Below are 54611 nucleotides of genomic sequence, written 5' to 3'. Positions count from 1 at the left end.
GATATATATATATCTATATCATAAATTTATATCAGTTGAAACGCAACAATCTTCTTATAACATTTTATTCATACATATCATAAATTTATATATTTATATGCTTATATGCCGCAAATTAATTTATTTGGTTTCATTCAAACTCTGCGGCAATTGATCACATTTTGGTATCAAAAAACACCGTTTTCGTCGAAAGCTTATTTCCTTTTTCACACATCTAAAATTCTATTTTATTTTTTCAATGTTAGTATAAAATCTACAATTCTTATTCAATTAGCTGTGAGTTCCTCGTGAAAAATTTATAAATTTAGAATTGGGGGGAAATATTCCCACAACGTAATATTTTAAAGCTTTTTTTAATATTTCCTTCTCAAACATTTAATTTAGTTTTTTTGTTATATTTTTTGAAAAATAATTTCTTACTAATTACTTACATTAAGGAGGAAACAGTCGACATCAACATAAAAAAAATAAAAATTTAATTTAAAATCCACGAATTTACACAAAAAAGCACTTGAAATTACGTTTAAAGTCCCTTTAATATTGTAATTTTTTTTCAAAAAGCTCAAAAGCAAACTGAATTTTCTGAAAGGCATAAATATATATATATATATATATATATATATATATATATATATATAGAAAGCCAACAATGAATGACTAAGTTTCTTTTTCCATATATATGATTATAAAGTTGTAATCTCTGTTTGTCCGTCTGTTTGTATCATGATCATGAACCCCTTGACCGATTTGTCTCAAATTTTGATTGGGGAACTCGGGAGAACCACTGACATATTCGTCGCTAGGTTTTGAAATTCAAAATTGAGTGGATTTACTTTCACAAGGAAGAATAGCTAAAAACGTAATTTACGACCAAGTGCGGGTAAACGGCGGGAGTAACTATGACTACCCTGGGCAACTATGGGTCCTCAAGCTAGTCGTCTTACTTTGTTGTAAATATTATTATTATCAACAATGTTGCCAAGAAAAAAAGGAATACTAATCGTTTGTGAACCAGTTTCCACTTGCCTAGTGTTTATCCATTCTTTAAATAAAGGTTTTGTAAGCGTAATTTTAACTTACCCTCCGTGCAGAGATGCCAATTTCCAATTCACAGCAGTACCCTTCAAACTTTTTTCTGATATAAAATGTGGAAGCTTTTGTTTTTCTAGGTTTAAGAGTGTTCAATTTTTCTTTTTGTTTCTTTTATGTTTTCCTGTAGTGGGAATGCGCAAGCAACTTTTTAAGAGAACTCAGAATTGAAAATAATTTCAGCTTTCAAAAGTTTAAACATTGATAAATAATTTAAACTTTATCAGACGAAGGTTTCAAGGGTACCGTTGTGAATCGGGCATTGCTATCTTTGCATAGAGGGTCACTTGAAATTACTTGAAATTACTTAATGTAATTTTGAGTGATAAAAGGCTTCTTTAAAATATGAGAAAGAAAAAAGATTTTAAAATGATATTTTCTTAAACATAAGTTTTTCCATTATGCAAAATTTAGATTCAGGAGGATTGAACGATTTTTTCTTAGTTTATGATTTTATCTTCAAATTGAAAATTGAAAATTGTGAAAATGTGAGCGCACAGCAAACCGGCCTAGAATATTTTCAAGGAGCTATATTTATCAAAAATCCTAAATCCCCCCCCTCCCCAGCCCATTCTTATACCATACATATGTATTGTAAATGTCGGCGCTTATAATAATTAATTTGGATTTATTACAATATGGGAAGATACAAATCTATATCAATAAATTTTATCTTTCCGATAAAAGCTCATTCAGATAACGAACGAAATACTATCGGAAAGTTTTGGAAATTTTTCGAAATTTTTTTATTTTCTATAACTTTAAGTGATTTAAGCAAGTGGGAAAAATTGTTAGACATTTTAATGTGCTTCAGGAAGCTCTTAAGAGAGGAAGGGGCAATAGGGGGGGTGGATGGCACAGTGGGGTAATAGAGGGGGGGCAGCCAAAATAAGTTTATTTTAAAAACCACTTACTCACGTCAAATAAGGCTTGGCCACCTAAGAATTGTTTTTGAAAGAAGTCTCTAAGTTGTTTTAATGCTATATTTTAGTTAAGAATTTCGACTGAAAAACTGCTATTTCAAATCTTAAAATAGGATTTTTCAACACGCTACTCTGACTTTGGGGTGATGCTGGAGCCCCTAAATCTTTTGTATGTGGCTGTTAGAATCTATTTATATATTTATATTATCCTGAAACCGCTGGGCTTTCTTGTACTTTTGCTATAAAATATATGCTTTTTCCCGAAATAGTTCACTTTAATACAAAAAACGAGAATTAAAACAAAATGTAAGCACTATATAAACAATGAAAACAATCATCTTAGACATTAGACATATAAGCATTCAGAACTGAAAAGAAAAGGGCGCATCGCAACCTATTTTTAATAACAATTTTAAAGAACCTGTCAAATCTTTCGTTGGGATGTTTAGAAAGATGAAAATTTCCCTGTATGATAATTGAAGGACTGCAGTATGGTTTTGGTGAATTATATTGGCGTACAAAGCCTAGGGGTGTCAGAAATGATTTTTTTGCATTTTTTTCACAACTTCTATAAAACTTTTAAAGTTTAATTTTTGATAAAACTTTTTGTTCTGGATGATTGCAAATATCTATCTAAAACTTTCTTAAACCGGCATATTTCTTCTATATTCATTTAGTTAAGAGTTTGAGTCAAAATAAGTATTAATAAATATTGCTTTATATCGAGTAGATATCCTTAAACATACCGATGTAAAACCTTTCAGAAAGTAGGAAAGATTCTGCAAAAAAAAGTTGCCAAACCAAACAGAATTTTCATTTTGAACAAAAATATTTAGAACTTAAAGAAGCTTTTCTGGGTTGCACTTTACTCCAGTTTTGCATTATTTTCATTTGTGTAAAACAGTATCAAAGACATTATGTTGATGGTTTAAAACTAAACAGCTGATGATTAATTGGAGGGAGGAATGGCAAAAACACCAATTTTTAATTCGAAAATATTTTTATGGAAAGTGATGGAAATAGGGTATACAGAGTTCTTCAGGGTACAGGGTACTACAATGTACTGCAAAGTACTGGGCTTTACTGGGGTATACTGGGGGGAGGGGGTACATAAACCAAACAGAATTTTTAATTTTTAATAAAAATATATAAGCAGAGTCAGAAGCACTTCTAAGGATGTTTTCTTTATAGTTTTCCACTATTTTCACGGACAAAAAATCCCATTCGTTACAGTTGAGGGTTAATTTCAATCCCATTCGTTACAGTTGAGGGTTAATTACAATCCCATTTGTTACAATTAAGGGTTAATTTCAATCAAGCTTAAACTATCTTTTCTAAATATATAATCATGAACATGAACCATGGTTATTCAACATTATGAAGTTGACCAATAGTTTGGCAAGTAATTATAAATAAATGCATGAATTAAGTGGGGTATTTTCTAATGAAAAGTTCTGAAAGGGGTAAAATATTTAATGATGCAAAAATTGGTTGGGTATATGTGCTTTATAATATTTTTGGATATTGCAGCTAATGTTAGCAATAAACAAAGTGAAGAAAAGCATTAAATAAAAACATTTAACTGTAAATAGTTATAAGCGTTGTTTAGAATTGGATAGTTTTAAAGAGCTAAAAGTTTTGGTGATCGAATGAAAGATTCTCGTTTAAATAAACCCATAATAAATCTCTAAAAACGATCAGTCAGCCCCCCCCCCCCCTCCCCAATCTTTGTATGGAAATGTGTACATTTCCCTAAATCGCTAATCGCTAAAAATGTTGAATTACTTTTAGGGGGAGAATACCCTTCCACACATGGTTTTAAGCTCTGCCCAAAAATTTCAGTGGGAGCAGGAGGACCATTCAAACTCCTCCCCCCCCCCCATACTTGTGTTCGCTACTGATTCTTTCAATGGGAGGAATAAGTCCCTGTATATATTAGACGAACTGCAATATCTTTATTATATATGAAAAGAAAACGTCATCGGGAATAAGTTTACCCTTGGGATGAAAAACAATTATTTTAGTTTTGACAACGATTTATTTCATCTTAACCATATATCAACTCAGTTTCTGTAATAAATGAAAAAAAGTAAAAATTTCATCAAAATAAATCATTCATTGTTTAGAGAAAGGAATTTAGCCTTAGCCACAAACTCAAACTTTCTAATCCCTTTATCTTTGAACAGTTCGCAAAGATATAGAGGTTAAAAAAATTAGAGTTAGCGGCAAACACTCAACTACTTTTATTATTACGAATATATTCATATAAATTAATAGTAAGCAGGGAAAATTAGTTTTTCAAGCGTATAAATCTTTAAATCTAAGCCGAGTTGAACAAAACTACACTATACATTTAAAAATGGCTAAAACTAATTATTGAAACAAGAAATGTCCACTTTAAACTAATAATAAGGTGTGAGAATTAGTTTTTGATGATTCTTGGTTTCATTTTCGAATATATCCCTATTTTGAAACAATTACCGCATTTCAGCTCATGTATAGCATTTTCGGAACATATCCTGGTTTTGAGACAATTACTCGAATTGATATCAATGTCAATTTTCAAGCATTTATGCACTTACAAGATTTTTTGATGAGGTAAAATAGAAACAAAATATAAAACAAAAAATATTGTTTTTTATAATTCAAAAATAAATTTAGCATCGAGAAATCAAAATTTAACATTATTTTGTTCTTACAATATTTAGACTTCACTAGAAATCCGGGAAATTGTTTATTTAGAGTGCGGGAAATTTACTCAACTTTATTCTCTTATTTAACAAATTAAATTAATATTTTAGAAATAATTTAGTCTTCATTAAATAATTTTTACTTATAGTGATTTATTTTGTAAGTTATGAAAGTTAGTTTTGTTCTGAATTGTGGATTATACTCAAAAACGGGAAAGTGGGTTTTGTCACGAAAACGCGACAATGATTCTTCTTCTGGATATGTTCGAAAATGGAAAACCTAACATTGTCTTGAAGTCAGTCAATGGTTTTAATATAAAAAGAACTCATTTTATAATTTTGATTCCAGAAAATAGTTTTAAATTAGGAATTGTTGTCCTCGTCATCCTTATTAATATGTTGGTTATAGTTTTTATTATCGACTTTTACTCTCGTTATGGGCTTGGATCCTAAAAAAAACCAGTCTGTCAATTTTTGTGCCCGTTTCCAACACGGAAATGGACCAAGTGTTAGTTTTGGAACTAATGTCCCCTGTAATGAAAATATTTTTTTGTTAAGAACGTCTTCCTTTTCTCAGCTATGTCTCTTGCATCGCTCTATCCATTGCAACGGTTACCATTTTCCAATAACTAAACTTTTTATTCATTTTCCTTAATTAAAGTTTAGATTAGATATAATTAGTAATTATTACAAGAATTTCCATAGATTTTCATTTTTTGAAAATCAAATGCTTTTAAACTGAGTTCTTGCCACAAATCCCTATATCTTTGCAACCTAATGTCATAGACCTTTGATATTTTAAACTATGAATTATGTAAGATCAAATCAAAGTAAATCAAATATTTGTTACATGAAGATTTAATTAATATTGACAACATAAATATCACAAAATACTATAAACCCTGTAGCGGGAAAAAGAATCTGTTGGGCCAGGTTTTCATCAATTTTCCTGGGGGGGGCCGGCTTCTGGACGGGTGGAATAGAAGGTAGAACTATAAAAATACACAAATCTGGATTAGAAAATTTGAATTTTTCCTAACCGAACCAATCCAATTTTATCTTTTATCAATTTTATCTCATTATCAATCATGAAAACTTTATCTGATCCATAATGAGGAAGATATTGTCGTTTTTATAAGTTTAATTCTGATAATTCTGATACGTTTTCATGGTTTATACAAGTCACTTTTGTTTAGAACCCACATTTGAACATAATCAGTTTTCAATATTATAGAAATCTATGTTTATTCCATACTCGATCAGACAAAGTTTTTACGTATACTGTCGTGAATCGGACATTCTCACCTTTCATGGAGGGTCACTTAAACATTACGCTTACAGTCCCTTTAAAGGCTCGTCCTGTACACTGTACAGTATATAACATACTGTACAATTCAGTACAATACAATCGGTTAAATATTCTTAGCCTTGTTAGTTTTGTTTAATCCTAAATTATTGTTCTTCTCGAAAATAAGTTTTAAATCCTAGATAATCTTTATTTCACATTAAAATTCTACCTCTTATCCCAGATTAATAATACTCATCTACTCCTCCTACACCATATAGTATAATACCATGTGAAGTATGGGTAGGAGTTTTGCGGTCATCCGCCCTCATAAACCCTGTCTGCAGCCCCCCCCGCTCCCATATACCCGCTTAACCCTACCCTGAGGGCAACTAAGGTCATGTGAGTCAACTCCGGTCAACTCTGTGTGTTGAGATCACTCTAGTGTGAGATACCATACAGAGAAGACCATCCAACCATCAATTAGAAAATACTACCCGGGGGCCCTCTACTCAAATACGAACTTGTCCATGTTCAAGTTGGAAACAGGTAACATGGTCGGCATTTATATCAATACAATAAATATGATTTTTTATTAATAATGATTTAATCATTTACAACTTTACAAGATTTTTTGAAATTAGTAGTTTACAAGCAAGCACAAATGAGCTGTTAATTGACAACTTCTCTTTGTTAAAATGTTTAAGTTTTTTGAAACCCTGGTAGAAATCAAAAATTGAAATAGGCAGTCACCTTGTTGATATAAACGACGACGACTTTATAAAACTTTTAGATATAAATAAAATATCTTTATGTTTTTAAGTTTTCATATTTCCCGAAACAATTATTTGTAACAAGATACTTTTTTAATTTATTAATCTTGAAAATAATTTAAAATTCAACAGCCTTAAATTCAAATTTTCCAATGATAATATCTTTACAACCTGATCTCGTAGATCTTTGTTATTTTACACTAAGAATTCTGTTGAAAACTAAAAGAATTTCATCGCATAAAGTTAAGCATGGAGGCTCTGAAGCAAGTGTTCAGTTCCTTCAGATAAAAATTTGATGTTTGAAACTTTTATTAAACAAATCTAAGTTTAAAAATGACTAGAATGTCGCGTATAGCACTTGTTCTCGTTGTCTTCTGCCTGGTGTTGAATTCTCTAGCAGGGGCATTCTCTAAACCCTTCACATTAACATCCTCAACATATAACACTAAGGTATATTTGTTGTAAATAGCATTATTGCAACATTTTTCATCTTTTGGATTCAATCTAGGGGGAGTAGGGGGGGGGGGTGAGATTGCTCACTATATGATAAGTACAGAGACCGAATTTCAAGAATTTAAACCGCGTCGCTGAACCGCCAAAAACCGGTTCCAATTGAGCCGCGTTTAAAATTTGAGACGCGGCTCAGATTCTTTAAATTGGGCCTCAGAATTATCCAGAAAAGAAGAGATTTTATAGATGATTATAGGAAAATTATAAATTCATTTGTGAATTTGATTTATGACAGTTGTTTCTTTCTTCGTCAAACTGAATTTTGTCCTGAGGGCACTACATTCCGCCCCCCCCCCCTGGTTTTATTGTTTATGTTAAAGTCCTTGTGTTATACATGTTTTCCAGGATTAGAATAGTGACTATTGTTTAGTTTTTAAAAACTATTTTTTTAAAAACTTTTTTTAATTTTATAACATTTGAGATTGTTAAAAAAAGAACATTATTAATTTTATCTTATTTATCCCCCCCCCCCCACACGTTCTTAACAGAAACGTTTTATTCACTTGTATTTTCTAAGGCGTAAAATTTTTAGATGAAAATAATTGAGCTTAATTAAAAATCTTGAAGGTCGTCTTTAAAGGGAGTGTTCGCGAAAAACTAAAGGAGGTATAGGCTTAATGGGATAAAAAAGCGCTTTTGATCGCTACTAATGTTACTTCTATCTGTTGCGTCTATAAGGAGAAAATTGTTAAAAATAAAAACGACTAATACCGAAGAACGTAGTGTCCATTCAACTCGGATCGTAAACAAATCAATTTAATTCCAAACAAATCATTCAGATATTACAAACAATAGTCATCGATTATTTTTCGACGCATTCATAAATAGTTGATCTTTCATAATATTTTGTATTTTTCATGATCTGAAAACATTTATTCTTGTTTCGAGAATTTTGACAATGAAGATGACATTTTTATATTTTCCCGGAATGTTCAAAAATCCAGCGCCAGTAAAAATTAGTTTTAAAAAAATCAAAAATATTCATGAAAAATTAACTATATACGAATGCGTCGAAAAATAATCGATGACTACTGTTTGTAATATCTGAATGATTTGTTTGGAATTAAATTGATTTGTTTACGATCCGAGTTGAATGTTGCATCTTTCCGAATTTGTATGGACGCTGCGTTCTTCGATGTGAGTCGTTTTTTATCAATTTTCTTCATATAGACGCAACAGATTGAAGAAAGATTAGTAGCGATCAAAAGCGCTTTTTTATCGCATTAAGCCCCCCTTAAATTTTTCGCGAACACTCCCTTTAATCTTTGATATAATTTGCGGCATTTAAATGTAAACCTAATTTTAGAGTAAAATAGCATGCAATACCACTAGTCTTGGCATTTCCAAACTGTGCACGTCGCCTTTTACGGTGCTTTAAATATCACCGGAGATTTCGACATGTTTAGTTTTATTTAATAAAATTGAAATCTTAATATCTTAATATAATCTTATTTCTTAATATCTCCGGTAATATTGATAGCACAAATGCTAGAACAAGGAGAATTTTGTGGTTATTGTTTCATACATGTTTAAGACTAGTAGGTTGACGACTAAATGTCAAAACTACGACTTTCAAGTCGTCTTGCTGTACTGCCCTGTTTCGTGGGACAACCTGTAAATTTTCATCCAGATCTGATATACATGAAACAACAATGGAGTAAAGAAACAAATAAAGCAAGTCCATTAATTGATAAATCTAAAAAGCAACACAATGATTGGCATTTCAAATAATGTGCAACTTCTAATTGAATCATTTTCATCATCGACTTAATAACATACTGGACCTATTTTATTGATTTTTTGGGTATTTTTAAGATATTTTTTAAAAGACGTGGACCCGTTTAAACAAACTTTATGATTTGATAATTACAATATGCATTTTAGATTTTTCTTTTTCTACTGTTTCAATTTTTATGGGGAAAAAATTTCACGGAATTTAAAAAAAGAAGAAAAAAATTTAGAAATTATGAAAATATTGCAAAAATTCTTAAAATGTAAAATGTTGAAAACTTTAAAGGACTTAAACTTTTTAAATCTGTTCACACTTGTTTTCTAATAAAAAATAAAAATTACGTAAACCCACTCGTAAAATCAATTCAGAAAAACGAATTCATCGAAACTTTTAACTGTATTTTGTGGAAAAACACAATAATTAACTGTCCATCATGCTAAGAGCACTACTTAAAAGTTTTTCATCCGAAATTCCAATTAAATGTTAATGACCTGTTTTGTTATGGTATAGTGCAGATCTATTTAGATTTTTCTAAAGTTTACAATTTGCTGAAGAAAAATAAATTATCTAAATATCTTTGTTATTCGTACAATATCGAAAATCAAGTTTTTAATTCGTCTCTAAATTTACATGTTTATCGAGACATAAGAAGGAAACCCAGGGCTTTTTTAAAGCTTAAACTCGAGTAAACATAGACCTAAGTAAAGCTCAAGTCAAGACTCAGGTTTTGGATGGCCTCGGGTTTAGTAAAAACAAACCGTTTTGGTTTTTTGCTCTTGAAGGCTCGTAAAAACTATTATATTTTATGATATTTTTATTATTTAATTATAATTACCCACGTCCACAGACTAGATATTTATAGACACTCAGCCAACTCATCATACCACGAAACCTCGATTCCAAGAAGAAGTGGGTTTCATTCAGTCAGCATAAACTTAAATTTTGGCATATATTTAGATCATATATTTAGTAGACATTTTGCCAGTGTACACATCAATACTAAATAATCTGCATGAGAGATAGCTATTTTTCCCCTAAAATGTAAACAAAACATATGAAAGTAAAAAAGGAAGCACTGTAAAAATAAGTTGATTTCACGAATATGTACACAAACAACCCCAATATTTCTAAAATTGTACAGTTTTGCCTGCTGTACACAGTACACTGAACCTCTATCATGCACTATACTCAGTGATTTGTCTATTTAATCAATCTTGGGAATTATTTGTAGTGTCGAATTTGATCAAAGGTATAAAATATAAACACATATGAAAATTACGTGACTTCGTAAAGTTCTAATGTTCGAAATTTACATCTCCTTGTCACAGCTGATCTGTCTTCTACAGAAAGAAAGCTTTCCAAGCAGTCTCTCATTGGTCTAATCAGAACCAATCCTGACTTGGGTTTTACCTACGCTCGAGTCTTTGAATAGGCCAGGATTTACTCAGGTTTAAGTTTTTAAAATCTCAGCTCAGTTTATAATTATACACTGATTCATCATTTGTATAAACTAGACTGTAAACAATGATTTCCAGAGGAGATTCAGCCCCATTTCCTTTATATATTCCTGTATACGCTCGCGTTCATAAGTCTTTAATTAGTTTAAGCTGTACTTTTTAGAGGAGTGTTGCTCTTCCTTCAAAATATCCTGGAGACCATGTTCAACTGCAACCTGGAGAACCCCTGGACGAATCAGTCATAGAAAGGTATTACAAGTAAACTAGATTTATTAATGAGGTCGGGATTATATTGAGATTTCTTTTATAAATATTCAAATCCTAAAATAAACAGTAGGAACCAGGCTGATTAAAAAAGGATCGAATTTCATCCCCCCCCCCCCCCGCGTATCCTGGTTTTCAAGTACTCCATCTGGAATAGGGTTAATAGGAATAAGGAATACTAGAAAATATCGACAGTTACAATGTTACATTATGTTGGGTTAGGTCGGGTTAAGACAATTTTTGGGCCGAGCGCAACGTCATGGATGGGCTAGGGAGCCGAGAGCTGTTCGGCTTCTTAAATGTTAAATAATGATCCTGTCTCTCATCTTATTTTTGGGTTAGGCTAGGTTAAGACAATTTCTAGGCAAAGCGTTCCAGGTAGAACAGGCTAGGGCGCCGAGCGCTGCAGCTACATAAATGTGAAATTAATTTAGAGAACTTGGAAATGTAAGTTTTAGGAAATGTAAGTTTTAGGAATTGTAAGTTTTAGGAAATAAAAGTTTTAGGAAATGTAAGTTTTAGGAAATGTAAGTTTTAGGAAATGTAAGCTTTAGGAAATGTAAGTTTTAGGAAATGTAAGTTTTAGGAAATGTAAGTTTCAGGAAGTGTAATTGAAGGGAAAACTTTGCTTTTGTCATTCTACGTTTTGTAGTATTCGATGTTTATTAATTTTGACATTTTGTTATTCGACATTTTGTAGCGATCAACTTTTTGTATTCGACGCTATGATATAATAGATGATAATCGCACCCACTCCGGAATAAGGGTTTATTTCATCGCTTTAACGAGAAAATTGTATAACTTAATTTATAAATCATAAATAGTAATTTTTTGAAAATAAGAATATTTCTAATGGAAAACTAAAAATCTAAATCTGAACAAAAAGAATAAAAATAGAATTAGAAAAAATATCCACTCATTGGAACAACATAAAATGTAAAAAAATATTGAATGCATTAGTATATCTATTAGTATATCTATTAGTATATCTATTAGTATATCTATCAGTATATCTATTAGTATATCTATTAGTATATCTATTCTCAAATCTCAATGCTAGAAAAAATTCCAGAATCAATATTATTTATCAAATTCCTTTCTTATTGGTTTTTTATCTTTACAAATACAATGGCAGAAAAATAATAAATGAAAATAAAATATCATAAATAAAGCTCTACAAATTCTTTAGCATATGTAAAAAGAATATAAACTTTTAGATCTATTTTAAGTTTTTTAATATTTCACAAAAATAAATGCTTTTGTCATCTTTTTAATTTCAAAATTTTGAATCCCTTCTTTCATCAAAAATTAGCTTAACTCCACTTTTGAATTCTAACAGATTAGAATTCAAGCATTTTTAACCAAAAAAGAAATGTCCTAAATGATACTCTTGAGTTTACTAAAAAATCATAAATTGATAATTCTCATAAAATGTATGTCATCAAACTTTGAGAGTTAAAAATTTTAAAAAAAGATTTAGAAGTCACGTCGTATAAATAATGACATTATAAAGGGACTGTTTGCGTAATGTTAAGTGACCCTTTATGGAAAGATGGCAACGGTAACCAAGAAACCTTGGTCTGATCAATAATGTGAAAGATATAGTCGTTTTTAGATTTAAAGGGAGTGTTCGCGAAAAATGAAAGGGGGTATAGGCTTAATGCGATAAAAAGGCGCTTTTGATCGCTACTAATCTTACTTCTATCTGTTGCGTCTATAAGGAGAAACTTGTTAAAGACGTCTCATACCGAATAACTTACTGGCCATACAAATTGAGAAAATTGCAACATACGACTTAGACCGTAAAAAAAAACAATTTAATTTATAACAAATTATTTAGATATTACAACATATATAGTCATCGATTATCTTTCGCCGCATTTGTATATAGTTTATATTTTATATTTATTTTATAGTTTATAGTTTATATTTTTTAATAATTTGTTTTGAATTTGTTTATTTCTCTTGTCGCTTGCGCAACTATCTAAGAATGCCGTGCACCACTCACAATTTTCGGAATCCGTTAAAAAGGTTTTCTAAAAAAATAAATATTATAGAATATAAAATATGTACAAATGTGGCGAAAGATAATCGATGACTGTAGGTTGTAATATCTAAATGATTTTTTTGAAATTAAATTGATTTTTTACGGTCGAAGTAGTATGTTGCAATTTTCTCAATTTGTATGGCCGCTAAGTTATTCGGTATATGACGTCTTTAACAATTTTCTCCTTATAGACGCAACAAATAGACGTAAAATTAGTAGCGATCAAAAGCTCTTTTTTTATCACATTAAGCCTATACCCCCTTTCATTTTTCGCGAACACTCCCTTTAAAAATTTTCCTGCAGTAAAAACTTTTGCAGAGAAACCGCAAATTTTTTCCAAATTATAAACAGTGATTTCTAATTTATTAATTCATCTAATTGATTAAACAAAGCTTTTAAGGGTATTGTTGTGAATCTGGCATTGTCATCTTTGCATGGAATGTCACTTGAAATCAAGCTTACAGTCTCTTTAAGAAAAAAAATACCCTACTACTACATTACCATCATCATTATTTTCATTTTTATTAATATTATTGATAGTATCATTATTATGTATTATACAGGGTGTCCTCATAAACATGACAATTGTAAGACGATTTTAATGTCGTCTTTGAACTCTGAGTTTATTTTTGACATTCAGCCGTCAACCTGCTTTCAAATGTATAGTTTTTGAAACAATGACCTCAAAATTCTCCTAGGCCTTGCATTTCCAAAACGTGGTCTGTCTTTTTTGTTCTGTCAATATGACCGGAGATATTAACAATTTCGTTTAGATTTCAATTTTATAAAGTAAAACCAAAACTATTGAAATCTAAACGAAATTGTTAATATCTCCTTTAATATTGAAAGCACAAAGAATTTGAAGATGACAAGACTAGGGGTATTTTGTAATTATTAACTCTAGAATTTTACTTCTTAAATTAAGTTTATTAATAAATGCCGCCAATTTTTATAAAAGATCAAAGACGACATTCAATACATATTGCTACTGTAATTTTTGATGGGACACTCTGTAGCTATTGTTATCATTTGGAAATATTTTGGCTTGAGTTACAAGTCCAATTATTAAAAGAGAATTGTTATGATTGGGACTTGTTTGTATAAAACTTTCATAAAACTCAGTAACAAATTTCTGGGAAAAGAACTCTTATTATTTTCAAGAGATTAATTTCAAAAGTTAAAAAAGATGATATTTTTTCCAGAAAAAAAATTAAGTTGAAAATCCAAATTATTTAAATCCTTAATATTCATAATATCTTTCCAAAAAATCATGCAAAAACAAAAATCTTAAATTCATTTTCATATCTTAGGTTTCACTCTGCGCAGAATCGGGCGAGTTCTGACGAAGAGAAACTAGATCTGATGCAGGGTCTGCTGGATTACATGAACGGAGTACCTGTATACCTTCCAACCACTCTTAACACTGCCCCAGAGTACACTCTAGAAGAGTTGCACAATGCTGAGCTAAACTCCAACTCTGTTGATGATCAGCTGATTATACAGAAGATGATAATAAACAAGATGGCCGGATTCCAGCTGTATGAAGTGCCGTTTATAACTATTCCAGATAAGACTGAGGGAAAATCTGCTTCAGCTTGGGGGGACACCCAGCAAAGTTCAGGATTGAAGTATGTTGTCAACTCTAGTAGCAACAATAGTACTGACGGAACCAGCTTTAGTATAACCACTGATGTAGCTTCTTCAATCGGAGTTGAACCCTCGGAAGTAGAACCTGAATCAGCAACAGAAGTTTTAGACAATATAACTTCTGAAGATTCATCAATTGATCCGGACAATATTGAACCTAAACCCGAAGATTTGACAATGATTTATGAAACGACTGTTATGGAAACTGAAGGCTCTACCGTAGAAGAAATCACATCCAACATGTGTGATTGTGCTACTAGTGCCACTGCTAATGCTATGAACAACAAAGAGCCGCTGAACCAATCAGTGATTACCAGGTAAATAAATCAAAACAAATATTTAAAATCACATCAATCTTCATTTGATTTTTCAAGACAAATTTATTAAAAATGTCTTAATTTAGTATGCTAAAGGCTCAGATATCTGCTACTTCTACTAAAGAAAAATCGAAATTAGTTCAAGAGTTGCTGAAGTATGTTTCTGGAAATCCATCCTCATCTACATCGATATCAGAACAATCAGTCACTGAAATCTTGATGTCACAAATCAACTTGATTGAGGAACAGCTAAAGGTTCATAAGTTAATGATTTCTACAATGGTTGGATGTAAAATACGAACAGAGGGTACAAAGGTTCCCAAGGAAACTGAAACTATGCCACTTGTGGCTGCTCCTGCTCCAGAAGAAGTTGTTTCTGTTCCAGAGGAGGTTGCTCCTATTCCAGAAGAAGTTGTTCCTGTTCCAGAAGAAGTTGATCCTGTTCCAGAGGAAGTTGTTTCTGTTCCAGAAGAAGTTGTTTCTTTTCCAGAAGAAGCTGTTTCTGTTCCAGAAGAAGTTGTTTCTGTACCAGAAGATCCTGTTTCTGCTACAGAAGAACCTGTTTCTTTTACAGAAGAAGGTATTCCTGCACCTGCTGTTTCAAATCCCCCAGAAATTGTTTCAAAACCTGTTTCTCCTCCTGCAGAGATTGTTGCTGTTCCTACAGAATCTGTGTCTTCCAGTTCCACAGAAGTTTTTCCACCTGGAAGGTAAAAAGCTAAATTTAAGACCATTTTTAAGGCTAAACATGTTTATACTTTCATTATTCTTTTTTTTCAGTTTGAATTCGTCCAGTATTCTTGAAAAGCTTGTAGGATATTTAAGTGTAAAACAAGCCCAAGAGTCATATTATGTCCATGAAGCAGTTGGTTTAGAGTCTGCTTTGATCAAGTTTCTGGGACTAAACTATTCTAAGACCCCTATGGTGAATATAAACATAAACGTTGGGTACAACAGTGAGTTGTCTTCTGGATCTAGTTCAGAGGAGAAGGTTACACTAATACCCTCAGCTCCATCTTCACACTCTTCATCAGTTCCATCTTCACCTTCTACATCAGTTCCTTCGACACACTCTCCATCAGCTCCTTCAACACACTCTACATCAGTTACTCCATCACCTTCTCCTCTAGCTCCTTTGGAACCTTCCCCATCAGTTACTTCTACATACACAGCATCTGAGGTTCCCTACACCACACCTTCCCCTGCACCCTATCCCTCTATCATATCTTACACCACAACACCTCTGACATCCACTGCGTCATCTTCCAATTATGAAATGCCTGTTATAGCAACAACATTTTCTACGGCTTCAACAGCTGAGACAACAACATCTAATACCTTCACAACTTCACCGCTAATAAAACCAGAGTCTTCAACGCCTTCTCCCGTAGTTTTTCCGGTTTACCTTCCAGCTTCTGTTCCTTCTATTGTTCCAACTATCAGCTTTAACCCCATCGAGACCACATTTATAACATCAGAATCTATTTCTGGAATTTCAAGCAAACCTAAACCTGTTTCACAAGGTCCCCTTCCCCTTACTACTGAGGGATTCCAAACCAGCCAAGTAGTAGAAAGGTACATTTAAATTTTACATTTTCTTTTTGTTATTATTTTTGTTCCTTTTTTAATATTCATTTGTCACTTCTTACTTTTTTTTTTTACTTTTTCAGTAATGTGCAACCTGGTCAATCTACTGTTTTGACAAATACAATAATAAACCAGCAGCAGCAGTATCAGCTACACCTCCAACAACAGCAACAGCAACTTCAACAGCAGCAACAACAGCTGTTAAACCAGCAGCTGTATCTCCAGAATCTTCAGCAGAATCAAAACCAAGAAACCCCCCAACAGCAACATATTCAACAACAATTTCAAAAACAGAATCAAAAACCTCAGCAGCACCTCCAACAACAGCAACAGGAAAACCAGTTCAATAAACAGAAGTATCAACAACAGCTCCAAACCCAGCTAAATCAACAGCTTCAGAATCAACAACAGCCACAAGAGAACCAGCTTAATCAACAGGTTCAGAATCAACTGCAGCAGCAAGAAACCCAGCTCAACTCAACTAAACAAGAAGAACAGCAAGTAGAGAAAGTATCAACTAAGCCACTACAAATTACCACAACCTCAACAGTAGAGTACACTATAGAGCAGCTAATTGAAGCTCAAAAGAACACACAATCCAAGGAAAAACAAGCAATTATACAGAAAATGATCATCAATAAAATGTCTGGTTATGAGGTGTACAAAGTTCCTGTGATTACTCTTACTAATATTCAGTTAAATCCACAGACCAAGCCAGGAGAAACCTCTAATGTGCAAGGAACCGGTAGTTCTGGATCAGGTTCTATTCTTCAGGGAAGTGGAAGTGCTAATTCAGGATCAAGTACCTCTCTGAAAGAAAGTGGAAGTTCACAAGCTACCTCAGGATCAAGTGCCTCTCTACATGGAAGTGGAAGTGCACAAACAAACTCAGGATCAAGTGCTTCTCTGCAAGGAAGTGGAAGTGCACAAGCTAACTCAGGATCAAGTGCCTCTCTGAAGGGAAGTGGAAGTGCACAAGCAAACTCTGGATCAAGTGCTTCTCTGAAAGGAAGTGGAAGTGCACAAGCGAACTCAGGATCAAGTGCCTCTCTGCAAGGAAGTGGAAGTGCACAAGCTAACTCAGGATCAAGTGCTTCTTTGAAAGGAAGTGGAAGTGCACAAGCTAACTCAGGATCAAGTGCCTCTCTGCAAGGAAGTGGAAGTGCAGGGCAGGGCATAACTCTGTTTGCCAATTCTAACTCTGGAACTGGAACAACAAGTGGAGGAGCTTCTGCAGGTGCAAATGCTGGGACTAGTTCAGGAATTAATGTTCAAGCAAATGCAGGATCTGATAGTTCTCCTACCAGTGGAGGATCTAACAAAGGGACAGGACTCAATACTGGTAGTAGCTTTAATACTGGATCAGCAATGCTTACTGGAGCGGGATCTAATACTGAAACAGGGTTTAATATTGGAGGAGGAGATAATATTGGAGCTGGATTTAATGGAGGTTCTTCATTCAATACTGCAACTAGCTTTAACCCTGGCACAGCAATAAATACTGGAGCGGGATCTAACACTGGAACAGGGTTTAATATTGGAGGAGGAGGAGGAAATAGTGGGGTAAAGTTTAATGGAGGTTCTTCATTCAATACTGGAGAATTCAATGGAGGTTCTTTATCCAATATCAAAGGATTAAATGGAGGCTCTTCATCCAATTCTGGAGGATTTAATGGAGGTTCTTTATCCAATACTGGAGCATTCAATGGAGGCTCTTCATCCAATACTGGAGCATTCAATGGAGGTTCTTCATCCAATACTGGAGGAATAAATGGAGGTTCTTCATTCAACAATGGAGAGTTTAACCAAGGAGCAGGAATTTTAGCAGGAGGCGGAATTAAAACTGGAGCAGGGGCTGGAGGTATTAATTCCGCTTCAGGATTTTTTACCGGATCAGGAGTCACAAAAGGAACAGGAGCGAGTAATGGAGCAGGGATTTTAACAGGATCTGTAGTCAAACCTGGGTTAGGGTTCAATACAGGAGCACAGTTTAATGCTGGGTTAGGGTTCAATACTGGATTCAATACAGGCTCAGGAATAAAACCTGGATCAGGGATCCAATCTGGAGTAGGATTCAATTCAGGATCAGGGGCAAATTTTGGAGAAGGAGTGAATGCTGGTTCAGCGTTCAATAAAGGATCTGGATTTAATGGTGGATCAGGAATTAATTTTGGATCAGGAAACAATGGAGAATCAGGAGTTAATTCTGGAGGAGCGATAATGACAGGAGGAATAAAGCATGGCTCCGGATTTGTTACTGGAGCAGGAGTCAACACTGTGGAAAATAATCACCTTTCTGCTAATGCTAATTCTGGGGCAAATAATGCGCAAGTGGCTGGAAATATTGGTTGGTCGGTTAATGCTGGTTCTGCACCAAATTCACATATTAAAAGCACTGGAAGTGGAGCCAACCTCCATACAAATTCAGATTCAGCAGCTTCTGCAGTAATCAATGGCAATGGAGCTATTGCAAATGCCAATTCAGATTCAGCAGCTTCTGCAGCTATTAATGGCAATGAAGCCAACCTCAATGCTAATTCAAATTCAGTAGCTTCTGCAGCTATCAATAGCAATGGAGCAACAGCCAATGCTAATTCTAATTCTGAGGCAAGTGCACAATTCTCAGGTGGATCTGGAGTCAACTTAAGCGCAAATTCAAATTCTGCTGCTAGTGTAAATATTAATTCCAATCAAAACATCAATGCTGCAGCAAATGCTGACTCTAGTGCAGACATCAACCTCAAAGAACGCAGAAGAAGGTTCTGGAGAAATTGAAATCTTAATATTTTAAATTTACATTTTTATCTGTAACACATGAACTTTTTATGGTTATCAATATATATTAAACATATGTAAACTAACTTGCATTTATTGATCTTAACTTGAGAAACTTGTTTAGAATTGAATTCAAATTCCGCTTTCTTTCATTATCAATTATTTCATCATCCTGTGGGATGCTTTCTTTCTCATTTTCTCTTCTACTTCTATCATCAGGATTGTAATTTTTTTCTTTGGTTTTTTCTTCTTCAAATTTTGTATTTTCTTGGCCATCATTATCATCATTAGGTTGAAGGGCATCAGAAGAATTGGGCTCAGTAACAACTTTATCAAATTCATCGTTATTCATATTGTTTCCTCTCTCCTCCCTTTGTGGCATTTTTTCTTGTACATTAGTTTCCTCTTTATCAGGGTTAGCCACTTGATTAGGCTCAGGGGCATCAGAAGAATCATGCTCAATAATATCTTCTTCAGCATCATCATCATTCATGTAGTCATTTCCTCTCTCTTCATTTTGGGTTGTCTTTTCTTGCACGCCAGTTGTCTCTGTAGTTTCTTCTTCTGGATCATTTTTTGGATTAGGATCAGGAACATCAGAAGAACTGTGCTCAATAACATCTTTTTCAGTATTATCATCATTCAAGTGGTCATTTCCCCTGTGCGCAATTTGGGGTGTTATTTCTTGCACACCATTTGTCTCTTTAATTTCTTCTTTATCAGGATCACCTTCTTGATTAGGCTGAGGGGAATCAGTAGAATCATCCTCAATAACATCTTCCTCAGTATCATCATCACTCATGTAATCATTTCCCCTCTCCTCATTTTGGGGCATCTTTTCTTCCACAATATTTGTGTCATTACTTTCTTCTTTATCACTCCGTTCATTAGCTTTAGAATCTTCTTCAGGTTGCATCATGTCCAAATTTTTTGGGTATTCCTTCATAGATGATTTAACATTTTTGACCTCTGGAATGTGAACTTCTTTGAATTTTTCTGATTCAACACTTTTTTCCAGTTCTTTTGGATTTGAAACTTGATCATCCTTTTCATTTTCTACTTCATTTTTTTTGTTTTCTTGAGCATCTGAACTCAATTTTTCTTTTCCATCATTTACTTCTGAGTTTTTTGAGATCTTTTCTTCAGATGTTTTTTTTCCATGGACCAAACCAGAAGATTCATCTTCATTTTCTTCACTCTTTTCATTCTTTGTTTTTGTGACATCAGTTGTTACTTTGATATTTTCAATTGTTTCGCTCTTTGAGGGTTCTACTGCTTTTTCTTTGTCCTCATTTTCTTCATTCTCATCATTGTCCATATAATCATTTCCATTTTCCTCATTAGAGTCATCCCTAGAGGTTTCTACATCCTTTAATATTTTACTGGAAGTTTCTTTTGAGGTCTCAGTAGTATTTTCATCAGTTTCATTTTGGCCTTTATTTGAATTTGTCCCTGAATTGTCATTATTCCTCTCATCCTTTTCCACATTCATATCTGGGACATTTGCTGACGTAGTTGTATCGCTTTCGTTTTTTGGACTTTTTGATTCCAGACTCAAGGATTGTGCTTTCTCATTTTTTTCCTTTTTAGGGGTTTCTTGTGAAACAGTCTTTTTATCATCCTCGTCATTTTCTTCATTTGAGTCACCAGAGTTTTTTTCTTCATTCTCTTTATTGGAATCAGATTTAGATTTTCCAGACGATTTTTGCTCTCCCTTTTCATCATTTTCAATATCTTCTGTCACAATTTCTTTGCTATTTTCATTCAAATCTTCTGCAACATTACTGTGTTCTTCCTCATTTTTTGATATGCCAGAAACATCTTTTGAAGCAATTGGTTCCCCTTTATCCTCAATTTCCTCATTATAGTCTTTTCCTTTCTCTGCATTTTCAATATCTTCTGTCACAATTTCTTCTGTTTTTTCATCTAAACCTTTTTCAGGGTTGTCATTTTCAAAGTTTTGAGTTGTACCCCCTAAAATATCTCCTTTATGGCTTCCTTTTTCCTCATTATCTAATCCATCAGAGACATCTTTTGGAACAGATATTTTCCCCTCACCCTCATCATTATTTTTCTCATTTGAGTCAACAGAATCATTTTCTTCATTTGAATCAGATTTAAAGGTATCAGAAGAGTTTTTCCCTTCCTTTTCTTCATTTTCAATATCTTCGGTCACAATGTCTTCTGTTTTTTCATCAAATTTTTTTTCATTGTTGCCATTTTCAAAATTTTGATTTGTTGTGTTCTCTAAAATATCTCTTTTATTTGTAGTTCTATCTTCTGCATTATTTAATCTATCCGAAACATCTTTAGGGACAGTTTCACCCTCATCTACATTTTCCTCATTTGAGTCACCAGAGTCTGTTTCTTCATTTGAATCAGATCTAGAGGTATCAGAAGAGTTTTTTACTTCCTTGCCTGCATTTTCAATATCTTCTGTCACAATTCCTTCTGTTTTTTCATCTAAATCTTTTTTAGGGTTTAGTTTAGTTGCTGTTTCCTCATTATTTAATCCATCAGAGGCATCTTTTGGAACAGACATTTTACCTTTACCCTCATCATCCTTTTCCTCATTTGCGTCACCAGAGTCTTCTCCTTTTTCTTCATTTGAATCAGATCGAGAGGTATCAGAAGAGTTTTTCACTTCATTCTCTGTATTTTCAATATCTTCTGTCACAACTTCTTCTGGGTTTTCAACCAAACCTTTTTCAGAGTTGTCATTTTTAAAGTTTTGAGTTTTATTATCTAAAATATCTCCTCTATTTGAACTTTCCTTTTCATCATTATTTGATCCATCAGAGGCATCTTTTGTAACAGACGTTTTACCTTTACCCTCATCATCATTTTCCTCATTTGAGTCACCAAAGTCTTCTCCTTTTTCTTCATTTGAATCAGATCGAGAGGTATCAGAAGAGTTTTTCACTTCATTCTCTGTATTTTCAATATCTTCTGTCACAACTTCTTCTGGGTTTTCATCCAAACCTTTTTCAGGGTTGTCATTTTTAAAGTTTTGAGTTGTATCCTCTAAAATATCTCCTTTATTTGGACTTCCTGTGTCCTCATTGTTTGAGCCATCAGAGGCATCTTTTGGAACAGACATTTTACCTTTACCCTCATCATCATTTTCCTCATTTGAGTCATCAGAGTTTTCTCCTTTTTCTTCATTTGAATCAGATCGAGAGGTATCAGAAGAGTTTTTCACTTCATTTTCAATATCTTCTGTCACAACTTCTTCTGGGTTTTCATCCAAACCTTTTTCAGGGTTGTCATTTTTAAAGTTTTGAGTTTTATTCTCTAAAATATCTCCTCTATTCGAACTTTCGTTTTCCTTATTATTTGATCCATAAGAGACATCTTTTGGAACAGTCAGTTTCCCTTTACCCTCATCATCATTTTCCTCCTTTGAATCACCAGAGTCTTCTCCTTTTTCTTCATTTGAATCAGATCTAGAGGTATCAGAAGAGTTTTTCACTTCATTCTCTGTATTTTCAATATCTTCTGTCACAACTTCTTCTGTTTTTTCATCAAAACCTTTTTCAGTATTGTCATTTTTAAAGTTTTGAGTTTTATCCTCTAAAATATCTCCTCTATTCGAACTTTCATTTTCCTCATTATTTGATCCTTCAGAGACATCTTTTGTAACAGACATTTTCCCTTTACCCTCATCATCATTTTCCTCATTTGAGTCACCAGAGTCTGTTTCTTCATTTAAATGAGAGTTAGAGGTATCAGAAGAGTTTTTCACTTCCTTGTCTGCATTTTTAATATGTTCTGTTCCATTTGACTTTTCATCTAAATCTTTTTTTTCATCCATGTGTTCTTCCTTACTGTTTACTATATCAGAAATATCTTTTGAAGCAGTTGCTTTATCATCAATCTCATTTTCTTCATTAGAGTCTTCTTCTTCCTTTTCGTTTGAATCAGATTCAGAGTTAACAGAAGAGTTTTTCACTTCCTTGTCTGCATGTTCATCTTCATGCGCTGAGTTTCCTTCCTTCTTAATCATTGATCTGTTAGAAAAATCCTTATTTTTTTCTTTCTCATTTGTATCAGATCCAGTAATATCAACAGAATTGCCTTTCTCTTTGTTTTTAATATTCAAATCCTCAGAGTTGTGTTCAACACGATCTTTTTTTCTATTCCAATTCTCTTTATCATTTAGAACTTTCTCATTACTTGATTTTTCTTCTTTTTTATTATTTGATCCCTCAGAAACATCTTCTGAAGTCTCAGAGTTATTGATTTGCTCCACATTTAAATCAGAAATATTTTCTTTCTCTGCAAGCATTTCATTGGATCTGTCCTTTGCAAGGTTTTCCAATCTGTCATTATTACTCTCATCATCATCAATTTTATCATTAGCAGTCTCTTCTGTTATATTATCTCCTTTATTTGAGATTTCTTTTTGCTCCATCCTTGCATCCTCAGAAATATCTTGCTTAGTCTCAGTGACAATGTTTTGATCCTCATTTGCATCAGATTCAGTCCTGGCCCTATCCTCTTCCTCTTTGTCTTTAATATCTATATCTTCTTTTTCGACTTCCTCAGAGTTGTTTTTAACAGTATCTTCTTTTTTATCTTTATTTTCTTGAGTATCACTTGGGTCTGTTTCTAAATTTTTATTTCCAGACTTAGAGATGTCACTTTGATCTTCATTTGACTCAACCCCAGAACTGTCAGGAGAATCACTTTCCGCTTTTTCCTCCAGTTTTCTTTTCCGTGTTGGGACCTCTTGAGAGTTGTCATCAACAATGTCCTCTAACTTTTCATTCTCATTTTTTCCATTATTACTTATTTCGTTTGGATTATATGCCTGGGAAGTATCATTTTGCTCCTTGTGAGATATAGATCCATTTTCAATGGGTTTCTCCTCTTTAAAATCTTTTACAAGCTTATTTATTTCTTTTTCCGTCACATTTTTCCTGTCTCTTGACTTTTCCTGATTGTTTTCCTCAAAGATCGTATCTGTCTGTTCTGCAGCTACTTCCATTCTGTTTACAGTTTGAGTTAATATTTCTTTCTCTATTGTTCCATCGTCTGATTCTAAATCTTTTATTTTGTTTTCTTCTTCATCAACGTTTGGCTCCTGATAAATCTGTTTACCAGAAGAATCACCTTCTCCTTCCTCCTTCATTTCTTTCTTGTTGATATCTATTACAGAGTTTCCGGAAATTTTTTTTTTCTCTGGTTTATTCTGCATAGCACCCATACGTACATTATCTTCAGAATAGGCATCCTTATAAAAATCATCTAGCTTCTCTACTATATGATTCATCGTAGATTTGTTTATGTCTTTTTGTGTTTTTATAGAGCCAGCACCATTAGCATTTTCTTTGTTCTCCTTTGAGTTTTCATCTCCAAAGTTTTCTGCCCTTTCCCCCATTATTTTTTCTTCATTTGTTTCCACCCTAGAGCTTGTAGAGCTTGTATTTCCATTTGCAATTTGTGGATTCTGTGGAGTTGTCTCGAGGGAATCATCCTTTTTTTCTTCATATTTAGAATCTACTTCAATTTGTTCAGAATCTTCTTTCTTTTCTACTCGTTCCAGTTTTTTAATTTCCTCATCATCATCATTGTCAGAATAGTCTCTGCCCGCCTCCTCTATAAAATTGTGAATTTCTTCTCCTAGTTCTGGCTTCTCTAGATTTCTAACCTCTTCATCTAAATGCCAAGTGTCCTTCTCTATTTCACTGGCATTATCCTCCGTACCATCAATATTTTCATTCAATATTTTGTCATTTTTTAGCGCCTTTTTGTCTTGTTCTTCCTCCTCTTTCCTTTGAGAAATTCTACTTTTGTTTGGTTTATCATCTAATCCAACCTCGATACTATCATATAAATTTTCTGTTGCATAGATAACTCTTCTCATATTTTCTTCACTATTTCCAAGGCCCTTAGTCTCAATGAACTTCTCTAAATCATTGAAAAGTTTTGTATGTTCTATTTGTTTGAATGGGGGTCTAGTAACTGATACTTGCTGTTCAACATTGCTTGGTTCACTTTGGAGTTCTGGATTAATTAATCCTTGTTCTACATTATCTGTGCCTGCCTCTTCCAGGTAATCTTTAGATTCGTTAATCTTTTGTGTTTTTAAATACAGAAGCCCTCTATTTTGAGAATTCATTTGATCATTATCAGAAAAATGTTTAGGATAATTATCATTCTTTCCAGTCCTCTGGTTTTTAATGTCCTTGACAACAAATATTTGACCAACTGGATTTTCTAAATCTGAAACTTTGACTCCAAGGTTGAGCGGGACAAGGTGCATGTCTAAACCAGGTTTTTCCATTTGTGTGTTATAAGTTTCTACAATCGAAGGTGGTTCAATAAATGCCCGATTTTCTTTCTGTGGGCTCTGATTGTCCTCTGAGAAATAACTGTGATCAATAAGATCATTATTGTTATTATCTTCATTCTGGGTTTCTAGAGATACCAACCCTTCCATTCCCCGATTAGCAAAATTTGAATTAAGATTTAAATTTTCAAATCTTTGATTGTTGGTCGAAATTTCAGATCGGGGAACAAAGATTCTTTTTGAATCTAGCTCCATTACATTAGGAACTGGTAAAATTATCATTGCGTCATTTTCATCCAAATCTTTCACATGGTCAATTTTTGTATTCGTTTCATAGTATTGTAATACATTAGAATCATGCTCAGTTGCTTTCATTCTATTGTCATTTGCAATTATTTCAGAATAGTCATAATTCGAACTTTTCTTCTTGAAATCAACATTTTGTTTTATAAATGAATTCTTTAAAACATTCCCCGTGACACCTCTATTTCCCAATTTGAAATTCCTGTTTCCAAGTTCTGGTATTTTTTTCTTCTTCATATCATCTTCAAGCATTTGCAATCCAGTGTTAGTCACCTTTACTTTAAAAGCATTAATTTTTTTATCAGGAGTATCATCAAATATATCCCCACCCACAAGATCTATATTGTATTTACGAGTTTTAGGGATCTCCGAAACTGTCTCAACATAATCATTCTGCGGTATTATTCTGTTTTCAGACTGTTTCTCTATTTCTGTTTCTCTTGGAATAATTGGATTTTGTTCCTCTTCTATATTACTTGGAGAGAAGTTTTCTGAACAAAAATAAACCATTAGAAAAGAAATAGGAAACCAGATTAGTACAACAATTAGGACCTTCTTGGTTCTTTCCAGAAATAATAATTTTCCTACGGAATAAAATAAAGTAACTGCATATACCAATGAAGAAGGGTTTAATAAATACAATAATGTTTAAAACATTGAGTCCAGGGCTAAATACAAAACACTAATTTTTGCTAGGTTTTTGAGATTTGATCTAAGTAAATTTGTAATTTACTGTTCTTGACACATTTGATTATTTAGGAAAATGACTCTTTGTTACAACTTTATAGGAATATAAAAAGTAATGTTTTGTTTCATTTTTAATGAAATTAAAAAGTTATGTTTTGTTTAAAAAGTTATTTATAAAATGCAGGAGCTAATTCAACTTTATAGCTGACAGCTACAAGGTGTTCCAATAAACATCGGAATTCAGTGACGAATTCGATATTGTCTTTTCAAATAATTCTTTGATTTAATATAGTGATACATACTGAGAAAGCTGTAATCTAAAAGATTTTCGTCTGCTTTGTTTACAATTAGTTTGTTTATGTTTTGACTGCATACAGTCCTACTTACAAGTAAAGCAAGAAAACTACATACAGTATATAAACAGAGTAAACTTGTCCGTCTTTACTGTTGCAAAGACATTATAGACACATCTTTACAGCCATTCACTGCTTTCATTAAATAAACTCTAGCAGACCTAATAATATTATGTCTTTTGAAATCAGGTATTACAATGATTATTCATAACAAAGACGATATCGAATTCATCAGTGAATTCCCGAGTTTATTTGGACACCCTGTATGATATACAGCTACTTCAACATTACATGAAAATACAGCACGAAGAATTCTTTATAGCACTGCTATAGTAAAAGGGAGTTCAGGATTATAGACAGATTTTAAAGGATTTATTGAGATTTTTGGGAGGATTTTAAAAAAATTCTGTAAAGGATTTTAACCAGATTCTTGAAAGGATTTTAAAGTGAATCTTGGAAGGATTTTAGAGACATTTGAGAAAGAGTGCAAATAAATTCTTGAGAGGATTTTATAGATATGTTTGAAAGGATTATACAGTGAAACCCTTAATAACGAATACATCGGAAGAATTTATCAAATGTCGTCTTGACAATTTTTCAATGAGTTTTATTCTATATTACGTAAATTTCAGTGTTTGCGAAAATAAATAAATAGCCATAAATATGCGGGAACAGTTTTAAAGAGTTCCATATAATCATTTAATTAAAAAACTAAATATCTGCAACATTCCATTATCAGAAAGTGAAGAATACGACATTTGATGAATTCTTTCGATGTATTCTTTATTAAGGGTTTCACTGTATTATGTTTGAAAGAATTATAAACAGATTTTTGAAAGGATTACTTGAGACTCTCTTCAAAAAAAGTAAAGATTTTTTTCTGAAAAAACCTGAATCTGAGAAAAGAGTTTTCCATTGTTGGATCTGTTGATCTGCTAGAGAATCCCAGGAGTCTTCATCCTCTCCAACCATCCATCATTTATTATCAGGATACAAGGGGGATACAGGGGGATACAGGGGGATACAGGGGGATAGAGGGGAAAAGAGGGGAATACAAGGGGATACAGGGGAATATAGGGGAATGAAGGTGGATACAGGGGGATACGAGGGGGATACAGAGGGATACAGGGGAATACAAGGGGATACAGGGGAATAAAGGGGGATACAGGGGGATACAGGGGGATACAGAGGGATACAGGGGGATACAGGAGGATACAGGGGGATACAGGGAGGTACATGTTTTGGAGTTATATGTATTTTACAATTAGCATAACTAAAATAATTACTTTCTCACTTCCATTTAATAAAGAAGAAAGTGCAAATAATCTTCTTTTTTCCCTTTGATATAAAAGTTAGATAAATTCTTGTTTTCTAAGTAAAAATTGTATCGCAACAATTTCAGCTCCTTTATTTATGATTTACAAGCTGAAGTGACCGTCGATGCGCGTGGACAAAAACAAATTTTGAAGAAAAAAAAATTTAGATTTTTTAGTCTAAGTCACCCCCAGGCTACCCATGAGTGTCCACAAAAAATTTCAGCCCATTCGGTCCAGCCGTTTAGCCGGCCCGAGGAACATACATATATACGAATGTCTTGTTTTATTATATAGATTGAAGCTTGTAAATTTACAACAAATCGTAAAAGTCGACATTTTCCCCAGACACAATTATACCCTCCCCGGGGCCGGGGTTGCCACAAAAAAACTTGAACCCGATCAGTTTTGCCGTTTGTCGGATACAAACAAACAAATAGATAAACAGACAAGCCAAGATATACATATTTATGTATATATATATATTATATATTCCCAGATACAGCACGATAAAAGATAGAATGGTCAATAAAAGTGGGCCAGCGCGAAGAACCCTTAAATAAAAATTTCATGAAATTAATTCCCCATGTGAGTTGTTGCATGTTTTGTACAATGCTACAATAATAGTTTGGTAGTTAAACTCATGATCATTTACATTCATTAATTCAGACCTCAGTGTATTGAAAAATTCAAAATAAATTAACAGGGGGGGAGGATAATTTTTGAATGATTTTCCTCAAGGTAAAGATAAATATTCAGTGTATCATCCTAAACTCAATTAATCAATTAATATCAGTGGTAACCATCAAAGGATGAGACTTCAAAGACGCTTGTACAGAATTTACTTCTTCATTTGCGAACTTTTTTCTAAGGAAATCGTTTAAAGGCAATATTTGACCTTTAATTGTAAGGTGGTCCTTAAAGTCAAATATTCTGTGGGTATTTTAGTTTTCAAAAATATATTAAAAGTGGAAGGAAAATCGTCTTTGTAATTTATCAGCATTTAACAAGAGAACCTTTAGAAGATTTTAACGCCAGGATTTCCCCTGTATTTTTCCCTTTGAATGAAAATTTAACATTGTTAAATAAAAGCAAACTTTTCAGAATACAGTTTTGAAATACAAAAGTTTGCCCTTTACAAGTTTCCTGAAACGAACCAAGCTGTAAATGTAAATTATGTTCAGGGTTTGCCACAAAGAGTGAGTCTTTAATGACTAACTAGGAATAAAAAGATCTGAAGGAAAAAATGTGCAAAAATTCCGTACAGTCGTCTCTCAAGCCTCATCCTTAGAAGATAACAATGTAGGATCCAAAACTCAAATAACTAAATATCTTTCTAATCATCAAAGTCCATAAAAGAAAATATTGTTAAATTTACGATAAGACCAAGAACACTGTGGAAAAGGAAGACGCCATTTAAACAGTTTTTAACGTTGTCATAAAGAAAAGAGTTTTTTACCGGTAGCTGGAACATAGATTAATAACAATACAGATAGAACGCTATATGTCGTCTGTTCAAGATTTAGGGGTTTTTCGTTCACAATAATCCTGAGTTAAGCGCATGCCGCGTTGAATGACAAGAGAGAGAGAAAGCATGCGCGTAACTCCTATGTGCTACTGCCTCATGGTAATTGTGACCGAAAATCTTGAGAAGACGACATCTAGTGTTCTATCTGTACTGTTATTGATCTAGGAGCTGGAAAATCAACTTTAAAGTGAAATGGATTGTGTACACCACAAGACTTGAGTCTAGATGTCGTCTTTATCTCCATAGTTTCTGGATCCCACTGCATAAAAAGAATCTTTAGTTATTAATTGATAAAAGCCTTTTTGGGCATGGCTTCGACAAGTAACAAGGGAGCCAACCAGCAAAACCCTAAAAACATCAATTGCAAAATTAATTCTAAATTATTAAACGTCGAAAAGCGCCAGTTAAGATAATTACAACTATCATTGTGGTTCTATTCATACAGGTTCTGGTTTGGGTACGTAATATTTCCGACCAACCGATAACAAATAAACTTGTTTTTTGCCATAAACTCGTGTTCTGATCCATTTATATCTTTACAGCCTGCACGATGGCGTAAATCTTTGATACTATAAACATAGATCAATTGATCAAAACAGAATTTCTAGTTTGAGACATCTGCAGTGATAACCAGAAAACTCTGAAATAGGAATACGACTTTATAGAAATACTTAAATGTATATAATGGTGTTACAAAGCAAATATTTTTACTAGACACTTATCAAATCACTTATTAAGTAAAATGTGTCTGTTTACACTGAACACTTTCTGTGTCCATGCTTATTGAGCTCTTTAAAGTCAATACTTAAGCCTAGAAGTCATCTTCATTTTCCAGAGTTTTCTTGTTATCACTGTATATTCTACGATATTCGGTTGCAAGATTCCCAAGATAAAGGAATTACAGAAAATTTGATTTGTGTCAAAAACGTTTCAGGTTGGTTGAGTTCGTAATTTTCTCATTTTTGTTCTTTAAATCCACATTTAATTCAACCCCTCGTACATCTTGGGCTTTTTGTAAATGCATTTAATAAAATATTGCTTAAAAATGTCAAATCTTTCCAGGGTAAGAGACGGGTTTGAGATTTACTTATTTTTTGTATATATTTTCAAGGTTTTTTATTAATACTCGAAAATGTGAAAAAATGTTATATTTTGAAATTTTTCGAAAATTATTTATGTTTACAAATTGAACTTAAGACTATTTTGTACTATACAATAATTGTACGTTATTTTTAATCAAGATGACAATTGTATATTTGTCGATAAAGTTATCGCAGCTTTTCTTAAAAAATTTGAACATATTTCCAACGGATTCCATCAATTTAAGTAACAAAAAGGGCAAAGCATCGTTAAAGAATTCCAGGATAGAATGAAAATATTTGGTTAAAATTATGATAGTCACACTTTCTATGTCTTTTTTTTTCACTTTTTAGCTCTTTCAACTTTTACAAGTAATGTATTTGCCTGTTAAAAAAGGTTTGAACATGACACCGGGATATGTTGGAGTAATCAGGTAAACTGATACACGAGGGAGGGATATTGAATTTATGTCTAATCAAGGAAACAACAGGGATTTAACAAACTATCATGTTAGATGATCTCCAGGTAGTAATGCCAACGTAAAAAATACCATCTTCTATTTCATCTTTCAATTGTGGCTCCATCTGCAAGCATCTTCTATGTATACAATATATGAAACAAAAAACAAAACTAAAGTTCACAGATTTCTTATTTTTTCCTGGATTTTCAAGTTTGAAAAATATAAAATTTTTGGAGACAACTTCTGGACTTGCATAAACCTTTCCTTGGGTCATGTGAGGTGCCACACAAAATTTGGACACAATCGGTTCAACCGTTTATTAGAAACAAACAGACAGACAAATAAACAAACGCACACCCAGACAAGCAAAGTATATATATAGATTCAACGAACCCCGTATATATGTATGCCTTGTTTGATACTATAAAGAATTAAATATTTTGAAATTATCTTTTATGTCCAAAAACTTCTAATGATGAGCTACGCACTTTTTATTTTGATATTTGACACCCTGTAGAACAATACTTGGATCATACATAAACAAGTCATACTGCACCATCATATTACTCGAATTGAAGATGTATTCGTCCATTGATATTTGATGGGATATCTTGTGATACAGCCAAAAACTACTAGCTTCAAAGTTCTCTAAAATCTAAACCCTATCCTTTTTTATTTTAAACATTTTTGGAGGTGTGAGACCAGCATAGAAAAAAGATTAATTATTTAGATCTAAAGCTGTTAAAAAGAATAAACCATTGACCATTAAAATGAACGGTGGAACGAATTGAGTTTCAAATAAATATATCCCTTAGATGCTACACAAAGCTGGGTGCAACATGCTACCATGTTCCGTTAGGTCTGCTAATATGTTCCGTTAGGTCTCATTGATAATATGTTCCGTTAGGTCTCATTGATTATATGTTCCGTTAGGTCTCATTGATAATATGTTCCGTTAGGTCTCATTAATAATATGTCCCGTTAGGTCTCATTGATAATATGTGCCGTTAGGTCTAATTGATAATATGTTCCGTTAGGTCTCATTGATAATATGTTCCATTAGGTCTGATTGATAATATGTTCCGTTAGATCTCATTGATAATATGTTCCGTTAGGTCTTATTGATAATATGTTCCGTTAGGTCTGCTAATATGTTCCGTTAGGTCTCATTGATAATATGTTCCGTTAGGTCTCATTGATAATATGTTCCGTTAGGTCTCATTAATAACATGTTGCGTTAGGTCTCATTAATAATATGTTCCGTTAGGTCTCATTGATAATATGTTCCGTTAGGTCTCATTAATAATATGTTCCGTTAGGTCTCATTAATATGTTCCGTTAGGTCTCATTGATAATATATTCCGTTAGGTCTGATTGATAATATGTTCCGTTAGGTCTCATTGATAATATGTTCCGTTAGGTCTCATTGATAATATGTTCCGTTAGGTCTGATTGATAATATGTTCCGTTAGGTCTCATTGATCCAAATTAATCCTGAATAAATCTGAAACCCCTGTAAAAACTTTCTTAAACTTTTAATCTCATACTAATTATTCAAAAATGAAACGTTTTTATTGAGATCGATTAATTTTAAGTATTTTATAGGTAATATAGAAATTAACTAATTAGTTGCATGGACCATGATAATTCATAATGTGACTAGGAATATCTAGAACGTTTACCAACTAAAACGAATTTTCCATTAAAACAAATATGATACATTTTAGACTCAAAAATTGCAGTATTTTACATAAATATTTAAAATTAATTTTCCAGAAGAACAATACTCTGAATGTTTCCGAAATCGAGGATGTTGTATCCGAAAAAGAAAAGTTGTTTGTTGATCTACGTGCTGTGCAGTACAAGTGTTGTAGATCCGGTTTTCACACTCTTCAAGGCTGCGAGGTGGACCCTGAAATAATATTTTAATCATAAAACTTTAATCATAAAACTTGAAAACACATCGTGCCAAAATAACAGTTCTATAGCCTGTATTTACTTTATAGGTAATTTTATAAAATGTTTGTGTTGAGGCATTAGTTATGTCTACATATAAATTAAGCTATTTAAAGCAGAGCTAGGAAATAAAAGTTAATTTCAATTTATTTTTACTTCAATTAAAACTTAAAAAAAATATTTCTTTATAAAAATTGCCAATTTTTCCTAGCCAGTAAAGGTTTTCCGCGTAAAATATCTTAATTAGAAGAAAAAAATGTAAAAATTGTATTTCATGACTAAAGACAACATGACGCCATTTCTTCTATATAATACAGTTCTTCGCACATATATATATATATATATATAAAAGTTTGTACATACATATATGTTAGCTATCACTGACCAAACGGCTGGACCGAATGGGCTGGCATTTTTTGAGGAATGCCATGGGTACCCCAGGGGTAGCATGAGCATAAAAAAATCGATTTTTTTTCTTCAAATTTCGATTTTAAAAAATCCACGGGCAACGCCGGGTACTTCAGCTAGTTTGTTAAAATATTTGACCAAAGTTAGAATGATATAATTATAAACCTTTGTGAGCTTTTGCAAATAAGAAGATGCAATTTATCAAAAATACCATTCATATTGTAATATTTAGTACACTATAATCGGTACAAAAATATGATAAGTTAAATGGTGTGTCATTTTTACGGCAAAAAATCCTTTTTCAGAAAATTCACGTGTTTACTCACACACAAAATGTTTTTTAAAACCGACAAATCATTATGAACGGAATATTGATTCTTCTTTCTCGCAAGTGCAGTGTTTAAAATATGGACGCACTAAATTCGCAGTTTTCGGAATTCAGAGAAATAATTTTAATATATGAGGATTTGTTGAGAATACATTAAAAGATATTTCCCTCTTTCTCCACCAGCCTCTTATATATATCTCACCCCGAGCCAATGTTTCTCTAAGGTTAAAATGACAAGGTCATCTTGAAGTTGAATTGGGGTTCATAAAAATTTGTAGATCTTACCAATAAAATGTCAGGCAACCCCTGACCAAAATTTCTCAGTGAGAAACCCTGTGACAATAAAAATAAAATTCGGAGAGAACTAATTTGAAAATACCTTGATAAACCTCGTTAGTCTGCTGCGTCACGCGGATAAATGTCGTCTTCCTCGTCAGTTGCTGAAACAGTCATTTAATTATCAAATACGGTGTGGTGTCAAATTATTTATAGTCTGTGATTTCTGTGTTTCATAAATGACAAAGATTTCCTGCCTTTTCAAAATGTGGTTTTACTTATTTTATGTTTAAAATTGACCGAAATACAATATATTAGGTACAAAGGAACAAAGTGATGAGGGTCCCTGGTATGTCCGATTCACTCACAATGGTAATCCTATAAGGTTTGACTGCTCAGTGCTCACGTTGGAATTATATTACTATTTTTGTTTTCGAAAACTGGCTATTCATTTTTTATTGTTTCTCCTAATCAAATATACAATTTTGCGCATTTCTCGCTTAAGAAAAATGTTAATTATCAAAATTTTATGATAAAAAAACGAGATCTTTCACATTATTAATCAGATAAAGAATTAAAGGATACCGTTTGGATTCGGACATGTCCGTCAGCAAATGGAGGGTCAAATTAAATAAAAACAGCAGTCCCCTTTAATTCCCATGTTTATTTAGACCTTGTATATAGTTCAAAACAAATCTAAAAATAAAGCAGTAATTTCAAAAATGTTGTAAGTTAAATATATTCATTCTTAATAAGGAAAGTTCTAAGCTTTGCATTAGATTTCTTTCTAATTTATGCAAAAATGACTTAAACACAGTTCTTGGCAGAAATTTATTTTCCATTGCAATGATTGTTTTGTAAATCTACCGGATCTATAGTAAAATGTTAGTTAAGAAACTAATGAAATATTGCGATGTCCTATTGGACCGGCCATGCATGGAAAATTTCGATTTTACAATAAATATTAAAATTAAATACAAGAATACGATAATCTTATGAGGAAAAAAATGTCATCATGGAAATTCTTAAACGAGATAAAATAATCATGATGTATTCTTAACGAAGGTCGCATTTTATCATATTTGTAAGTTTCCATGAGCAAATACCCAAGAAATTACATTTTTAAAAATTCGTGTGAAATTCAACTATATCAAGTTGGGATAATTGACATCATGAAGGGTTGCAAATAAGTTTTAAAATTTCACTTATTCTCTTGTCATGACTATTACTATTTTATTTTTCTAATGTTACAATGGTAAAATGTTAAAAACCCTTCTATAAGTAAAAATTAATTCTTTATTTGTAAATAATGCATGTACACGGTGTGATTGTTTTCTTAGTTAGTTTGTTTGTTTACTATTTTATAATGTTTTTGCTTGTTTGTTTTTTAAAGTTGAGGCTATATAATAGATTTAGCATGTTGAATGTGCTCCGAGTTTTTTAGATGGAGAATAGTAGTGGGTTGTCTCAATCTACTGAACAAAAGAGTGAAATCATTTTCAGAAGAAATCATTTTCTGGATATTAAATCCTATATCTTCCAAAAAGAGGAGAGAAAAGCAGGTTATCAAGCAAGAACCAGTTCAAGAAATGAATGATGAAGATCTTTGTCTTTTATTCATGAAACAAGATTTATTGGTTTGTGTTCTATGCTATGGGGTGCTAGCACATAAAGTTTGTGACACTAATATTTCAATGACTTGATTCCATAAACTAACATTTAATGGTTATGATTGTGGTACCACTTCAACTCTAGCTATGCGAGGTATGGTGACTNCCCCCATCATCTCTTAATTCTGTCTATTTTGTCCAAATATTACAACTGAATGTGGAATTTTGGAAAAGCTCTTTTTGTTCAGTATCCATTTTTAAAGTGAAAAGGCAAGTTGATAGAAATTGTGAAAAACATGATAACCTTTCCATTTTGGAAAAGCTCTGACCGTTTTATTACAAATGTGCAGAGATTTGCAAAATCTTACAAACTTGGTTTGCAATGAAGAAAAAATAAAAAATTGTTTGAATAAAGGCTTTGAGACAGTTTGATGAAATACCTAATATAATGATTAAAGCATTGAATCAATTCTTCGCCCTTTGTTAAAGAATACATCAAGATTATTTCATCTAGTTTAGAATTTACATTATTACATTTTTTTCCTCATAAAGCTAAAATATGGGAAGCGAACAATATGGGAACTATTTTCTCCTGAACCGTGTAATAATGGGAATTCTGACACGATAGTTTTACTACTATGGAACCGAACAGATATTATATCAAAATAATCTATATGTTAAAGGATTCGATGATTACGTAAATACTGAAATCATAAATATGATATGTAATGGAGTAATGATCAATGTCGCCTATTTTTGCGTAATTTAGCATTTTATTGTTTCAATTGTAAAACTATATATTCGAAATATATCAACATATTTAAAGGGAGTGTTCGCGAAAAATGAAAGGGGGTATATGCTTAATGCGATAAAAAAGCGCTTTTGATTGCTACTAATCTTACTTCCATCTGTTGCGTCTATAAGGAGAAAATTGATAAAGACGTCTCATACCGAAGAGCGTAGCGCCCATACAAATTGAGGAAGTTGGAACATACGACTTAGACCGTAAAAAAAATCAAATTAATATCAAACAAATCATTCAGATATTACAACCTATAAACATCGATTATCTTTCGCCACATTTGTATAAATTTAATATTTCATACTAGTTTTGATTTTGTTTTTTAAAATAATATTTAGCTTACAACTTGCTTTCGAACATTCCTGGAAAATATGAAAATGTCGTCTTCATTTCCAAAAATCCTCGAAACAGGAATAAACGTTTTTATAAGTAACTCTCAGATCATAACAATTAAAACATTTTATGAAAAATCAACTATATGTAAATGTGGCGAAAGATAATCGATGACTATAGGTTGTAATATCTGAATGATTTGTTTGAAATTAAATTGATTTTTTTACGGTCTAAGTCGTATGTTGCAATTTTCTCAATTTGTATGGACGCCATGTTATTCGGTATGAGACGTCTTTAACAATTTTCTCCTTATAGACGCAACAGATAGAAGTAAGATTAGTGGCGATCAAAAGCGCTTTTTTATCGCATTAAACCTATACCCCCTTTCATTTTTCGCGAACACTCCCTTTAAACTACACTATTTCTATATGTATGTATAGTATATATCTAGATATATATAAATATATAAATCTCTAACTAAAAGCTCTCTGCTCCACCGCTCTATTAATCTATATGTATGTATAGTATATATCTAGATATATATAAATATATAAATCTCTAACTAAAAGCTCTCTGCTCCACCGCTCTATTAATCTATATGTATGTATAGTATAATCTATATCTTTGTTTGTGAATAAATCTTTAAAATAAAATTATTAAAAGGGTTAGTGTTCGCGCAAAATCAAAAATGGTTCAGCTCAATTTTAGTTTATTTCCCGCCAACTCTCACTTAAACTTAATAAATTTTTCCAATCTCATCTCCGGTTGATCAGTAGAGGAAAATAACAGCCTTGATAATATCATTATTTCAATTCTAGCAAAGTCAAAATTACACGATTATAATCAAAGGGCAAACTTTTATTGATAGAACTCAGCTTCTGCGACTGAACTCGACATCCACAGTGTATACTTTAAATCGAATAATTTAAAGTGAAAAACCATCAAGAAATAATTAGGAAATGATTTAAGTATTCAGCGTCTAATAATAACAAGTCGAAGAGAACCCGTCTAAGCGCTGAAGCAACAGATAAGATACAAAAGATTCACCCATTGTTTAATAAACCTTTGTGGCTATACACAGTTGTCAACCATTAACATTAACCCCCCCCCCTCCATGTAATGTCGTCTTCAACCTAAAAGCTCCTCTCGGAGACGAGAAACCAAACCAAACAATTTCAGCCCGCTTCTCTTTGTCTCCGACAACGGAGTATAAACGTTTATTAATTGTGAACCACCTCAAAGTTAAGCAAGAATATTTTCATATAAAGAATTAGTGTTCTTCCTCAACATTTAATTGTTACTCTTTTCAGAAGTTTTAATGTATAAAAAGCGTCTTAGGACTTTTCGACAGTTAACCCACAAATAGGCAAATAGATCGTAAGAATCTTTTCATTATAAATTTGTAAACCCTTGTAATAATTATTTATCATTATTCATTTCATTTTTTTTAGGAAATAAAGAGTTTTCTGCATTATCGATTTTGATTTGAGGGTTATTCCTTGTTATCTGTTCATCGTCAGAATCTTGTTCCTTAGCGACAACAACAGTGTATCTTAAAACCTTCTCTCCTTACAAATTTTAATTAAACTTAGATACTTGTGTTATTCTCATCATTAATAGCATTATTAAAAGTAAAAAAATAATCAAGAAAATATAAAAACTGCACTTGTTTATGACTAACGGATTAAAATTGAGTGGGTGCAAAACAACTAAATTCAAAAACACCTAAATCTCATTTCCAGGTTATAACACATTAGCTTCATTCCAAGTATGATTAGAAAAATTTTGATTTTGTTTGGAATCCACAAACAATATTTCAAAAGTTAGCAATACTTCTTAGACCGTATCTGCACAATTCATTACCTAAAGAAACTATTACATTTTTAGAGGTCTACGACGAGAAAAAACAACAATCCCTTTTTGGATTGCAAGACAACTAAGTTGAACTTGTACTCTAATGTTTTCAAAGATTTATTCAATCTTGATAATATCTTTTGTTTACATTCTTTTATTCTTGAACGGACTGTAAGCGTAATTTCTAGTGATCCTACATGCACAGATAACAATGCCCGATTCACAACGGTACGGAGTCTGATCAAGTATGAATTAGATATCAATGTTGCAAAATGTACAAATTCCAAAATTAAATAGAAATTATTGTAATTTTCTGTCGAATATTTAGGCGTTTTGTACCTAGCTCCAAGTCTATTAAATCAAATTAGATGTTTTGCATCTTAATTTTTTTTAAATTGAACAAATAGATGTTGACAAGGATTTTTTTCTTCAAAAAGCAAAAAAGGATTAAAATTTCAGATGTAATTAGCAATCTGGTTAATATCCCCCCCCCCCCAAAAAAAAAACAAAAAAGGGGGGGGGGGGGGGGGGAATACGAACCTTGAGTTTGACAGCTCCTATATAGGTACAGGTTGACCTAACTCCTCCAAGTACATCTAGCATTGTAGCGTTTACATCACCACGATATGGAACCTCAACCGTTTTACCCTCGCTAGCCCTTAACATTGTTAAACAGTTTAAACAAGTCAAAAGAGCGTACACAGGGGGGTTATGGAGCTGACCAGAAAGCTTAGGTCGTTGTTTACAGAATTCAAGAGGAAATACAATTCATAATAATGGTTAAATTAACAAAAAAATGGTTCAGTAAAAGTGTTTTAAATCAAGTATAAATTCATATTCCAAAATTACAACAACAAAATACAGAAAATTACTTTATTTATTGTTTATTGATTACTACCTGTATTCGGCAACTCCACCAGAATACTTGTGCATCGCAGTAGTTGACGACATGCCATAAAACTCTTTCACCTTTTACAATTTTAAATATCAATTAATGTTTCATTTAAATCAATTTTACACAATTTGGAATTAGGACTAAATTTTAAATATCAAATGTTTCATTTGAATAAATTTTACGCATTTGACGAATTAGGACTAGGATTTAGAATAATTTTGCCAGTACCTCCTCGCCTGGCTTGTGCAGAGGCGTATTCAGTGAAATCTACGGGTTTTAGGGGGATCTGAACCCCCCCCCCCCAAGAAATAAAAAATTTAGGCCACCTCCTGGACAAATTCCTGAATGCCTGTGAAATCATTGTTTACTAACTGTTATTGATCTGACCAAAGACACCAGTCATATATACGGCAGTTTATACAATAGAACAATGTACAAGAGTACAGCTGTACTATGTAAACAGTATGTTACTAGTACAGAGCTGGAAACTCTGCTTAGATACCCTTAATCCTGTTAACTTAATTTCAATATCCACTTTGGAAAATTTTGATTTTCTGCTTAATACTCTTTTTGCCCTGCTGGGTTCTGACCAATGAGAGTTCTCTCATGGATTGCGCGCAAAATTTCCCGGCTTCTGATTGGCTGATAGGTTTCTGAAAACGACACTCGTGATTGGATGAATTTTGGACACTTTCCCGGTTCCATGAAATAAAGATTAAATTTATCTGAAGGTTAACAAAAAAAAAAGGATTTCAAGCACTGATCTTGATATCAAGCATTGATCTTGATTTCAAGCATTGATCATGATATCAAGCATTGATCTTGATATCAAGCATTGATCTTGATATCAAGCATTGATCTTGATATCAAGCATTGATCTTGATATCAAGCATTGTGATATCAAGCATTGATCTTGATATCAAGCATTGATCTTGAAATCCTAAATACAAGAGTTTCCAGCTGAGAGTAAGCGCACACCTTCTTTCCGTTCTTCTCAATGATCTCTCCGCCGCTCTGATCGTGACCGGCCAACATACCGCCAAGCATAACAAAATCGGCGCCAGCACCAAACGCCTAAAAATCCTTTTTTTATTTTTAGACGAATCACGAAACACAACGACAAAAACAACCAAAAATTGTGATAATTTGATCTAAATGACAAGACATATCAGATTTGAGATTAATATTTCAATTTTTTTTTCTTTTCTATATAAAAATATAATTTTTATTTCATCAGATATTATGTATATTTGAACGTTTTTCTGGGGGTTTTTTTCACTGAAGTGAGAAAATATTTGACCAGAAGTCTTAGAAAAGTCTGAAAAAACGTAACATATGTCAATATTGATTTTTAATAATACCCCCCCCCCCCCAAGAGCCAAGAGGTAATTCTTAAAAATATAAGCCATTGACTTATACTCAATTTTGTTTCTACAAATTTGTTTCGAGAAATTCGTTGATTGTATGTTAAAAGATTATCTGTAAAAATAACTTTTGTTAAAAAACATCAAAAGATGACAAATATTTTGCATAAAAAGCTGGAGGTTAGAACTCTGAAAACGAAACACTTCACATTTTTGCACGCTACTTGGAACCTCTATCAGAATATTGAATTTATTTTATAATATTTAACAATAAAATAAATATAGACCTTTGCCACGTCACCAGGGCATGTGCAACCTCCATCACTACCCAGATCAACAGTCAATTATTACTAATTAGGCATGAAATATTATATTTTTCTAAATTTTATAATAATGTCAAGATGGGAAACCACACAAAATCGGCATTAAAGTTAAAGCCATTTTTGAGGCCCAACTCCCCTCAAAGTTCAATTATTTTTTTTCAAAAAACTTCTTTTCCAACGGCATTGTCCCTTTATCGATGTCCCAATTATCCTATTATTTTCTTTAAAACTATCCCCTTCAATTTAATTGTTTTTTTTTCTCTCTAGACTGATTTTTCAAAATGACTGTTTTGCCTGATGATGTGTCCGTTAAGACCATGTGCGGCATCCGCGCATTCCATAACAGCTGAGAGCTGGGGATATCCAACACCAGTCTTCTTTCTCGTGGTGCATACACTTCCTGGACCAATACCAACCTGGACACAAAGGGTCACAATAAAATGTGATTAAAATACAATCTTTGGATCATCTTTATTTAACTACTGTGGAACCCGTAAAACTTAGTTGTGAATTTTAACAGTCCAATAAACATTAAATACAGCACTTTTGCAGTGTACACTGTACGCACTGTACACACTACACAGACCCATTTCAACTCAAAAATTGATTTTCAAGATCCTATTTGTTTCAGAGCATGAATGTCTACTTACAGGGGTGTATAATTGTATATTTTTCAGGGGTGGGGATGGGAAATGATTTCTTATCATTTCAGTAAAACGTAATTTGCCAGCTTCTTTATTCAAAGTAAGAACTGGGAGTGAATGTATAGTAGTATCCCGTCTACGGACCAATAATGAAGAATACTTCTAAGATCGATCTATCCATTTAATATGGTAGTGTACTGTACTTTTCATAAGCAATGTACTAATTAACTCAATATCTGAAGTATATTGAACCTTAACCTTGATAATAAGTTTTATATAAAATACAATAGGTCAAGAAACATAATTCAAAAAGATTAAATAAAACCTAATCTGGAGAATACATGCACCCTAAATTTGATAATATCTGGAGAATATTGAACCCTACCCTTGACAATATCTGGAGAATATTGAACCATAACCTTAATAATATCTGGAGAATATTGAACCCTAACCTTGATAATATCTGGAGAATATTGAACCCTAACCTTGATAATATCTGGAGAATATTGAACCCTAACCTTGATAATATCTGCTCCAGAAAGGATTAGTTCTTGAACCATCTCTCCAGTAACAACATTCCCTGCCATAATCGTCATGGTTGGGAACTCTTTCCGAACCTAGTGAATAAACACGTATTTGATAAATCACAAAATTGTTTAATTCTCAAAATCATATTTTTTGACGCCATATGAAAGCCTTAAACGATTTGCAACATTTTCCCTTTGTCTAGAAAAGCTTTGATGAAGAAATCTTTACTTTTCAATCTAAAAATAAACGCTACAGTACACACTGCACATGTTATAATAATTTATACCTCTTTTACACGAGGTTAAAGGGACTGTACGCGTAATGTCAAGTGAACCTCGATGCAAAAACTACAATGCCAGTATCTGAAGTTAATCTTAAAGCTTTGTCTGAACAATTATGAATTAAATATCAATGTTTAAAAATTTAAAAAAACTGATGTTTTTAAATTGTGACTTCTCTTCAAAAGTTATTTCTACTGCAGGACGACACATGGGAATTGTGAGAAATAAACACTTTTAAGTCTGAGAATGACCATTACTTCCACATTATTGATCAGATAAAGGTTTTAAGAGTGACGTTGTGAATCGGGCATTGCATTTTTGCATGAAGGGTTACTTGAAATCATGCTTACAGTCTCTTAAGTTTGAAACTTTTCAAGTGAGTCATTTCTACAGCAGAGATCAGAGATAACTGTGGGAGATGTGACTGTTGTGCAGTGCTTAGGATTTTTTAAATTTTGATGCGGATACGGATCCGCACTGGAAAAAAATGGATCCGTATCAGGATCCAAGTCATGGACATTTCTTTAAGATTTACTGATTTTTTTAACAAAGCAGAATTGTCAAAGTAAAAAGGTTTTTTTTTCACGTTTTGGTTTTGTATTTTGCCCCTTGGATCCTGATCTGTGTATCCGCATATTTTTGCGGATCCGGATCCTCAGCACTGCTGTTGTGAATCCTTGTTGCCGCATAATTGTCATAATAGCATCAGCAAACACGTTAAAAACTGAACACGGTTTTACTTTTAACAAAGAAAAAACGTGGACCCCATGACGTTTATATTTATATTTTTACCTTTCTAACAAACATGACAAAGAATTCTGAATATCCATTTGCAACATCCAAGCAGATAAATCCGAGCTGAACAAAATAACAAAACTATCATAATTATCAAATAGACAAGATACAGATTTAAGTTATTGATAAATATTAGAGAAAAATCGATAATATTCCAATTTTTGTTCAAAATTTAAAATATGGAAATACAAAAAAATCTTAAGGGGCTTTAGGACTAGCTTAGTTTGGACACAATTGATCTTGTCTATACATTTTGATCTTGTATTCTCGTTTTGTTTCAACTTCGTCCTACTTCGGAAATTTTAAAACAATTTCTTTAAAAAAGATTCTTATTTCATCCTAATTAAAATAAATGGAAAACTAAAAAGAAAAAAGACAAACACCAAGATTATTTCAATAGAAAGCGTCAATAAAAATGGCTCATACGAGTATCTTAGAACTATTAAGACATCAGACAGACTGACATGAATAGGATTGTTTAACGTTTTAAAAACGAACGAAAAAACGATAATTTTTCGTTTTTTCTTTTATTGATCCTATCGTTTTTAAAAACCGATGAGTTACAACGAACGACACGATCGTTTTCTTGAAAAACGATAATTTTTGAAAAAAAATTTAATCCATAAATCTAAGCTTTTCGACATTTAATTTCAACCTTTTTACATTTTTTCTCAACTTTAATGTTTTCTGACCTGAAGTTTTTCAATGAAAGGGTTTTCCGACCAAAAAATGTATTTTGTCTAAAAGGTGGATTTTGATGGGGTAGATGTGGTCATAGTGGATAAATCCATTAAATTCCTCTGCTTGCTTCTATTTGAAGATGGGGAAATAAAAAATATCTAAATAATGTAAAGTTTTTATTTTGTTTAAAGAGAAATTAACGTGGAGTCTTTGTTAATGATAAAACTGACATTTTTGAAATATTTTTTTTTTATTTCAACGAAATACCACAAATAAAATTGGGCATGATCGGTTTAGCTGTCTTGACGTTTATTGAAAACCCCAACCAACAGACAAATATGCGTTTCTCACCTTCGGTACAGCAGCCACGATCTCCTTAAGCTTCAAGAAATCCTTCTCCCCAGACCCGCTGCTGGCAGCAACATACTTCAACACCTCGGGGTTCTCCTTGGCAAACTTGACCCACTCCTCCACATTGTAGAACTTGTGGATACAGGTGAAGCATCCATGCTAAAAATAGATGAGAACTTAAGAACTGAAAGCGTAATTTCAAGTGACCCTCCATGCAAAGATTGCAATGCTATTTTTACAACGATACCCTTGATACCGTCGGTTTTTAATTCTGATCACTTATCCATTGCTTCTTATAAACAAGAAATGCACAGGTCACTTTCGCAGAAAATCCGCAAAATAAATAAACAGTTCCAAGAAACAAAAATATTGATATCTATTTCATAATTGATCAGATCTCTGTTTTAATAAAGCGCCGGAAGATAAAAAACAAAGATATCTCCAAACTTTTTACTCCGACAAAGTTTTAAAGAGTTTAACTTGAAATTATTAATTATTAAATTTTCCTTGGGATTCTAGCTTCCTAAAGCTTAGAAACCAAGTAGCGTGAAGTTTACAGGTTAAACAAGCAGGCCAGTTGCTAGTTACTGGTTTGGTTGTTTAATAGTTGCAGAAAAAACGATAATTGGCTTTAGGTCTACATTTTCCTAACAGCTCACTTCTCTTGTTCAAAAGTTTTTTTCTTCTTCTTTAAACAGAATAATTGTTTTTTTTTTACATTGAACATAGTCTACAGTTTATCGAGGCTGGACTGTATGCAGGTACTGATGTTTCAATCTATGCTGAACAGTTTGTCCATAGATTTCAGTTTCCATCTGTATTTTGAAAGGCTAATACTCTGTCCGAATTTAATGAATTTGAGCCGCGTCTTAAATCCGCCAAAAACCGGTTTCAATTGGGCGCCGGCTTAAATCTTGAAACAATGAATACGATTTTAAGTGAAACGAACCATATTTGAGCCGTGGCTTAAATTTAAGCCGCGGCTCATATTCTATAAATTCGGCCTCTGGTTTCGTATTTTTTTAGATTGAAAGATTTAGTGCGATTCAAGAACCTCTCTCTGAAGGTATTAGAGGTTAGCCCAATGTAGGCTTAAGTATCATCGTTTGTTGATATTTTTGCTTTGCATATAATTGACTGAGTTAAACATTTTCCATTTAAAGGGACATCTTGTTACACCAACTCGGCAATCAAATTCTTTCTTTTTGTCTAATATAGTAGATTTTTCTCGTTCTTCTCTGATTATCTTTCTATTGTGTCCCGAAATGATCGGCTCCATATTGTCCATGCAAAATGGAGCCGATAATTGCAAAATTATGCGGATCCAAAGAGCAAAATATCAACCAAAGCCTGCAAAAACTCTCCAAACCAAAATCGGAACTTTTGATAAAAGAGAGATTATAAAAATTTCTTTATTTCTGAATGATTTGTCTGGAATTAAATTGATTTTTTAACGACCCGAGTCGAAAATTGCAACTTTCTGAATTTGTACCTTTTTAACAATTTTCTCCTCATAGACGCAACAGAATATTTTTCGACGTAAGCCTATACCGGATACCCTCTATCATTTTTCGAGAACACTCCCTTTAATATTTTTACCTTTTATCCCAATTGTTTGATTCAAGGTTTATTTAATTTCATTAAAAGAGCAACCGGAACCCTTTCCCAATGTAATTAGATTATATTATCTCCAGTTTACCTTATAGGTCTCAAAAAAGGTCAAAGCTAAAATTTTATCAAGATTTTAATGAAAAGGATTTCAGTGAAAAGAAGTTTGATTAAAGAATCCAAACGAACAAAATTACAAATTTGTCAACAAAACTTACAAATTAGAAAGTTCTAAACTTGTCAAATATAAACTCAAGCCAACTTTGTCCTAACTTTAACCAGTCTTGTCCTGTATTGACATTTACTTTTCAACTCCTGTCCTACACTGTCCTAAGAGGTTCATAATCTGCCACTAATCTCCTCAAATCTGTCCTAAATTGTCCTAAATCTACTGAAATCTGTCCTACACTGTCCCAAAATCTACTGAAATCTGTCCTACACTGTCCCAAATCTACTGAAATCTGTCCTACACTGTCCCAAATCTACTGAAATCGGTCCTAAACTGTCCCAAACCTACTGAAATCTGTCCTACACTGTCCCAAATCTAGTGAAATATGTCCTACACTGTCCTAAATCTACTGAAAACTGTCCTACACTGTCCAAAAATCTACTGAAATCTGTCCTACACTGTCCAAAAATCTACTGAAATCTGTCCTACACTGTCCAAAAATCTACTGAAATCTATCCTACACTGTTCCAAAATCTACTGAAATCTGTCCTACACTGTCCAAAAATCTACTGAAATCTGTCCTACACTGTCCCAAATCTACTGAAATCTGTCCTACACTGTCCCAAATCTACTGAAATCTGTCCTACACTGTTCCAAAATCTACTGAAATCTGTCCTACACTGTCCAAAAATCTACTGAAATCTGTCCTACACTGTCCCAAATCTACTGAAATCTGTCCTACACTGTCCCAAATCTACTGAAATCTGTCCTAAACTGTCCCTAATTTACTGAAATCTGACCCTAAACTGTCCCAAGTCTCATGATATCTGTCCTACGCTTTCCCTAATTTACTGAATCTGTCCTACACTGTTCCAAATCTACTGAAATCTACCCTACACTGTCCCAAATCTACTGAAATCTGCCTAAACTGTCCCAAATCTATTCAAATCTGACATACAATGTCTCAAATCTACTGAAATATGTCCGTCACTATCCTAAATCTACTGAAATCTGTCCTACACTGTCCCAAATCTAGTCAAATCTGACATACACTGTCTCAAATCTACTGAAATATGTCCGTCACTATCCTAAATCTATTGAAATCTGTCCTACACTGTCCCAAATCTAGTCAAATCTGACATACACTGTCTCAAATTTACTGAAATATGTCCGTCACTATCCTAAATCTAATTAAATCTGTCCTACACTGTCCCAAATCTAGTCAAATCTGACATACACTGTATCAAATCTACTGAAATATGTCCGTCACTATTCTAAATCTACTGAAATCTGTCCTACACTGTCCCAAATCTAGTCAAATCTGTCCTACAAGTCTAACCTACAAATCACGGAAAAGTCTGATCTGATTTCGTATAAAAAGGAATATTTCTTTAAAAAGAGAGAAATTTATTCAAAATGTTTTATTTATTTTGTGGAAATGCATTTAGTTTGATAAAATTGTATTTGTCTAAAGAATCCAATATCAATGACGAATTCTAATAAATATTTTCCCAGCAATAACTTCAATAAACTTATACCGACTTTTAGAGGTTCCCAGCACAAGGGGAGCTTTAGCTTTGGGGAATTCAATGCTTACAAAATCTAAAATCTAAGTATCCCCTCCTTCGCCATGCAATGCATTAGAATTTCATGAGGGGGTCCAGTTTCAAAGCTAAACTGTTTGTTTAAAAAAATATGTAAATAGATCCAATAAATGGATAATTAGGATGATTTGCTTCAGTTTTAAATCTTAACCATTATTCTAATCATTTTCAGAATCAAACTACTTTAAGGTTTCAATAAATTTCGTGTTACAGGGGGGCAGTGGCACCCTTGATACAATCAAACTTTCAAGCAATATTATAATTTTTAACAGTTGCTAAATGTGAGAAAGGTTCTAAACTTTTGTCAATTTTTTATTTAAAAAACATAAAGGTACTTCTCTACTTCTCTGCCCCCCCCCCCATATCAAAAGGAGGGTTGTGGTGTTCACTGTTGAGACAAAAGAATCGAGTTTTTGCCACACACTCCCTATATCTTTGCAACCTGATGATGTAAACCTTTCAAACTTAGGTTATTTGATCCAACAGAATTATCAAAGGTCTACAGATATAGGGATTAGAGTTTGTGACAATGCCTCAATTCCTTATGTTTTATGATAGTAAATGATACCTTAGCTAGGGCTTTAGCCATCTCAAAGGTTCCAACAGTATCCATATTCGAGGCAATAATAGGAATACCGGAGTAGGTCTGACCAGAGTTCTTAAAGGTCAGCTCACGGTTCAGGTCAACCTATAGTAGATCAATAATATAATATAAAAAATCCTACAATTTACAGGACCCCTTCTTGCTAAGAATAAGATTCACAAATAGTGCTTAAAAAGCGACCAATTTTTTCGGAAATGAGACAAATAATGGCTATTTCTATGTTTGTGCATGCTGTAGAAAGCGTTACTTTTCAAAGTCATAGATTTACATCATAATTCATAGTTCCAAGATTTTAAATGGTAAAAAGAGCATACAATGCAAAATGTCATTTTTAATTACCGAACTAAAATAAATTGATTATTTTAAAATAATCAGAACCCGATTGAGAGACCAACAAAAGTAGAAAACGAAAATTAAATAAAGAACAGAAAAAAGCAATATATATGGAATAATGAAAATAGTATACATGAGGAAAGATAAATAATAAAAAAAATTGTAAAGACGGCAAAGTTAAAAACCAATGCAAAAAAATTGAAATTTTTGGGGGCATATTAAGATATAATACACACGCAGTCACGCAATATATTTTAAAAAATTCAAATAAAAATCAACTTTCAATGTACAAAAAAATAGTACTTACATCCGACCTACTCTCAGCTTTTCCTCGTTTTGGAAGGAAAAGAACATCTTTAAAATCTAACTTTATGTCATTTATAATGTTTGGCATGTTAGCAGTCTAGAACTCTGAAAATAAAATAAAAATAATTTGTTAGATTTTAACAACTAAGTAATCAATTTAAAAAGAATCCTACTTTTTAAAATAATTTACAATCAATGCGACATTTTAAAAAATTGGCCCATGTAATGATATCCTATATAAGACTCATTTGTGTTATTATTCCATAAGTTTGGAAATTAATTAAATTTCTAACAATTCCTTAAATTTTAAAAAGACGATATCTTATATTTTTGAAAGAAATAATTGTACACTTCCTGTCACTCTGGCTGCCTTACTTATACTGACTAAGCAATCTTGAACTAGAATGTTAAGACATATCATTTAACAGATACACATGTTTTTTGTTTAGTTTTAAGGGGTTTTGAAAAATCAAAAAACAACTTTTAAAGTACTTTGTTCTGCATGTTCTTTGTTTAGTTTTAAGGGGTTTCGAAAAATCATAAAAACAACTTTTAAAGTACTTTGTTCTGCATGTTCTTTGTTTAGCTTTATGGGGTTTTGAAAAATCATAAAAATAACTTTTAAAGTACTTTGTTCTGCGTGTACTTCATTATCAAAAAGCTTTCACGACAGGATATGAGACAATATTTTTAATTAGATAGAACATTTTTCTTCATAGAAAAGAAGGCTATTGTTGAAAAAAAGGGGGTGGGGAAGGGAAACATTTGCTGTACACTGCATATCGGAGAAGCTTCTTTTTGTAATCCAATACAAGTTTTTAAAATAAGGCACTTTCAGTAAAATTACCAGGATTCGAAACTGATTCTCCTCTCATCAGAAATATTTGAAGTTTCTCGTGCAAAATTTGGATCGTTCGTTATTGAAATAAGAGAGAGAAAAACACGACATACATTTTTACAGTTTTTCTATAAAGTAATTTCACAGAGTTATGGCTATATAACCATTTGTTCAGGCGATTGTTGTGAACTTATAAAATTGTGTTTTCAAAAGGCGTGAGTGAATTTGAAATATAAATGAATTTTAACTTTCTTGAAAAAAAAAAATTGGGGGGGGGGAGGGGGTTCCAATTGAAATTTCTTGCACGAAAATCGCGCAATAATTGCGCAAAGATTTTCTTATGTTTCGAATAAAAATTGCACAAAAATTTCGACATAATTTCGCAATGATGCGCAAAAGCTATTTCATGCAAATTCTAAAGAAAATCTTGGTTTTGCGTATTTCGTTGTTTCCTGCTATTTTGTTATTTCGGCCTATTTGGGTATTTCAAGCTATTTCGGTATTTCGAGCTATTTCGTTAAATTTTTAGAAACAACTTCAGGATATGAATGAATTAATCACGCAGGGCAAATTTATGACAGGTTGTTCCAGCCGAGAGAGTTAGGCATGGTGTTGCCAACCGCCCGGATCTTAGGCCCAAAACTAGACCTGAATGAAATTGCTTTGGGCATAAGGAAATTGTAGGCCGAATGAAAATTGTTGATCTTAATTGGTAAAGAAAAACAGCCAGGCATTGTTTGGATAAAGTAAGAATGAAATGACTTCATGAGTTTGAGAATTTTTCCCAGACCTCATGTCTGAACCTATTCCCTAGGGTAGAAACTGGAACAAATCATGAATTCTATACAAATGAATATTATAGTTTACTAGCTTTCAGGGCGCTTCTATTTCAATTGAGAACATTTTCTTTTTGTTTTATACAACGAAAAAAGTTTGTAATAATATTTGTAAAAAAAATTCATGGATTTTCAAAATTTTAATGGAAATTGAATGTAGTTGGAGGCTAATTTTCTATTCAGATATTTATGCTGGAATATATTTGAATCAAAAGTAGCAATAAATTAGCTATTTGGGTTAAATATTTAAAATTAGGCTCAATTGGGCCATGGATACTGGAAACAACAAAGGTGCAGAATTCGCAGAATGCAGTGCCCCGCTTATACCTCCTTATAATTGGTCCCCCATCTGACCTAGTCCCCTAGGAATTTGAAATGCAATCACCTAAAATAAATGGAGAAAGAACTAAATTAGGAAATTTTCTATTAACATATCTCCCATTTTATTAAATATTACTAGCTGAAGGGACCAGCGTTGCCCGTTAAAAAATTAAAAACAAAATGTTTTGAAAAAACATTTCGACATTTTTTAGCCTATAACACCCCCCCCCCCCCCCGGCACCCATTATAGTGTCCACAAAAAATTTCAGTCCAATCGATCCAGTCGTTTCGTCGGCTATGACAACATACATGTATAATTGATGGTTGTAAATATTACAATTATGCCCTTATTTTAAGATAAATTTGAAAAAATGAGAAGAAAAAATCCCTGTCCCAAACTTAATAACTTTTTTAGTAATTTAAGCATATGTTAAGATCTTGAAATAGAAAATTTTGTAAAATTCTGAAGATTAGTAATTTTAGCTTGAATATAATGTTACAGAGAAAAAACTTGTTTCGCTACTTAGTTGCTCTGAACTAACTGAGAGAGCTGGGGTCTTATAGTTTACTAACTCCACTAACAAATCTTCAACAATACTTAAAGCTGAAAGTCCAAGTACTTGCGGAACGTCGTAGACCAGACTTTTTAGGATTTGTAATGACACGAAATAAGATTGGCACTTAAACGACACAAGATCAAAAAGTTAAATACATTTGAAAGCTATATATGAAATAAAAAAATATAATTTATGTAATATATAATATATACTTTTCGATAACTAGCTAGTCCATTGTGACTAGCTATTTTGCAAAGCTATAACAGAAGATAGCAGATTAATGAAAGAAGCAAATGTAATTATAAAATCATATACAAAACCCCGTTACTGAATTCACTAGATATACTCCGAATTCTAAAGTTATTGGTAAGTATAAAACCGCAAGCTGATACATTAACAAAATCAGAAACCGGCATTTGCTTTCTTTTCTGACTGGAGTGGAGAAAGCAAGGGGAAAGTAATAAGTACAATTCAGGGCTAAACTTTCTCACAATATTAATTTTTATTAATATTATTTAACATATATTTTACAGCAAATTACGTTTTTTATTTTTTTTAGGATGGGGGTAGCAGTGGATTAAAATAAATCATGGTATAGTATGTGAACAAATCATGGCTAGATGCATGATATTTAAAACTCCCCGCTCCACTCTCCTCGGGGCCTTAAGGCCATGCTCGCCATGCAGGGGTGTAACTATGTACACTTCAGTCAGGACGGGGGAATTATACTGTTCGTCTTTTTGTCTGGGGGATCAGAGGCGCAACTAGGAATAGAAACATTAGCAATTTAAGAACAAAAAGGAATTACTAGTTTCTAACGAAGTTCTAATTCTAAATTTATCGTTAACAATAACATTTACTTGTTGTCGTTGATTTTTAAATTAAACTGAAGAAAAGACTCAAGATGTGAAGTGTGCCGCGTACGAATAAAACAAAACACAATTGTTGTCGGATAGGAACAAGATTCTGTCTGTCGTCGTATACTTACATCGTTGGTTATAAAATTATATTTATTTTTAACAAGCTAGAAAAATATTTTTTTCGTCCTTCTCTTCTGATGATTCAATTTTTCAATAAATATTAATTATTATATTTCCATTATATAAAAAATAATCAAATAGCTTAAAATTGAAAAACACATACGATTTATCAAATTGGGAACATTTTTTGCCTCAAAATCTCAGGGGGGGGGGCTACGCCCCTCCCTGAATCTGTCAGGGGGTGGCGAATGTCCCCCCGCCACCCCCCTGTGTCCGCCCCTGTTTTAGGCCAACATTTTTTTGGGGGACTTCGCCCCCCCCCCCATTTCTGTTGGTGTTGGGGGGCTTCTCCCTAAATTCTAAAAAATGGACTTAGACCCCTTTTTTGGAGTTGGCAAACTGCAGTTTTGCCAACTCCAAAAGCAGACAGACAAACAAGAGAAATATAATACATATCTATAGATTAATTCGATTAATACGAAGATGTCATCAGTAAGACTGAAACGAACCTCTTTTAGCATCTTCTAGCGTTTGCTCAAAACATTTTTATGCACCACATTGTAAAAAAAATTCCATTTCGTGCAAAAAATACGAAACTGTTGCACAAGAGTATCTACAGTTTCGTGGAAACTAGTTAGTTAACTAAATTTAGATTATCATCTATAAATTGTGAATCTCTCAGCTCAAATGAATTTTGCATAATTCTGAAAATTTGCTTATTTTGAATTTCTACTTAGAAGCTAATTTGTCTGGAAACTCTGCAAGCTTTGGCATTCGAGATTCTATTTGACTTCAAGGGGGGGGGGGAGAAAGAAACGTATTACTCTCCGGGAAATTTAAACATAACTTAGTATTGTCTATGGAGCTGATTTATTGCATGCAAATTTAAAATTATGTATACTTCATGCATTTTTTTAAATTTTTGAACGAATCTTAGCAAAAGTGCGCGCGCGCGCTCTTTTTGTGAAAAATACTTCTTTTTTACTGTAAATAAATCTTAACTATATTAATTGTCCTTGCAAATTTATCCCGACACTCTTAAAACAAAAAATTCAGCTCCAAAGCCTTAAAAGAAAATATCTTTGAATACTTCTGTGCTAAGTTTGTCCTAAGTTAGAATAAAAGTAGCACGAGATACATCAAACTACAGCAACATTGGGACAAGAAATTCCTTTCCGAAGTCAAAATAGACATTGGAAGCATTCTGACCGGCGTGCTAGTAGCCAACCATTATATTATAGGTCATCTTAGCACAAATTTGACATGTTGAACGTCGATTGTCGGGTAATTGGGCACGATTTCCCCTATCAAAATTTGAGACAAAACGGTCCAGGGGTTCCTGATTTATGATCGGACAAACAAATGACTGCAACTACACATATATAGATATAGATAGCTCCCACCGTTTACCCACACTTGGTCGTAAATTACGATTTTAGCTTTTTTCCGATAAAAGTCGACCCTCTCAATTATAAATTACAAATTCCCGTGTTCGATCCCGTGACTACCGTAGACCCCTGCAATTAAAATTTGAAGAATCGGTCTACGGTTCGTGAGTAGTGATCGGACAAACAAACAAAGATTACAACTTTCTAATAGAAGAAAGCTCTTCGCTCATAAATTTTTTAAAGTCAGGTATTGCTGGCTAAACTACCCCTAAATTACTCCCAATAACCCCCCTATCTACGCATATGGGGCGGAAGGATGAGTCCTAAACTAATTATTTTTATGTTACCGACTGCAGAGGTAAAAAATCTTATCAGTGTCATTAAAGAATAATAAACTTTAGAATATGTAGTCACCATTGTTCAAGTCGACTAGAACAGGCTAGGGATCGAACGCTACGGCTAGGGGCCTTTGTACAAATTAGGGAAAGGCCACTTGGACTAGTCGAATTGAGCAATTGGGGTC

At 32.8% G+C, this 54611-nt stretch overlaps 3 protein-coding genes across 6 annotated transcripts; 1 reads left to right on the top strand and 2 right to left on the bottom strand.

The window, feature by feature from the left end:
- Window positions 1–6444: 6444 nt before the first annotated feature.
- On the top strand, window positions 6445–19178 carry LOC111715050 (mucin-5AC). 3 transcript variants are annotated; one of them, XM_023490287.1, is made up of 7 exons: window positions 6445–6536; window positions 7102–7210; window positions 10623–10708; window positions 14081–14734; window positions 14821–15444; window positions 15515–16309; window positions 16405–19178. In XM_023490287.1, exons 2-7 carry the CDS (start codon window positions 7103–7105, stop codon window positions 19094–19096), a joined length of 4959 nt encoding a protein of 1652 aa, XP_023346055.1. In that variant the 5' UTR covers window positions 6445–6536; window position 7102; the 3' UTR covers window positions 19097–19178. The 3 variants fall into 3 exon arrangements, with proteins under 3 accessions (XP_023346055.1, XP_023346057.1, XP_023346056.1); XM_023490289.1 differs by lacking the exons at window positions 6445–6536; window positions 7102–7210 and adding an exon at window positions 9848–10251; XM_023490288.1 differs by lacking the exons at window positions 6445–6536; window positions 7102–7210 and adding an exon at window positions 10270–10450.
- LOC111715048 (dentin sialophosphoprotein) lies at window positions 19175–32584 on the bottom strand. 2 transcript variants are annotated; one of them, XM_023490286.1, is made up of 6 exons: window positions 31040–32584; window positions 29874–29923; window positions 28783–28815; window positions 27625–27694; window positions 22313–26185; window positions 19175–22042 (listed from the first exon to the last, which is right to left on the bottom strand). In XM_023490286.1, exons 1-6 carry the CDS (start codon window positions 31059–31061, stop codon window positions 19179–19181), a joined length of 6912 nt encoding a protein of 2303 aa, XP_023346054.1. In that variant the 5' UTR covers window positions 31062–32584; the 3' UTR covers window positions 19175–19178. The 2 variants fall into 2 exon arrangements, with proteins under 2 accessions (XP_023346054.1, XP_023346053.1); XM_023490285.1 differs by having other exon boundaries at window positions 19175–26185.
- A 233-nt stretch (window positions 32585–32817) lies between these two features.
- Window positions 32818–49299, bottom strand: LOC111715051 (GMP reductase 2). Its single transcript, XM_023490290.1, has 12 exons — window positions 49170–49299; window positions 48494–48613; window positions 44545–44703; window positions 43510–43575; window positions 42427–42525; window positions 41559–41680; window positions 41229–41265; window positions 40556–40651; window positions 39581–39651; window positions 39223–39340; window positions 34187–34247; window positions 32818–33027 (listed from the first exon to the last, which is right to left on the bottom strand). Exons 1-12 carry the CDS (start codon window positions 49254–49256, stop codon window positions 33008–33010), a joined length of 1056 nt encoding a protein of 351 aa, XP_023346058.1. The 5' UTR covers window positions 49257–49299; the 3' UTR covers window positions 32818–33007.
- Window positions 49300–54611: the final 5312 nt, after the last annotated feature.

Source organism: Eurytemora carolleeae, unplaced genomic scaffold (assembly GCF_000591075.1).
Source record: "Eurytemora carolleeae unplaced genomic scaffold, Eaff_2.0 scaffold1700, whole genome shotgun sequence".
NCBI classification, from domain to species: Eukaryota; Metazoa; Arthropoda; class Copepoda; order Calanoida; family Temoridae; genus Eurytemora; species Eurytemora carolleeae.
Note: the sequence above shows the minus strand (reverse complement) of the source record. Positions and strands in the feature narration are given on the sequence as shown.

What these genes read in the sequence shown, in the direction of transcription:
- LOC111715048 (XM_023490285.1), bottom strand. Translation starts at nt 31,061, where the DNA reads ATGTTCAAACCTTTTTTAACAG. An exon ending in GTTCAAACCTTTTTTAACAG is followed by an intron (nt 29,924 to 31,039) that starts GCAAATACATTA and finishes TGATGTTTTTAG; the next exon opens with GGTTTTGCTGGTTGGCTCCC. An exon ending in TCGAAGCCATGCCCAAAAAG is followed by an intron (nt 28,816 to 29,873) that starts GCTTTTATCAAT and finishes AATTGAGTTTAG; the next exon opens with GATGATACACTGAATATTTA.
- LOC111715050 (XM_023490287.1), top strand. Translation starts at nt 7,103, where the DNA reads ATGTCGCGTATAGCACTTGTTCTCGTTGTCTTCTGCCTGGTGTTGAAT. An exon ending in GACGAATCAGTCATAGAAAG is followed by an intron (nt 10,709 to 14,080) that starts GTATTACAAGTA and finishes TTCATATCTTAG; the next exon opens with GTTTCACTCTGCGCAGAATC. An exon ending in ACCAGCCAAGTAGTAGAAAG is followed by an intron (nt 16,310 to 16,404) that starts GTACATTTAAAT and finishes TTACTTTTTCAG; the next exon opens with TAATGTGCAACCTGGTCAAT.
- LOC111715051 (XM_023490290.1), bottom strand. Translation starts at nt 49,256, where the DNA reads ATGCCAAACATTATAAATGACATAAAGTTAGATTTTAAAGATGTTCTT. An exon ending in AAGCTGAGAGTAGGTCGGAT is followed by an intron (nt 48,614 to 49,169) that starts GTAAGTACTATT and finishes GATCTACTATAG; the next exon opens with GTTGACCTGAACCGTGAGCT. An exon ending in GGTGGAGTTGCCGAATACAG is followed by an intron (nt 39,341 to 39,580) that starts GTAGTAATCAAT and finishes AACAATGTTAAG; the next exon opens with GGCTAGCGAGGGTAAAACGG.